Source organism: Thermobia domestica, chromosome 14 (genome assembly GCF_964235325.1).
Source record: "Thermobia domestica chromosome 14, izTheDome1.hap1.1, whole genome shotgun sequence".
NCBI lineage: Eukaryota > Metazoa > Arthropoda > Insecta > Zygentoma > Lepismatidae > Thermobia > Thermobia domestica.
In genome coordinates, this window is record NC_137467.1 from 127,332,514 (window position 1) to 127,404,602 (window position 72,089).

Genomic DNA, 72,089 nt, shown 5'->3' on the forward strand with positions numbered 1-72,089 from the left:
GGATGTGCTTGGAATAATACCAGAACTAAGAGAATGATGATCAGTTTTGGGTGAATTAGAGGAAATATGCTTAAAAAGTGCAGCTGACGTAGTGTTTGGCAGGCAGATATCTACGTCAGTAATTGTGTGGAGTTCATCTACTAAGCAACCATCCTGAGCAATCGTTTCTTCAGATGTACAAGAAACTTCAGACAAGGGTACTGATGAACAGACAGGGTTTTCGATAACGTGTACTGTAGAAGTCTCTTCCGGAATTATCCTATCATTCACATTTGAATTTTCTTCTGTGGCGACAATTTCAGAACATATTGTATAGTTACTTGATAAATTTAGCTCTTGTGGAAAAATTTCTGTATCTAAAAGAACTTCCATATCAACACTATCACCTATACTTAATTCGTTAGAAACAGATGGTTGTGGACCTTTACCACCACGATTAGGACATAACTCAGCTTTCTCTTTTTTCAACACACTAATTACTTTGTCTGTGTCCACACCCTGTACACTAAGCTCAGTTTTTAAAGCAGCAACAACTTTTTCTGCTACATCTATCTCATAGATGTTAAGGTCATGAGTTTTGGATGTTGTATTTATTCTCTCTAGCTGATTCTGAACACACTTGCTATAATCAATAGCGTCCGGATTTAAAGGGCACAATCCACACTTTCGAAAACCACTTCTAATTGAATCAGGTATACTTTCATTCTCCAACACTTTTTTCAGTAAGGGACAGAACTGGGATTTGGTTAGAACCTTATTCAAGTTCTCTTCTTCATTTAACCACGCGCGAACTGTCTGCTTCCATTGTGACTTCAGAGGCTTAAATACACTGACGTCAGCAGGTTGCATGAGGTGTGTTGTGTTAGCAGGTAGAGCATATAAAATGATACCATTATTGGAACAAAACTCACTTAATTCTAAAGTCATTTGGGATTTGTGACCATCAACAAATAAAATAACTGGCTTTTTCACCTTTTGATCATCTATCCACTTGTTTACGCCATTAGCAACGTACTCATAAAAAAGATCGCTTTTCATCCATCCACTATCACTTCTTCCAAGAAACCACTCTTCTGGCATACTGTCCACAATGTCCCGTGGTGCTCTAATAAAAGGGAAGACAACCATAGGATACAGTGTTTTGCCACTGGCTGAGAACACCAACAACACAGTGATATTGTCTTTCTCGTTCCCTAGTTTCACATCATATACATTTTTCCAGCCGCGTGGAGCTATAACCTTGCCTGTATTTGGACATAATGCAAAACTCGTTTCGTCTCCATTCAAAATACGATCTGGATCTTCTAGAATTTCTTCTACACCTAATTCTCTTAGATACCCTTCCAGTTCCCTAAACCACTTCCTGATATATTCCTCAGTAACTCTTGCACGTCCTTTTGATAGACTTTCCGGTTCTCTTAAAACCAACTGTGGGTGTCTGCCATTTCTTACCTGGACGTCCATCTTTAAATGGTGTTTGTCTTTTATCACTTTTTATAATTTGAGCAACAGAATCAAGCAATTCATGTGTCTTCCTTGGAAATCCCATTTTTGCTAAGTCTTCTAGCCACTTAACAAGCTTTAGTTCCTCTTTCTGTGTTAGAATTGAAGATGGTCCCATTTTTCTGACATAGCCCGGTTGCGATACTTTCCCACTCAAGCGATCTTGAATTGATGATTTTGGAACGTTAAATTTTCTGCTGGCTTCTCTTAATCCCATTCCATCCTTCTGTATGGCATTTAAAGCTGCAACCATGGATTCTGTGGAGTATCGGTGGAAAACCTTGGTACGCTTTTTATTCTCACCTTTGACTTCATCAGTTTTGACTTTGTTCATGATGACTATTTAACTTTCAAAGTAACCTGAATTGGAGAAGGTAGAATTGTAATAGCTGTAGGGATATTTTCTATAATCAAATTGATCATGTATTAATGGATAAAAGAAGACATACAAACAACTCTACGATAAATTTAAAATTCATGATAGATTAAAACAAGGAGAGACTTTATCTCCATCACTTTCTCATTTTGCTTTAGAGTATGCAGTTAGAAAGATAAGAGAAAGTAATGAAGGTTTAAATTTAATGGCATTATTCAGCTATTGACAAATACAGATGATGTAGATTGGCTAGGGACAAATGGCGTAAAAATCATTAAAAGTTATACAGATAAACTTTTTAAAGCAGCTAAAGAGACAGGCTTATAAGTTAGTGTAGGGAAGACTAAATATATGTTTACTAGCTTACGCCAGATGTTAACTAATAATATTAATATTTAATAATTTGTAATAAAGCATTTGAAACTGTAAACAAGTTTAAATAGGCCTATTTTGGAGTGGTATTGACAGATAAAAATGAGGTAAAATCGGAAATTAAAAGCAGATTGAAGTCAGGAAATGCATTTTTCTGTTCAAAAACTAATATCCGCTTGTTTAATTTCAAAACGTCTTAAAATTAAAATACAAAAACAGCAATATTACCTTCAGTATTATATGGTTGTGAAACGTGGTCTCCTAGACTAAAAGAAGAACATACATTAAAGGTAGGCTATTTGGGAATAAAGTTCTTAGACAAATACTGACATTTAGGCTATTTAATTTTGGTCATTACGGAAATTTTCATTGCGTCCGACATTAGGCACCAGTGATCGCCATAGTCGCCGGTGGTCGGACACTCGGAATTTTGTGTGTCCGACTACTGGTATAATACGTTTTTGTTACAGAAATCCGTTGTGGATTAATCTGTTACCTTATTACTAACGAAAGAACCAAAGTTTACAATAAAATCACAATAGAAACAAAACACTAGTGGTCGGACAGGGTGTCCGACCACTGGAAAACTCATGATTTCTAGGTACCTATTGTCGGACACAATCTATTATATAAAAGAGAACGCACAAATCCTTTGTTAGCTCATCACGCTAATACGGCTGAACCAATTTCTTTCATTTTTGGGGGGTTATTAGGATTTGGACCCTAGATGGTTTTTATCATATCACTTTAATTTTTAATTACCAGTGTCTTGAGATAATTGACCATTCAAGTGTCCATAACGTACAAATCCTTTGTTAGTTCATCATAGGTATAAAAATAAACGTATTTATATGCAACCCGCATGACCGTGTCACTCGGCGGGTTAACATAAATGACAGGCGATATAATGTTAAGATTTACTGCAATCTACTATGGTTTTTATCATATCACTTGAAAGCGAAAAAGTAAAAATTATCTAAGTAACAAAGTGTATTGCGTTCCGGGGTGACCGCAGCGAAGCGGGGCGGGTTAACATAAATGATAGGCGATATAATGTTAACATTTACTGCAATCTTCTATGGTTTTTATCATATCACTTGAAAGCGAAAAAGTAAAAATTATCTAAGTAACAACGTTTATTGCGTTCCGGGGTGACCGCAGCGAAGCGGGGTGAACGCTGCTAGTAAATTATATAATTATTATTACTCTAGCATACTTTCTACGATATAAAGTTCAAACATAACACTTCATAAGCTAGGAAAACAAATTTTGTGTTGAAACCATTAAAAACTAGAGAGAGTTTTACCTTATTTCGTTGGGACACATTTCTTAGCGGTTCAATAAGCTTTCCGCCATCTTCTCAGTTTACCAAGAGAGGCAGGTACTTCATATTTTTTCCTACTACAGCTTTTCAAGTTTGATAGCTGGTAACACTGACACATCAAGACAAAGATGTCCAAAGACTGGGGATGTATTTTTTGTAGACATTTAAGTGAAATGGGTCTTGTTTAACCTATATTTCTTTGAAAATGTCCGACCACTGGAGGGTGTCCGACCACCGGCGCCTTTACCCTATGTCTAGTGCACCTACTTTTTCACCGATAAAGGTATAGTTAAATAAATGAACGAGTTTATTATTAAGCATGATACTTTGTTCTGTTCTATCTGATCTATTGACTGACTCCTTTTATCTTTAGACGATATTTTTGTTAAACTGAAATTAAACTTGAAAGTTAATGATAAATTTAGGCTCTCTTATTAAACATACCACATACTGTTTTGTTTTAACGTTCAAAATTAAATTTCCAATTAAATGTTCCAAGATTATGCCCCAAAGCTAAGGGAAATAATAATGATGATAATGAATGAAATGGTGGAATGAAGAAAGTGACAAGAAACGAGGGAATACCTTAAGAACCCACGCACATTGTGTTTGTCTACCACAAAGTTTACTTGGAGTGACCTGGGGCAGGCACGTAGCCAAGGGGGTTCCGGGGGTCCGGACCCCCCCCCCCACCTTCGAGACCAGAAATGAAAAAATTAAGGAAGGATAAAACAAAATGAAATGACGAAAAGAAGGATCAACGTTAAAAATTAAAAAGAAAACTACAGGAAAGGCTTTTGCTTACTCTTTCTTATTAGGAGATTTGTATTACTTGCAATATGGTGGCGAGGTAAGCGAGATATTCTGGAAGAGTCAGGGAATTTGAAATTTCAAGAAAAGTTATGGAATTCTTAGAATTTCTGCTACTAGTTAGGGAGATTTCAAGCTTTCGAAAGCATAGTGCCGTTGTGTAACAGCGTGGACATTTTAAATCATAATTTTTCGTCATCGCATCTTTGCAGTATCAAACATGTTATTTCAAGGACAATTTTCTATTGCTTCTTTAACCTGTCATTTGGAACCGACAATAGTTGACGGAATAATAAAAACAAAAATTTATGTTGAAAGAAAGTTCTGTTAGCATTTGATTCAACAGAGAAAGGAACGTATATATTGTAAAACTAGTTGAACATACACATGCTTCGCACAGGGGCTGTATTTGGAAGTCAACGCCTGTGGGAGTATCACCATGGATCTCAGCGACGACGATAACTATGGATTTGATACTAATATCGGTCATTTTGGGCAATTTTTTACGTCTCGTATCCACCCCCCGCTGACTCCCGGCCCGCATTCAATTGTAACTAAATTTGCAAGTCATCGCTAATGGAAGTGTCACCATTGATTTCAGCGACCGCGAAAACTATGGATTTGACACTAATATCGGTCATTTTGGATTACTTTTATATCTCTTGGTATCTCACCCCCTCCGGTGACCCCCGGCCCGGAGCCGAATAGCGTGAATTTGGAAGTTAATGTGTTCCGAGTTTCACCATTGATTTCAGCGACCGCGAAAATATGAATTCGACACTAATAGCTCAAGTGGTAGAGCGTTGCCTTCGCATTCGGGAGGTCATGGCTTCGAATCCCGCTGCCGACCATCCTGACTGAGGTTTTCCAGGGTTTCCCTCAGTCCTACCAGGCAAATGCCGGGATGGCACCTACTAAACAGGCCCTGGTCGATACCTTCCCAAATCCTTTCCATTGTTAATGTTGTTGGATTTTCAGTGCAAAATGGCCTCTTGAGCTGTATCTGGTGACTGTTAAATAAATAAATAAATATCGGTCATTTTCTACTACCTTTACATGTCCCGGTAAATGTCCCCCTGAGACCCCCCTGGTTCGAATTTCGACAAAAACGTTTAACTCTGGTCTGGAACCTGGACCAAGGTATTCGTGACTAAAATTTCGTAACTCTTGGTCAATTTGTCTGGTTCCCAAGCCGGTTCCGGTAAACCCCGCCCTGAGACCCCCTGTTTCGGGGGCCTGGACCAAGGTACCCCTGGCCAAAATTTGGTAACTCTCGGTCCACTCGTCTGGTCCCCAGGCCGCACACAGACAGACAAACACACAAACAAACTATTTTATTTATATTAGAAGATAGTTTACAAGACAGTATTGAATATGTACTTTATAATAAATGAGGTCATAACGAAAGGAAAATTGTTATACAGGTATTTGAATAAACAGGAGAAGGACGTAAACATTGTAAAATCTTTTTCAATACTTTTTTTATTATTTTGCTCGAAATTTCTTCATAGTTTGTTATTAAAATACTTCCCAATATATCCTCATTTTATTGTCCTAACAAACGAATATATGTTAATAGTAAAGTAGTTTAGATTGGTCGAGCTCCTGGGCCTTTAGAATTTATATCGCTCCTTCCCCCCCCCCCGTTACGAAATCCTGGCTAAACGAACCTATATATGTTCCAGTAAAATGGTTTAGAATGATTAAGAACCTTTTGTGATGACCACGGTATTTCATGTAAAGGACCCACCCTCACGAAATCCTGGCTAGGTGCCTGGCTGGGATCAAATCAAGACTCAAAACACCAGAGGTAAATATTCTACCAATGAGCCACTGCGGCCCCTTGTCGTTCGAGTCTCTTTTATTATTATTTCAGTAAAAGAAGTGGCATGGTTTCTAACCAGCAGCAACAATAATATATATTTTTTGATTTGCATAGGACTTCGTTTCTTTCTCTATTTACTCAGAAACTACGCATGAGGTTTTAAATTGATTGCGTCATTTTGTTTAGCACAATAATATCTATTGATTGGTTTCTGCTTTAGCTTGGACAATTTGTTTCGTCACACTCCAATGATATTCTAGAATTTTTGTTTTGTTTAGGTTCGGTTCGGCTAAATTACATTAGATTGTATTAGATTAGCTTAAGTAGTTTTGTAGAATGTTCTACAATCCAGTAGCAATGCGACATTCAGCCGCTAGATGTCTCGAGGTACATTCATGTCCAAAATGATTGTCGCATATCTATAACTGTCTTCTTGTTAGAATATAATTTGATAATGATTTTGCAGGGTATTTTTAATACTGATACTATGTGTATAATCGGGAAATGTATGTATAAATTCCATTAGAAAAGAATTATAAATACGAAAATTAGAATAAGTAAAACAAAATGTTGCTAAATTGACAAGAAAGTTTTATTGTTCTTATTTACTTCTCTTCTGGCATGAAATTTGCCACTTACATGTCTTTACCGATTGTACACATACTAACATTATAAGAAATACCGGGCGAATTCCTTATCAAATTATATTCATACAACAACATATTTATAGACATGCGACAATAATTTTGGACATAAGTGTACGTGTATTGGCTACTGCACCGTAAAATTGTGTCATCTTTGGCGCATTCATGTGTGTATTGTAATTGTGCATGTAAGGATGTTTTTCAGTGCTTCTGCGATTTGTCAAATGACTGACAGATTTGTATCAAGTTCTGTGTCAAGAAAACTGCAACCGAAATCCACCGCACGCTGCAAGAGGCATGTTTGAGAGCGCACTGAGTCAAGCAAGAACTTTTGAGTGGTTCAAGCGTTTCATAGAAGGCAGCGAATGTGTGGAATATGACAAAAATTTTGGTATCGGCCGTTAACATGCACACCACTGGAAATTATCATGAAAATACGTTATGTGATTCGCGAAGACAGAAGCCAGACAATTCACAATGTTTGTGTCAGACATCGATTGTTGTACGGTACATGTCAACGAATTCTATCCGATGAACTAAACATGAGACGAATTGCAACAAAGTTTGTCGTTCACCTTCTCATCATAGACCAAAAAAAAAAAAAAAAACTCACGATTCAGACGTGCACCGAGCTGCAATAAAGAGTTTGAGACCTTGTTATCCAGAGTCATTGCAGATGATGAATCATGGATCTGTGGTTATGATCCGGAAACGAAGGAGCGATAATCACAATGGAAGTCGCCATTCTCTTCAAGGCCGAAAAAAGCTCCACAAGTTCACAGCAACATCAAGTCGATACTGATCATTTTTGTCGACATTCGAGGAATTGTGAATAAGGAGTTTGTTCCATCTGGTCAGAATGTCAACGGGAAGTTTTAACTGCGAGGCTTTGAAGAGACTGAGGTAAGATGTTCGGCTCAAACGCCAGAGTTGTGGTAAACAAAATACTGGTTGCTTACTGTGACATCGCGCCCGCACACCTCGCTCGTTGTAAGGGAATTTCTGGCCAAAAGCAACATGGCAACGGTACCCCACCCTCCCTACTCCCCTTACCTAACCTCGTGCGATTTCTAACTGTTCCCGAAGATAAAACTCGCGTTGAAGGGAGACGTTTTGACTCCATTGAAGACATCCAAGTGGAATCGCAACGGGTCCTAAACATCCTTCACCCTGCGGACGTCTAGGAGTGCTTCCAAAAGTGGAAACGATCAAAAGTGGGATCGTTCCGTACATGCCAGAAGGATAGAGACTTTTAAAATGGCGGATGACATTGGGACGTGTGTATTTTTTTTTTATTTTTACAATGCCATTCTCGGATGTTTTGGGTAGCACCTCGTATATACAGGGTGTTTTAAAACAACACCTACAACGTTTGGGGAGTGATTCCTGACACCAACATAAGACAAAAAAATATAGACCAATCTAGGTGCACAAATGCTTCCTTTCGGAGTTATAGGCTGCCGAAAATGTGAAAAAATAAACTTTAAAGATCCATTATTCCAAAAGTAAGGGACCTATCGTAGTCAGATCTAGACTTCACTTAGGAACTTCACTTAGGAATCCAATCCAAATACCCATGATTCAAGATCCTGTGGTGCTTCCGCAACAATTTTTATAGAGCTAGTTGGCGAGTACTTCAAATTATATGCCCGTAGCGGAACTCCCTCTATAAAAATTGTTGTGTGAGTACCTTAGAATTCTAAAACATTGATTTTTGGATAGGGCATATGCTAGTTCCTAAGTGAAGTCTTGACCCGACTACAGTACGTCCCATAGTTTTGGAACTATGGACCTTTAAAGTTCTTTTTTATGTTTTCGGCAGCCTATAACTCCGAAAAGAAGCATTTGTGCACCTAGGTCGGTCTATACTTCTTGTCTTATCTTGGTGTCAGGAATCACCTCCCAAACGTTGTCGGTGTTGTTTTCAAACACCCTATATATAACGCACTGGCCTTCTCTCTGCAATACTAGACCCCATAATTCGAATTCGAATTATTCTCGTGCTTTTCTACCATTAAGTAGTTGTAATTCCAGTTCTTATTCCACAGTTAGATTACATCAACAAGTCAAACACCATTCCTCTTTTTCTACTTTCTGATTTCGTGGTTAGATTGGCCAATACTCCTAAGAAACCTTGTGCGATATAAAAAGGAAAGATCGTAAAAGAAAAAAGAAATATAAAAAATGTGACCATCCGATTATTGAAAAGTTCAAAAGTAAATCTGACACAAGTAGGCATATACGAAGAAGTATCAAGAAGTCCGTGCAATCACCTAAAGAAATCCACTCTAGAGAAATCTGACATGATCATGAAAATGATGTCCTTTTCCATGTAATCATCATGCCTAGCGATATATATTTTACCAGCTGTTCCTCACTTTCCCTAACCCCGTTTTGTACTGTACAAGTCTGCACTTTGTCTTTGACACAGTTCAATCTCAAGAATGACGTCATCTCTACTGTCAAAATGGCGTTCTCTGAGTGGACGCTTCATTTGTGACAACAGAAAGAAGTTAATTGGTGATAGATCCAGTGAGAATGGGAATGCGGCAATATTTCAAATCCTAATTCCACTGCCTTCATCATGGATACTGCTGATGTCCCTTGGTCTCAGGTCTTTAAAACATATTTTAGGAGGCTTCTCATATCACATTTCCATGTGGTTACGTTACCATTAGAGCCCTACTCGATTGTTTAGTTAGATTGGAGAGTAGCCCCATTCTCCACCGAAGCTATATAAGGTGTGGACCTACAGCGATCCAAAAGAGAAGATCGAACTCGCTAGATATCTAGATATCTGTTTACAGCTGCTAATGGTCAAAGGTCTGTTATCAGTAAATGAGACAAGGGCAAACCCCACAAACATATCTCCGTGAGTACACTCTGTAAGCAGTCATACTTGGTGCACCGGAAATTGTACATTCTAATCAGTGGCATATCTTGAAAATTTGACACAATGTGCACATACAACAGCATTATACTCAACATGCCAAACTATTTTGATATTGTACAATGCATACCACTGGCGTGAGGGTAGCTGGTTTGAACCCAGCCACACAGGTTTCTGGTTGACAACATCATACATGGGGATTCTTAAACTTCTCACTTGTCCTCCCACAATCTTCCATAATCATTCAATTACATTAATTGTTCGTGTCAAAGAATATAATTGAAACTAGAAATTGTATTTCATTTCTATTTCTGACTTTCCAATTTTTATGTATATATATAAAGTATATATATTACTTTACTTGCTCTGTTTTGGAAAGCTACATCTAAAATCAAAATAAAAGTAGTATGACATACATCAAATAGTTTTTTTGCTTACTTTCTACACTTCTTTGAAAACAGATTTCAGAGACATTAAGCTAAATAATATATCCACATGAGCTAAATAGAATTAAGTTTATGCTAATAGACATGGAAGTAGCTGATTTTGTGTATGTTGTTGACAGTTTCAAATATTGTTCATAGGCAACACCAAAACTGCTCTTCCTCTTCAGCCTTCAGGTAAGGAAAGATAGAAGGATAGGAATGGAGCATAAAGCTTTGTAGTCTGCACCGGTCTACTTGCCACGTATTTAGGGTACATGAAAACTTGCTTCTCCTCAACGTCCTTTCCCTACTCTAACTTTGACATGTAATGATTAGATTTTCACTGTTTTGAAGCGGTAAACGAATTAATGATTCTTCTATCACTACAAGATACTGGTGTTGTGAAAGGAAAGGGAACATATTTAAGTTGTAGATTACTTTGAGGGAGTTCGTATAATCAAAGCAGACTTTGATTGGATGTTTACCCCTGGTGAATGTTTTAACAAAGATAAATCGCTACTGTTATTTATATTGAAGTATTGATTATAGAACATGGCCTTATCCAATTGGAAAAGGGGTTAAAAAAATATCCCATTAGTGGTGTTCTTTCCTTATCTTCAAAAGCACCTCATAGAATATTTGGATCTAAAGTGCGTGTTCCTCTCTTAGCCACTAGCCACTACTTGGAATGAAATTAAAGTGGTTTTTGTGCTGGTTAGATACTTTTTAACAATGGAAGGAGTGAACGTGAACCTTCCACCATAGCGTCCTGGTTAATATGGTTTACCTCACACTAGATTTGGAATAGCAAAAACATAGCAACCATACTATAGGTTAAAACCCGGCTTAATTAAAAGCTTTACTTCACTACTTACCCTAACAATAAAGAGACAAGCATGTTCAAGTTCAGTATTGTTATCAATTTTAAAATAAATTAATCGAAACAATACGTTTTGAGTAGCAATTAAACCGTAACAATAGTTTTAAATAAGCTAATTGCCTGCACACTAGTGGCATCAACTGTCATCACAAGGCAGGTTGAGGAGACAGTGACACCTATCAGCTCGATTGTGAACTATTATAAAATATCGTTACTCATAATCTGATAAGACCTTGAACTGTCCCGTTCAGCAGCGAGGCTATATGAAACGTGGACCTACTAATTAACGTGGAATCCGAACCACATGAGCTCCCGCCGGAATCGAACCCGGGCCTCCCACGCCAAAGGCGCGTATGCTAACCACTTAGCCACGGAGGAGCTCGTTACCGTGAACAAAGAGTTGAGAAAAAGACTCATAAATGCTTCGTGTGGAATATTGTACTGTATGGGGCAGAAACATCATGCAAAAATGATGAGAAACGACTGAAATGTGAGTGTGAAAATGAATGGAAAGCATTACCTGGGTCGAATGAAAACAAATGAGAGGGTGTTAGAAATGGTTGGGGAAAAGAGCAATTTCAGATATTATTAAGAAGAGGAAGACAAACTGGTTGGGACATTGGTTAAGAAGGAACTTTATCATGAGGAACGTGCTAGAGGATGTGGTTACAGGAAAGAGAGGAAGGGGACGAAGGGGGCGACAATTAATGGACAATATCAAACCAGAAGAAAAGTACGTGAAGACGAAGAGTTAGCGGAAGACCGCTGAGCATGGAAGCTTCTCAGTTGCAGCAAATGACCTCCCAATAATGGCAGAATGACTATGATGATAATAACGACTATCTGATAGGCTTTTGTATCAAGTATGGTGCAACAATAAGCATAATTTGTGTCTGTGAACATAGAAGAAAATATTTCATCAAAAACGAACGTCAACTTACTTCGTATACAGCAAATGAGCAAGAGTTCTGCTCAGGCAACTGTATGTGAGAAACTACAAAATGAATCTACGAAGAGTGTCATGATCATTGTCTGTAGGTTAACACGAATATCTGCTAACACACACAGTCATGACTTTAAAAATCTGTGCCACTAAACTACATTAATAGAACTGTTTTGCTGAAAGAAATAAGTAGCTAATATTTACGTTATTATACTTTATTACGCTAGTAACTAATGTTATTACTTTTGACAGAATCCCATTTTGCAAAATACTGTTCTTTTAGGGAATTTGTGCTGCGTTTTCTGTTTTAAAACTCTTTCCATAAAGTTTCATTTACGCCCATTAATGAAGATATTAAACTAACGAGAACGATAAACTAAAATCGATAATAACAACAATCACCATTTCAGTCTAAGTAAAATGAGAATTATTTTCAATAATATAGGCCTAAGTTATTACTTAAACTATGTAGTTTAAAATCCTTAGAAAGGAACGCACTTGTGGTAAACAATTTTATAGTCGAATATTAAAGAAGCACCATGTATTTTGAAACAAAATTAAGTAATTTTGTCGTTAAATAAAGTCGGAATATAATTTGTTTTCAAAGCATTTTTTTTAATGACTAAGTATAGGCAAATTATTTTCGGAACAACTATGACTTTTGGCGCGAAGCTAGTCAGCGAGCCGGGACATGGGAAGGGAAATTCTGTCACGTGATGAGTTGCACACAGTCAAAGTGCTGTAGTCGGTATGTATGAACTGTTAGACCAGCGTTTCCCAACCTTTTTCAACTTGCGGCACACTACGGGTGTTACTTGGATTCTCGCGGCACACTTATTGATATTATTATTTGTAAATATAAAGCAGTGGTATTTTTCTATGATTATTGATCTCCTTCTCACAGAGAAGAAAGCTCCATCACTGGTTTTTCCCCCGTGGTAAATTGTTATGCTTATTTTTCATTCTAATTTAAAAATAGAAAACAACTGCAATGAAATATTGGACTCAGATTTTTAAAAATACGCTTTCTTTTTGAAAACTGGATCCAACCTTCTACTAAGAAGGAAGATCACTAAATAACGGACGAACAAACAAATCTCTTTTACTTTGAAAACACAAATGTAGGTAATTTGTCGAAAAGATTGAATGATATTTTAAATTTTAAAGTTACAAATAGTCTGCAACAATAAAGAAGCAATAATGGTCATAACAATAACAAATTCTTTTTTTGAATATTCGAAATATACAGAATAGTAACCCGGTATGAAACTTAAAATTGTAGATTCATAGTAGAGTTTCATAATAATGTGAAACGCAAATATACGATTTCCCTACGTTTTGCAATTTGATTGGTATAAAATTAATAATTTTGTTTCTATTCCTCGCGGCACACTAGCGGCCTATTCACGACACACCAGTGTGCCACGGCACACCGGTTGGGAAACGCTGTGTTAGACACTTGTTTTCGCGTTGTTGTAGAAACATCATGCTGAGCGACTCGATTCAAAGTTGCACGCACGAATGCTCACAGCTGTTCCGAAAGTAATATACCTATACTAAGGAACGTACAACATAAAATTGCTCAGCTCAAATGAAAGAAACATCTCGTACACTGCAATGACAAACACAATTACGTCTACAAGAAAATTCCAAGAGAGAATTTCCCAATAATTTTAAAATAAATAATACTCTGCTATTTATTTTAAATTCTTTTAAATTCGAAGAGTAGGTTGGAGGAAGCGACTCGACTAGGTGTAGTTTCCTATTATGAAGCTCGTGTTACCTTGATCGTCTTTCTTATCGCTGAGATAATGTGATACCAACAGGACTATACTATGAGATCTAAGTCACAGACACCACGTCACAAAATCAGTTATACGAGCCACTGGCGTACTGTTCGTAGACGCCAAGGATCACTGCTGTCACATATATAAAAGAAATCAATGATGCCAGTAGCATTCACGTCCAATCATAGCAGCTTCATACAGAAAGTTTAAGATTGGTCATACAAACCACTGGTCAGAGTAGCCACTGGTTATTGACTCCACTGGTCATAGACAACAACAGACAGTGACCGACATATTAACAGTATCGTCAGAGTGCAAATTTGTTGTTTCTTTACACAAAAATGTTCCAAGATTATGCCCCAAAGCTAAGGGAAATAATAATGATGATAATGAATGAAATGGTGGAATGAAGAAAGTGACAAGAAACGAGGAAATACCTTAAGAACCCACGCACATTGTGTTTGACTACCACAAAGTTTACTTGGAGTGACCTGGGATAGGCACGTAGCCCCCCGGACCCCCCTTCGAGACCAGAAATGAAAAAATTAAGGAAGGATAAAACAAAAATAAAATGACGAAAAGAAGGATCAACGTTAAAAATTAAAAAGAAAACTACAGGAAAGGCTTTTGCTTACTCTTTCTTATTAGGAGATTTGTATTACTTGCAATATGGTGGCGAGGTAAGCGAGATATTCTGGAAGAGTCAGGGAATTTGAAATTTCAAGAAAAGTTATGGAATTCTCAGAATTTCTGCTACTAGTTAGGGAGATTTCAAGCTTTCGAAAGCATAGTGCCGTTGTGTAACAGCGTGGACATTTTAAATCATAATTTTTCGTCATCGCATCTTTGCAGTATCAAACATGTTATTTCAAGGACAACTTTCTATTGCTTCTTTAACCTGTCATTTGGAACCGACAATAGTTGACGGAATAATAAAATCAAAAATTTATGTTGAAAGAAAGTTCTGTTAGCAATTGATTCAACAGAGAAAGGAACGTATATATTGTAAAACTAATTGAACATACACATGCTTCGCACAGGGGCTGTATTTGGAAGTCAACGCCTGTATCGGAGTATCACCATGGATCTCAGCGACGACGATAACTATGGATTTGATACTAATATCGGTCATTTTGGACTATTTTTTACGTCTCGTATCCACCCCCCGCTGACTCCCGGCCCGCATTCAATTGTAACTAAATTTGCAAGTCATCGCTAATGGAAGTATCACCATTGATTTCAGCGACCGCGAAAACTATGGATTTGACACTAATATCAATCATTTTGGATTACTTTGATATGTCTTGGTATCTCACCCCCTCCGGTGACCCCCGGTCCGGAATCGAATAGCGTGAATTTGTAAGTTAATGCGTTCCGAGTTTCACCATTGATTTCAGCGACCGCGAAAATATGAATTCGACACTAATAGCTCAAGTGGTAGAGCGTTGCCTTCGCATTCGGGAGGTCATGGCTTCGAATCCCGCTGCCGACCATCCTGACTGAGTTTTCCAAGGTTTTAATCAGTCCTACCAGGCAAATGCCGGGATGGCACCTACTAAACAGGCCCTGACCGATACCTTCCCAAATCCTTTCCATTGTTAATGTTGTTGGATTTTCAGTGCAAAATGGCCTCTTGAGCTGTATCTGGTGATTGTTAAATAAATAAACAAATATCGGTCATTTTTTACTACCTTTACATGTCCCGGTAAATGTCCCCCTGAGACCCCCCTGGTTCGAATTTGGACAAAAACGTTTAACTTTGGTCTGGAGCCTGGACCAAGGTATTCGTGACTAAAATTTGGTACTCTCGGTCAATTTGTCTGGTTCCCAAGCCGGTTCCGGTAAACGCCGCCCTGAGACCCCCCTGTTTCGGGGGCCTGGACCAAGGTAGGCCTGACCAAAATTTGGTAACTCTCGGTCCACTCGTCTGGTCCCCAGGCCGCACACAGACAGACAAACACACAAACAAACTATTTTATTTATATTAGAAGATAGTTTACAAGACAGTATTGAGTATGTACTTTATAATAATTGAGGTCATAATGAAAGGAAAATTGTTATACAGGTATTTGAATAAACAGGAGAAAGACGTAAATATTGTAAAATCTTTTTCAATACTTTTTTTTATTATTTTGCTCGAAATTTCTTCATAGTTTGTTATTAAAATACTTCCCAACATATTCTCATTTTATTGTCCTAACAAACGAATATATGTTGATAGTAAAGTAGTTTAGATTGATCGAGCTCCTGGGCCTTCAGAATTTCATGTCACTCCTCCCCCCCCCCGCCCCTTTACGAAATCCTGGCTAAACGAACCTATATGTGTTCCAGTAAAATAGTTTAGAATGATCAAGAACCTTTTGTGATGACCACGGTATTTCATGTAAAGGACCCACCCTCACGAAATCCTGGCTACGTGTCTGGCTGGGATCAAATCAAGACTCAAAACAATAGAGGTAAATATTCTACCAATGAGCCACTGCGGCCCCTTGTCGTTCGAGTCTCTTTTATTATTATTTCAGTAAAAGAAGTGGCATAGTTTCTAACCAGCAACAACAGTAATATATATTTTTTTGATTTGGAAGGGACTTCGTTTCTTTCTCTATTTACTCAGAAACTACGCATGAGGTTCTAAATTGATTGCGTCATTTTGTTTAGCACAATAATATCTATTGATTGGTTTCTGCTTTAGCTTGGACAATTTGTTTCGTCACACTCCAATGATATTCTAGAATTTTTGTTTTGTTAAGGTTAGGTTCGGTTAAATTACATTAGATTATATTAGATTAGCTTAAGTAGTTTTGTAGAATGTTCTACAATCCAGTAGCAATGCGACATTCAGCCGCTAGATGTCTCGAGGTACACTCATGTCCAAAATGATTGTCGCATATCTATAACTGTCTTCTTGTTAGAATATAATTTGATAATGATTTTGCAAGGTATTTTTAATACTGATACTATGTGTATAATCGGGAAATGTATGTATAAATTCCATAAGAAAAGAATTATAAATACGAAAATTAGAATAAGTAAAACAAAATGTTGCTAAATTGACAAGAAAATTTTATTGTTCTTATTTACTTCTCTTCTGGCATGAAATTTGCCACTTACATGTCTTTACCGATTGTACACATACTAACATTATAAGAAATACCGGGCGAATTCCTTATCAAATTATATTCCTACAACAACATATTTATAGACAAGTGACAATAATTTTGGACATAAGTGTACATGTATTGGCTACTGCACCGTAAAATTGCGTCATCTTTGGCGCATTCACGTGTGTATTGTAATTGTGCATGTAAGGATGTTTTTCAGTGCTTCTGCGATTTGTCAAATGACTGACAGATTTGTATCAATTTCTGTGTCAAGAAAACTGCAACCGAAATCCACCGCACGCTGCAAGAGGCATGTTTGAGAGCGCACTGAGTTAAGCAAGAACTTTTGAGTGGCTCAAGCGTTTCATAGAAGGCAGCGAATCTGTGGAAGATGACAAAAATTCTGGCATCGGCCGTCAACATGCACAACACTGGAAATGATCATGAAAATGCGTTATGTGATTCGCGAAGACAGAAGCCAGACAATTCACAATGTTTGTGTCAGACTTCGATTGTTGTACGGTACATGTCAACGACTTTTATCCAATGAACTAAACATGAGGCAAATTGCAACAAAGTTTGTGGTTCACCTTCTCATCATAGACCAAAAAAAAAAAAAACAACAACTCAGGATTCAGACGTGCACTGACCTGCAATAAAGAGTTCGAGACCTTGTTATCCACAGTCATTGCAGGTGATGAATCATGGATCTGTGGTTATGATCCGGAAACGAAGGAGCGATAATCACAATGGAAGTCGCCATTCTCTTCAAGGCCGAAAAAAGCTCCACAAGTTCACAGCAATATCAAGTCGATACTGATCAGTTTTGTCCACATTCGAGGAATTGTGCATAAAGAGTTTGTTCCATCTGGTCAGAATGTCAACGGGAATTTTTACTGCGAGGTTTTGAAGAGACTGAGGTAAGATGTTCGGCTCAAACTCCAGAGTTGTGGTAAACAAAATACTGGTTGCTTACCGTGATATCGCGCCCGCACACCTCGCTCGTTGTAAGGGAATTTCTGGGCAAAAGCAACATGGCAACGGCACCCCACCGTCCCTACTCCCCTTACCTAACCTCGTGCGACTTCTAACTGTTCCCGAAGATAAAACTCGCGTTGAAGGGAGACGTTTTGACTCCATTGAAGACATCCAAGTGGAATCGCAACGGGTCCTAAACATCCTTCACCCTGCGGACGTCTAGGAGTGCTTCCAAAAGTGGAAACGACCAAAAGTGGGATCGTTCCGTACGTGCCAGAAGGATAGAGACTTTTAAAATGGCGGATGACATTAGGACGTATGTATAATTTTTTTTTATTTTTACAATGTCATTCTCGGATGTTTTGTGTAGCACCTCGTATATACAGGGTGTTTGAAAACAACACCTACAACGTTTGGGGAGTGATTCTAAGACAAAAAATATAGACCACTCTGGGTGCACAAATGCTTCCTTTCGGAGTTATAGGCTGCCGAAAACGTGAAAAAATAAACTTTAAAGATCCATAGCTCCTATCGTAGTCAGATCTAGCCTTCACTTAGGAACTACTATGTTCCCAATCCAAATACCCATGATTCAAGATCCTGTGGTGCTTCCGCAACAATTTTTATAGAGTTAGTTGGCGAGTACTTCAAATTATATGCCCGTAGCGGAACTCCCTCTATAAAAATTGTTGTGTGAGTACCTTAGAATTCTAAAATATGGACTTTTGGATAGGGCACATACTAGTTCCTAAGTCAAGTCTTGACCCGACTACAGTACGTCCCATAGTTTCGGAACTATGGACCTTTAAAGTTCTTTTTTTATGTTTTCGTCAGCCTATAACTCCGAAAAGAAGCATTTGTGCACCCAGGTCGGTCTATACTTCTTGTCTTATCTTGGTGTCAGGAATCACCTCCCAAACGTTGTCGGTGTTGTTTTCAAACACCCTATATATAACTCACTGGCCTTCTCTCTGCAATACTAGACCTCATAATTCGAATTCGAATTATTATTGTAGTTTTCTACCATTTAGTAGTTGTAATTCCAGTTCTTATTCCATAGTTAGATTACATCAACAAGCCAAACACCATTCCTCTTTTTCTACCTTCTGATTTCGTGTTTAGATTGGCCAATACTCCTACGAAACCTTGTGCGATATAAAAAGGAAAGATCTTAAAAGAAAAAAAGAAATATCAAAAATGTGACCATCCGCTTATTAAAAACTTCAAAAGTAAATCTGACACAAGTAGGCATATACGAAGAAGTATCAAGAAATCCGTGCAATCACCTAAAAAAATCCACTCTAGAGAAATATGACATGATCATGAAAATGATGTCCTTTTCTATGTAATCACCATGCCTAGCGATATATATTTTACCAGCGGTTCTTCACTTTCCGTAAGCCCGTTTTGTACTGTACAAGTCTGCACTTTGACACAGTTCAACCTCAAGAATGACGTCATCTCTACTGTCAGAATGGCGTTCTCTGAGTGGACGCTTCATTTGTGACAACAGAAAGAAGTTAATTGGTGATAGATCCAGTGAGAATGGGGATGCGGCAATATTTCAAATCCTAATTCCACTGCCTTCATCATGGATCCTGCTGACGTCCCTTGGTCTCAGGTCTTTAAAACATATCCAGGAGGCTTCTCATATCACATTTCCATGTGGTTACGTTACCATTAGAGCCCTACTCGATTGTTTAGTTAGATTGGAGAGTAGCCCCATTCTTCACCGAAGCTATATAAGGTGTGGACCTACAGCGATCCAAAAGAGAAGAACAAACCCGATAGACATCTAGATATCTGTTTACAGCTGTTAATGGTCAAAGGTCTGTTATCAGTAAATGAGACAAGGGCAAACCCCACAACAACATCTCCGTGAGTACACCCTCTGAGCACTCATAGCGTACGGTGAGCGATCATACTTGGTGCACCGAAAAATGTATATTCTAATCATATCTTGAAAATTTGGCACAATGAACACATACAACAGCATTATACTCAACATGCCATACTGTATTTTGGTATTGTACAATGCATACCCTGGCGTGAGGGTAGCTGGTTTGAACCCAGCCACACAGGTTTCTGGTTGACAACATCATACATGGGGATTCTTAAACTTCTCACTTGTCTTCCCACAATCTTTCATAATCATTCAATTACATTAATTGTTCGTCTCAAGGAATGTAATTGAAACTAGAAATTGTATTTCATTTCTATTTCTGACTTTCCAATTTTTATGTATATATATATATATATCTTACTTTACTTGCTCTGTTTTGGAAGGCAACATCTAAAATCAAAATAAAAGTAGTATGACATACATGAAATAGTTTTTTGCTTACTTTGTAGACTTCTTTGAAAACAAATTTCAGAGACATTAAACTAAATAATATGAGCTCAATAGAATTAAGTTTAAGCTAATACACATGGAAGTAGCAGATTTTGTGGATGTTGCTGACAGTTTCAAATATTGTTCATAGGCAACACCAAAACTGCTTTTCCTCTTCAGCCTTCAGGTAAGGAAAGATAGGATACTAATGAAGCATAAAGCTTTGTAGTCTGCACCGGTCTACTTGCCACGTATTTAGGGTACATGAAAACTTGCTTCTCCTCAACGTTCTTTCCCTACTCTAACTTTGACATGTAATGATTAGATTTTCACTGTTTTGAAGCGGTAAACGAACTAATGATTCTTCAATCACTACAAGATACTGGTGTTGTGAAGGGAAAGGGAACATATTTAAGTTGTAGATTACTTTGAAGGAGTTCGTTTAATCAAAGCTGACTTTGATTGGGTGTTTACCCCTGGTGAATGTCTTAACAAATATAAATCGCTACTGTTATTTATATTGAAGTATTGATTATAGAACATGGCCTTATCCAATTGGAAAAGGGGTTAAAAAAATATCCCATTAGTGGTGTTCTCACCCTTATCTTCTAAAGCACCTCATAGAATATTTGGATCTAAAATGCGTGTTCCTCTCTTAGCCACTAGTCACTACCAGGAATGAAATTAAAGTGGTTCTTGTGCTGGTTAGATACTTTTTAACAATGGAAGGAGTGAACGTGAACCTTCCACCATAGCGTCCTGGTTAATATGGTTTACCTCACACTAGATTTGGAATAGCAAAAACATAGCAACCATACTATAGGTTAAAACCCGGCTTAATTAAAAGCTTTACTTCACTACTTACCCTAAAAATAAAGAGACAAGCATGTTCAAGTTCGGTATTGTTATCAATTTTAAAATAAATTAATCGAAACAATACGTTTTGAGTAGCAATTAAACCGTAACAATAGTTTTAAATATGCTAATTGCCTGTACACTAGTGGCATCAAAAGGAGACAGTGACATCTATCAGCTCGATTGTGAACTATTATAAAATATCGTTACCCAGAATCTGATAAGACCTTGAACTGTCCCGTTCAGCAGCGAGGCTATATGAAACGTGGATCTACTAATTAACGTGGAATCCGAACCACATGAGCTCCCGCCGGAATCAAACCCGGGATGCAAAAATGATGAGAAACGACTGAAATGTGGGTGTGGAAATGAATGGAAAGAATTAGCTGGGTCGAATGAAAACAAACGAGAGGGTGTTAGAAATGGTTGGGGAAAAGAGCAATTTCAGATATTATTAAGAAGAGGAAGAGAAACTGGTTGGGACATTGGTTAAGAAGGAACTTTATCATGAGGAACGTGCTAGAGGATGTGATGACAGAAAAGAGAGGAAGGGGACGAAGGGGGCTACAATTAATAAACAATATCAAACCAGAAAAAAGGTACGTGAAGACGAAGAATTTAGCGGAAGACCGTGGGGCATGGAAGCTTCTCAGTTGCAGCAAATGACCTCCCGATAATGGCAGAATGACTATGATGATAATAACGACTATCTGATAGGCTTTTGTATCAAGTATGGTGCAACAATAAGCATAATTTGTGTCTGTGAACATAGAAGAAAATATTTCATCAAAAACGAACGTCAACTTACTTCGTATACAGCAAATGAGCAAGAGTTCTGCTCAGGCAACTGTATGTGAGAAACTACAAAATGAATCTACGAAGAGTGTCATGATCATTGTCTGTAGGTTAACACGAATATCTGCTAACACACACAGTCATGACTTTAAAAATCTGTGCCACTAAACTACATTAATAGAACTGTTTTGCTGAAAGAAATAAGTAGCTAATATTTACGTTATTATACTTTATTACGCTAGTAACTAATGTTATTACTTTTGACAGAATCCCATTTTGCAAAATACTGTTCTTTTAGGGAATTTGTGCTGTGTTTTCTGTTTTAAAACTCTTTCCATAATGTTTCATTTACGCCCATTAATGAAGATATTAAACTAACGAGAACGATAAACTAAAATCGATAATAACAACAATCACCATTTCAGTCTAAGTAAAATGAGAATTATTTTCAATAATATAGGCCTAAGTTATTACTTAAACTATGTAGTTTAAAATCCTTAGAAAGGAACGCACTTGTGGTAAACAATTTTATAGTCGAATATTAAAGAAGCACCATATATTTTGAAACAAAATTAAGTAATTTTGTCGTTAAATGAAGTCGGAATATAATTTGTTTTCAAAGCATTTTTTTTTTAATGACTAAGTATAGGCAAATTATTTTCGGAACAAGTATGACTTTTGGCGCGAAGCTAGTCAGCGATCCGGAACATGGGAAGGGAAATTCTGTCACGTGATGAGTTGCACACAGTCAAAGTGCTGTAGTCAGTATGTATGAACTGGTTAGACCAGCGTTTCCCAACCTTTTTCAACTTGCGGCACACTACGGGTGTTACTTGGATTCTCGCGGCACACTTATTGATATTATTATTTGTAAATATAAAGCAGTGGTATTTTTCTATGATTATTGATCTCCTTCTCACAGAGAAGAAAGCTCCATCACTGGTTTTTCCCCCGTGGTAAATTGTTATGCTTATTTTTCATTCTAATTTAAAAACAGAAAACAACTGCAATGAAATATTGGACTCAGGTTTTTAAAAATACGCTTTCTTTTTGAAAACTGGATCCAACCTTCTACTAAGAAGGAAGATCACTAAATAACGGACGAACAAACAAATCTCTTTTACTTTGAAAACACAAATATAGGTAATTTGTCGAAAAGATTGAATGATATTTTAAATTTTAAAGTTACAAATAGTCTGCAACAATAAAGAAGCAATAATGGTCATAACAATAACAAATTCTTTTTTTGAATATTCGAAATATACAGAATAGTAACCCGGTATGAAACTTAAAATTGTAGATTCATAGTAGAGTTTCATAATAATGTGAAACGCAAATATACGATTTCCCTACGTTTTGCAATTTGATTGGTATAAAATTAATAATTTTGTTTCTATTCCTCGCGGCACACTAGCGGCCTATTCACGACACACCAATGTGCCACGGCACACCGGTTGGGAAACGCTGTGTTAGACACTTGTTTTCGCGTTGTTGTAGAAACATCATGCTGAGCGACTCGATTCAAAGTTGCACGCACGAATGCTCACAGCTGTTCCGAAAGTAATATACCTATACTAAGGAACGTACAACATAAAATTGCTCAGCTCAAATGAAAGAAACATCTCGTACACTGCAATGACAAACACAATTACGTCTACAAGAAAATTCCAAGAGAGAATTTCCCAATAATTTTAAAATAAATAATACTCTGCTATTTATTTTAAATTCTTTTAAATTCGAAGAGTAGGTTGGAGGAAGCGACTCGACTAGATGTAGTTTCCTATTATGAAGCTCGTGTTACCTTGATCGTCTTTCTTATCGCTGAGATAATGTGATACCAACAGGACTATACTATGAGATCTAAGTCACAGACACCACGTCACAAAATCAGTTATACGAGCCACTGGCGTACTGTTCGTAGACGCCAAGGATCACTGCTGTCACATATATAAAAGAAATCAATGATGCCAGTAGCATTCACGTCCAATCATAGCAGCTTCATACAGAAAGTTTAAGATTGGTCATACAAACCACTGGTCAGAGTAGCCACTGGTTATTGACTCCACTGGTCATAGACAACAACAGACAGTGACCGACATATTAACAGTATCGTCAGAGTGCAAATTTGTTGTTTCTTTACACAAATAATATTCTGATACCCGCCCAAAAAAGGGGAAAAGGTTTACTCTGTTAGAGACTTTTAATTTTTATTATCACTTGCTTGCACAGATATGGAATATGAATGCCAGCATATAACGACTTCTCACTATTATACAGAAATCATCTTCTAATGTAATGTAAACTTGTTAGGAACTATACAATTTGGTTCAAAGCTATATGGTCGTCGATAATTGATAACCTTACACAGGCATTAATGGTGTAAATAAAATTTCCGTTGAGTACGTTCTCGCTAAAGTTACTGCTTCCACAGTGAGGACCATGTGGGTCCTCAAGTTTCCGTATGCCCTACCGGAATAGATGCCAAGATATCTATTAGTGATCATCTAATACAGATTGGTTATCTTCTGCAGCGGAACGATACCAACTGCTTATGCTAATATGAATTAATTCTCTCACTTTCAGCAGTCGAACAACATAATATTAACTACAGAGTATTTCACAATGAAAGCCCGAAAGCTCGGAAGACTCGAAGCTACTAACTATAGAATTCATGAACAATATGTACAATACTTGACGTACTGTACACGTGTGGCGAAGTGTACGTTGGCTTAGTGACCAGTGGCATGTCTGTCATAATTTGAGTTTTCTTGATGCTGTGATATGTGCTGGACATTAACGAACATCAGTATGGTTTGTATGGGCGATTTCTCTTAAATATATGGAGGCAATGACCGTTGGTGTCTGTGACCAGTGAAGTGTGTCCTGTGGGTTTTACAATCAATTTTGTGATACGATATAAATGGTGCCTGAGATCTTCTCGCACCCTATCTTGATCTTATAATGGTCTGTACACCCGTCTATTGGAGCAGATTCAAGTCTCTGTAGTGATTCGAAGCACTGGACAACAAATTGTAACTCTTTTCATGCTTCGGGAAAAAAAAAGTACATTTTCTTATGCAAATGAGGATGCTGGATTCGAAAATGATAATTAAAATGCTGAATTGTTTCGAGTTTAGGTATCGACAGAAATATATGTTATGTAGTGTCGACACTTTTAGATTCTTGAATTTTCTGTTTGAACTTTCCCTTAAGTAGCTATTGCTTCAATTTTGTCCATCCGAGTATCGTAGTTCATACGGCATTCGCTTCACAACAAACCAAGCTTGCAAATGATATTATGCACATTTGTATATGATGTATAAGAGGAGGGAAATTTAAGGTAAAATTGGGAACGTCCCATCAAAAAATCTCTTTTCTCAAATGCGATGGCTCAGTGGTAGAGCGTTCACCTCCGGTGCTTGGGGTCACTGGTTCGATCCCAACTCGCGCCGTGTGGACTTTGTGGTGGACAAACAATGTGGTCGTGGGTTTCCTCGGAGTCCTCCGTTTCCTCCCACTTTCTCCATTTCATCATTTCATTCATTTATCATAATCACCGTCTCCTTTAGCCTAACCGGCATAATCGTGAGACGTAAAACTGAAAGATTTCATTATTTCAAATTTTGGATCATTGAAGAGGTAGTGAATTTAAAAGCCAATAAGGATTCCCTACCTGACTTTAGTTTCAGCAATTTATGGAAATTTATGCAGCATATACTATATTTGAAGAATAATTTTGAAGCGTCTATGAATAGCCGCCATTCATCGGAATTATCTTCTGTGTTAAATTTACTCATAAGATCAGTTACATTGTTACAACATACTATGTCACTTTCCACTGAATACTTTTCCGGGGCATTCAGACGTGTTCAAAACGCAGACAATTTTTGTTCTTCAGAATAAGCTCATCATTGCTTGAATCTGGATGCCAGAAGTTCTGCGCCACTTTTTGACAATACCAAGTAATTTAATTCAGGTTGAGTATCATATGGGGAATAGATAATGATATGTTGGTTTTGTGAAGCCATGATCGGTGGAAGACAAGGAATCTACAGCAGAATTTGACTACCTGGGTCGACTTTGTCCACCTTTGGCTCTTCAACGGATGAAACACTGGAGTAAGGTACGGGAGTTGTGGAACCTTGAGTTCTTCAGAATGTGGCACAGTGACGTACATCTCGAGAAATATTTGGATAAGTATTAGTCCTCTTTTTTATTTTTTGGATAGACTTTTAATTGGAGGAAATATGCAAAAATAGCAGTTTGAAGTTTGATCTGTCAGCTCTTTCCATATCATTGGAACTGCAAATGGCATGCGTGGCCATTTTTCATGTACCCAGTCCTTTAAGTTTGTAGAACAAGTATTACATGAAATATGTGATGTCCACTTCTTGTTCATATCTCACACTTTACAGTCAAAGTACAAGAAATAGGCTTTATTTGTGATAGATGTGAAATTCCACTTTCCGTTTCACTTCGTGCAAGACAACAACTTGCTCTGCAGTGCTAACACATTTACACGACATGTTTCAGCTCAATATAGTCATATAACAATTAATAATAATAATAATAATAATAATAATAATAATAATAATAATAATAATAATAATAATAATAATAATAATAATAATAATAACAGCACACACACACACACAATATCTCATCACGACCACGTGCGGGATGGCAAATTGTAACTACAAAAGAATCTTACACTACACGTTTTCTCTTTCAAACTATTCAATATAAACTATACAGTGGTGTGGTTGGTGTTTCTCAGCGATGAAGTACGAGCAATAAGGATAGCCAGAAACTTATGCAGGAATTTATTCGTCAGTGGTTCTAAACTTTTCGGGGCCCAAATACAAACTAAATTTACAGAAAAGTCGGAATTATGGGGGACACGACCGGCATGACCCATCCCATGCGTACGTCCCTGAGGATAGCAATGGAACTAACAGTCAAACAATGGAAGTTTATTGAAATAAGCAGACGGCTTCTATCGTCACCAACCCATTGGATCACCTCTAGTGATAACGTATTTCTTTGAAAGTCGAACCAATCTTCAAAAACTAATTTCATATTCGTATTCAGCACCCTAAAGTTATTAAGAATTGGTTACTTTTATCTCCGATGCATTTTCACTGTTGACCAGTGTAATAGATTAATAGGTCCCAACCATTATAACCAAGGTGTTACAGAGGGACGAAAAAATAAATACTGGAACTGTTGTTTTTCTAATTACAATAAAGTTTGTATTGTACTTCCCACAATTGACTATTTCTAAGAAGCCAGCAAGTTGCTTTAGGGAGGCAATGACATTTTTAGGGGTACCACACTTTTCACATATTAAAAGTAAGTTTCATAAAACCATAATGGCGAACCCCATTAGGAGTGTTAGGAAACCATTCGGGGGTCAGAAAACGTGTGGTTACATCCGCGTAGTTGACACTAAAGACATATTGAAAATGGAGAAACAAGAAATTTTTCAAAACAGATACATCATGTGCAATGTTTTAAATAGTCCTAATACCTAATAACACTCAGTAAATAATATCAACATCATTGTGTCTAATTAATATTTATATCGCAATCACAACGTTTACTAAAAACGCTTTCGATTGAATATCTTCAAGGATTTGTTCGTAGATACAATTTGTCTATCGTTGTACCGTTCAATCAGGATAGTTTTACAAGATAAAAAAGACAGGCAGTTTTATTTTTTGCTAAGGTGCTCAGAAGGTTACACTACCATCTGATTATTCACATCGTTAAAAACATTGCTTGTCAAGGAATTGACAACGGGTTAACTTTAAACAATAGTAAACTAAAGAAGAGGAAGAAGGAAAACAATATATATACATACACATATACATATATATATATATATATATATATATATATATATATTGTTTATTTGATACAAAAGAAAAGAGATATTATAATTGAAACAGAAACGGAAGATATTATTATAAAGGGGATAACAGTTTACAACAGCAACCTCTCTTCTCATGTGCACGTGGATATTTCTTACTGTTATACTACCTACAGAAATGATTCTATATCATGTACACTCCACATCCAAAAAATTAAGACAGCTAACGCCGTGCAGTTAAGCCACCCAATATACACCTTCCTATCCCATAATCGTGTCAGGTAAAGAGATCCCCTCTCTCTCCTCTTTTCTTATGTCCTATACTAAAATTAGCTAACAACATGAGCGCAATTCTAATTTCAAGCTACACCTGTATTAGTTTCGATAAAATGAAATAACAAAACCGAGTCGAAACAAGATTCATAAGATAATTTAGGGAGAAACTGAAACACACACAATGAAAAATTGAAACCAATGGAAATCTATTACTCAGAGATTCAGAAATGAGGCAGAGAGAGAGAGACAGACAGAGAGAGAGAGAGAAGAGGAGAGAAGAAGAAAAGGAAAAGGGAAAACAGATAAGATTGTGGAATTCAAACGTAGTAAGAAAAACCTAACATTATAAAGTACCGTTTCTAGAAATCCAACAGTAATATAGAAATAACGTTTGTTTTTACATATTTTTTCGGAACTTTTCGAATATATAAAGGATGCTTTAAACATTCATTATGCCACTTTCATAATGGATGGATGGTTCAATTTCAAGTAGAACTGTAGATCTCCGAGACACATCTGGGATAATGTCAAAAGTTTAACACACATGCTTTGTTCCCATGTGGTTCCATTGCAAATTCGGTAGTGTTCATTGGGCGCACTGTTCCAAAATACATTCTAATATACCCAGTAGATAGCGTTGGTCATATCCTCCATTTCAGACTACTAATGCAAACTGAACAAAAAAAAAAAACGAAACGAAACGAACAGAGAAAGAAAGAAAGAAAAATAAAAGACAGTTCTATTTTACTGTTAACTTTCTATCAGAAATACCTTATACTAAAAGTCCAAACTGTATCATACTGAAAAGTTACAAATCTTGGAAAGGAAGAGTATATACTCCTCATACATGTAGCATGTTTCAAATTTTAACGTGAAAAGAACACATTGAATTATAGGATGGGAACAAATATTGTGTCGAATTAGTATAAATAAAATTTTGTTTTCAAATAACCAAAGAGTTACCATTTTCAAGTCTTTTCCGAAGATTTATCTGTTCCGAACATCCAGCATTGATTTCATCTCTTCCGGATAGTAGATAGTCAACCTCACTACTAGCGCATTTCCCCCTCCACCCCCTAACTACCAAAAAATTATGAACCCACCACTAACCATTACACTTTAACACAGAAGGAACCAACTAATTATACAAAGTTATAGAGCGCAAAGTATTCCCATAACTACAATGTTAAAGTGAGATTGAATATGCTTTTATGACATTTAAAATCATAAAAACTTATAACTAAAAACTTATAATTAAAACTAAAACTAAATTATTCTACGCATTTACAAATATATTCATACTCATAATTTTCACATCTACTACATCTTCCAAAGCTACAGAAGTCACTTGTACATTCTCTTTTAGTTCGTGTTGCAACTGATTTACATGTTGTGCAATAATATCGGAAGTAGTCTAATTTTATTATGTTTTGTTTAGGCATTTATTATATAAATGAATTGTTTATATATATTTCATTTTTCTTCTAACTTATAATGTCCCCATGGTAGGGTATTGATCCCGTCTTTTAGAACACATCTCTTATCATCCACACAGCTTAAAGCTAACTTATTTACTTCTATACTGTACAAATCGTGATTATAACTTCTAATCAAATTCATCTTCTTATAATACTCCGTTTGACTAATCAAGCAGTCCTTATATTCGTTAAATGTAAGTTCTTTATACACGACACTCTTCTTAACACCTTTAGCTTTCTTACAACACTTTTCTTTATCGAACTTACCTTTAAAGTCTTTATCTGTTAAATCTATTTGAGGTGCTTTTATACTATACATCTTACCTCTTAAACCCACAAACTCTTCTATGATTGTACCTTTAACCTCATCCTTCATCTTACCAAGTATTTTCTTATTGATCTGTGGTATGTTGTATCTATTGTTTTGAGGATAATCACTTGTATCGAAGTAATCAATATAATCTTTCATATCTTTGTACACATCTTTTGTTTGAATGTGGTAAATGTAACTATCTGTGTCTGTGTAACATATTTCTATCTTGTCTTGATACTTTGGCTTCATCACATTATAATGAAAGTCATACATTAAATACTTTGAAAGATCTAATATACTCATTCCAACATATATCGGTTTGTTAAAGGTTAGTTTGGTTTTATTTAATACTATCGCACATAAGTTCTCTGTGTAAATAGTTCTACTTTTAAAGTTTGGTTGAGCAATTAGTTTTTCTACTCTAGCTGGATCGCATTCTACTTTTATAGGCTTACATCTCTTCCTAATATTTTCCATTGTTTTCCCGAATACGCTGTTGTTCATGAGCTTATAAAAGTCTTTTTCAAAATCATTTGTTGCTTTCGTTCTCATTTGTGTGTTTAAATCAATATATTTCTTTAACCAATCTGATTGCTCAAACTCTATTACTCGATGTATCTTCTTAAGTTTTAATCCAAGTGATAGACACTGTTTTAAGTTTCGATAGTGAATCACATATTTCTCTTTATCATATAGAGCTGTTAATAGCTTTGATTGTTTTGAACCAGGTGGACATATATTTTGAGGAGCTAACGGATAATCTTTGTGATAGTCATGTAATTCCTTAGGATATTCAAGATCAACTTCTAATATGTAACCAGTATCAGAATTATCAGGTATGCTTGCGAAATCGGTTTCATTTATCTCTTCTTCACTTAACCATCTAAATTCCTTATACGGTAGATACTGATTCATAGCCCATCCATATAGATTGTTTGCGTCTAAGTACATTAGGTAAGAATCATTTTTGTTCTCATTATATTCTTCCATGTATTTATTATTTGCTTTTACATATCTTTTGGAACATTGACTAATACCACCTCTTATACCTTTCTCCATCATCAATACCATATCATAATCAGTTAGTAACTCTAGTTTTATATTTGTCATCTTTAACATTGCATCCCAAGCTAAACCTGGTGCTGTCATATACCATGCTGGATCAAGACCATAAGCCTTAAGACATGTTTCTCTAAAGTTTTCAAACACATCTGCTAATAACAGGACATCAGTTTTTAGATATAGATCATGGTATTGTCCGAGGTTATTAATTTTAAATGTCTCCCATACTTTCTTTGCATGCTCATAATCCTCATCACTAATATATGTGTTAGTTAACTTGTTGAAGAATGCTTCCTTTGATGGTAACTTTCTCTGTCTAAACTTATTCCAGTCACTAACATAATCATACGGGTAAACACCTTTTCTTATTAGAAGTCTGAATTGTTCCTCGCTAGTGTAGAAGTGTTGTGTATGAATCATTTGTCCTCTTGTTAGGTTTGACGATAGTTGATCTAAACTGCAAGCCATAAATCTAAATGAGTCTATGAATTTTAATTTGATGGTTCCAACATTTTTACCGAATGATATATATCGTTCTTCGTTATTAGGAATTAAATCTATTTGCTCTTTATTACATCCTAGCTCTTTAATAAACAAATGGGAATCATATCCTGTTAGATTATGTATAATCACTGGTATAAACTTAGGTACTTTCACTTTTAGATTACAACTATTACATAATGCAGCTACAAACTTTCCAGTTATGTGATCGTGATGTTTAACTTTATGATTATTTGTAGTATATATTACTTTGCAGTAAGAACAGTGTGTAGACTTATTGAATTCTTTTCTCTCCTTACTTGTTAAAGGTAATTCGTTATTCTTTTTATATATATTTGATATCTTTTTGGCTTCTTTCTTTAACATACTTATGAACTTCTTAGCTGCATCTTTACCTCTATACACAACAGGATTTGTTTTAGTTCCATCGTTCTTTACAATATAGTAGCAGAATCCAGATGGTTTATGTTCTTGATATTTCTTAGTATATGATTTATTTTGCGGATAGCATTCATTACAACCCATAACCTTGTGCAGTAGACACTCAAAATCAGCATAAATCACAAATGGCATCTTCATCGTATATTGGTAGTTCTTAAATTCAACGTATGTATTTTTTGGTGGCATTTCTATTTTAACAGCTTCATGACTAGAACAATCTTTCTCATGTCTATCTAATGCACCTTGTGAGTAGAAATATAACAAACATCTATCACATAAATATTTTCGGGCTCTCCACTTAGTCATTTGACTGCTAACTAACCTACTCAAGTCTTTTATCCAACAGTAGTGTGTTTTATTTTCTTCTTTTACATATAATAAATTAACATGTGTTTCTTTTTTGTTTTGAGTGTGATATAAAATGTAGACCATGTATTGCTCGTTGTAGGTATAAACGTTAATGCATATATCGAGTATTCTTTCAATTTTTGGAATATCACTTAGTTTTACTGGAAAATGAATATCTTTTAGTTTAGATTCTAAATCTATGAACACGTGCTTATATTTTGATGGTCTTTAAGGGTCTTTTTCAACAGGACGTAATGCAGAAGAAATCGCATATAAGAAACATTTTTCATCCGTGTTCTTTACAGTGATAACAGCTTTTTTCGTTTTAATTGTATCTGGTAGTTCTATGTATGATGATCCTTTATATGGTGTGTATTTATTAAGTGCTAATTCTAAAAAGTTAATATTGATAAGAGCCCAACCAGAACCTCTAGCTTGGAACTCATCCATTCTTGTTCTTAATATTTGTTTTGCAGTAGTTATAAATTCTTTTAAGTTGGTAGATTGATGCACTTCTCTATTGTTGGTGTTGAAATAGAAGGTCTGTATTTTTTTTCCTTTCTTATATTCACAGTTTATCAAAAGATTAACTTTCAATGAATTATGTTTCTCTAAGCTGATGTTTATTCTATTTATTAAAGCCTTTGATGTTGAATTGATATATTGTTCTAGAGGATCATGTTCTTTATAAGTTGTTATAAATCTCCATGTTTCTAATCTTGATTTGAATGCTGTGCTTTTAAGTTTTACATCGATTGGTTGTGATTCAACTTTGATTCTTGGTTCTTCAAATACTTCTTGTTTAAATGGGAATATATCTCTAATTTGTCTTTTGCTTTGTTCATCGTCATGTTGTTTAAGAAGGTCTATCAGTTCTGCTTTTCTTAATCGGGAATATCTTTTGATTCCCTTTTCTTTACATTGTCGCCTTAACTCTACTACAGTAAATCTATTATAATTACTCATCTTATTTAATATATAGAAAATCTTTATACTCTTCAATTTTTACCTACACCAAAATTTTTTACTTCATTTTCGTCCATTTTTTTAACACATCGTTCAAACATCTGCATGTGCCTACATATGTTTAAACTGTGTTAGTCTAGAACTTTCATGGGAAGACCCATCAAAGTTACATATACACATATTAAAAATTAAATCATTTTTGTAAACTTACTCATAATCATCATCATCATAATCATCACTGCCATATTTATATTCATCATCACTACTCAAGTCAGATGTTTTTTGTTGTGTTATTAATAATTCTTTCTCCTTTAACAGTATTTGCTTCTCTACTAGTGCTGCTAAGAGTTTAAGATCATGATGAATTAGTTTAAGTCTATCATGTAATAAATCAAAATGTGCTTCCATATTTGTTATATAGAAAACCAACAAAAATGAAATAACTTTAAAAAATCTAAGAATAAAAACAAACATGACTAGTGCTAAGGAAATATTATCTTACAAACCTGTATTTGATTGTGTATGTAAATATTTAGATATTGGTGGTTATAATGATGAAGACAAAATAAATTTTAGCATCTCCATAGGTATGTTAGATCATTTGTTCAAGAAAGCCACTAAAGAAAACAACTCATTTCTTATACAAAACATTCTCTATGCAAATGTTATGAATTTGTCTGATGAGATATTAGATTCACTGACTAATGAACAATGGTTATCTATAGGTTATGATGATTATGAGGAGGAATATAACTATGATCACATTACAGAAGACTTCATACGTAAATATCTGCAGAAAGTTAATTTGAACGAAATATGTTTATGGAAAAAGTTATCGGAAGAGTTTATAAGAGAATTAGCTGATAAAGTTGATTGGGAGATTATTTCAGGAAGCCAAGACTTATCAGAAGACTTTATAAGAGAATTTGCAGATAGAGTTGATTGGAAGGAAGTATCGTATAACCAAAAGCTATCTGAAGAATTTATTAATGAGTTTATAGATAAAGTTGATTTTGATGCTATATCTTATGGAAACAAACTCTCTGAAGCCTTTATACGAGAACATGCAGATAAAGTTTCTTGGGGACGCTTATCTGGAACTCAACATTTATCAGAAAACCTTATAAGAGATTACGCTGACAAAGTAGATTGGGAAATAATTTCAATATTTCAAAATTTAACAGAAGGATTTATTGCAGAGTTCAAAGACAGAGTTCATTGGCATAACATTTCAAATTTTCAACACCTCTCTGTAGAGTTTATATGTTTATATAGACATTATGTAGATTGGAGAGTTATAATAAGAAAATACCGTAATAATCCTGATTTAGGTGGTATATTTAATTTAGCATTCGATGTTACAGCAGATGGTTTGTTTAATGTTTAACTAATTACCTTTTATGACTATTATATCATAAAAGTCGTAACCTTAATTATCTTTTATGATTATTATATCATAAAAGTTGTAACTTTAATTATTTAATATCAACCTTAATTATCAGATAATAACCTATCATATAAACAATCTATTTCTTTAATCAATTCTTCTTCTGATAGTGGCGTCCAAAACTCATTACCCTTACCTTTACGAATATCTAGTTCTTGTTGCATTAGATTGAATAGCTTAATACTGTTAGGATCTCTAAACTTTTCATATATTATTACATGATTCGGATATTTTTCTTCTGCTTCATTAAGAGGTTTATATAGGCTTCTCTTCTGACATCTGATAGCATAATAAGGGAAAGGATCATTAGGTTTGTTCTTCTTATATATGATTAGACAATTATCTTTTGAAACATCATCTGTATATGGTGCTGCGATTGTTTTAAGATGATTTATTTCTTTTTCTTGTTTCTCATTGTTTATACGTAATTCATTCATTTGTTGTTCTATTTCTCGTAGTCTTGTTTGCAACTCTTCTTGATCTTCTTGAATCTGCTTAAAGTTTTGTGTGAAGTAATCTTCTATAATATTATAACACTTATCGTAAAACTCATTCGAGATCCAAAACGAAATACTTAATATTAGCTGTTTTCTTACATATGTTCCTGTTACCTTTATATTTGTCTCTCTTTGTCCACCTTTGATTGTGTACATAGAGCGGTTGGTAGAATCGTCCCTATCGCCTTTTTTATTGTAATAGTCTAATAGCTCTTTTGCTTTTTGTAACTTTAACCATTCTTTGAATATTTTACCACCACTCTGACACAGTTTAGTAGCATTGAAGTAACCAGTTTTCTTATCGATAATCAACTTAAAATCACCAAACAGACCGTACCAGTAATCATCTTTAATCTGTTCATAGCAAATATCATTTAAACTATACGAATTATCCATAGTACTTATATTTATTATATAGAAAATTTTTATTTTTAACTTCATTTTCGTTACCAGCTCCATTGCTTTTTTTCTCATTATGTTGTTAATTTTTGATAATTTCCACAGCTGGTTTACCAGCGCTGGAAATGTATGCTATGAAGGGTATTGTTTCGCTACCCCCTTATCTCAGTTAAACCAACCTTTTATGGAATAATAACCATAAAAGACAAACATTTATATTTACACTACAACATTACTTTTATCTATCCAACTATTATGTGAATCATCAAAACCTAGCCATTTAACATATACTTTATCACCTTTCTTTCTCAACACTTTCTCCACCAAGTATTCATTTTTATGTTTCGTCTTTAATAGTTCTGGTTCATAAAATCTACCTTGCACATCCTCTTCTTCTAAATCTTTAATTCTGTAGGTAGGTGGATTAGATGGAATAACTTCACTAATAACAAATACTTCTGTTGACCAATTAGGTATATACCCTTTCTCAAATAACTCTTTCGACTTACTTATACGAACATAATCACCTAATTTGTATTTGGGTTTAACACGCTTATATTCTTTTTTATACACTTTTTCCAATATTGTTTGCTCATTCTTCTTATTAACGTCTATAGGCTTTAAACCAATTGTTCTATGTACTCTATTATTATACTCACTAACCAATGTTGGTAATATCTCTATCCATTTATAATTTCCTTGTGTTGTGAACTTCTTCCACATGTTCTGTTTAAGTGTTCGATTAAATCTCTCAACAACAGAAGCCTTCTTACCACTATAGATTGAGTAGTGATTAATCTTATTTTCATCCATTAACTTCTTAAACTCTTTATTATAAAATTCTTTACCTTGATCTGTTTGTAAGTTACTAGGTTTTCTCGTTTTTAATATGGATTCGAATGCTTCTATAACATTTTTCCCACTTTTATCTTTAACAGGAACAGCAAACGCATATTTAGAGAACACATCTATACTCGTTAGCAGATACTTATAACCTTTATTTAATTTGGAAACACCTTTTAATACTCCACTATCCATTTCAACAAGATCAGCTTGCCAAAGATCATTGATACCTTTTATAACTACACTTAATCTGTCAAAGTTTTTTCTAGATGGTTTGTGAATTTCTTCTATAATGTCTTCTCTAACACCTTTACTTTCTTCTAGTCAATCGGGCTTTTTAACGAATTGAGTTTTAGTAACACCACATACAGAACAAATACCTTTCTTTAGATATCTTCCATTCTTCGTTTGTTCAATTCTAATAGTATCTTTCTCCGTATCTGTTAACTTCTTACACTTAACACAATACATCATCATTATTTATTGTATAGAAAATCAACAAAAAAATTAAAATTTATCATTACCTAATACTATACTTTTAACATTATCATCATCATCATCATCACTTGATTCGTTTTCATCTTCTATTTCTACATACATAATAATCAATAATAACTTACCTTCTTTCAATTCAGAATCTTTAGATGGTCTAATTGCTAACTGATCATTTATATTAAAGTGTAATGGAAAACTTTCAACTAAAACGTCATTTAAAAATAAGTCTATAAGATGTTTATTAAAACTCGATTCTATATGCATTAACCTACCTCTATAAAGAAATTTGTAGGCAGCAGCTAAATTATGTACCAAAAAGACTGGTTTCCCAAGATCATCTTCTGCCAATCGACATGGAACTTCAACAATTTCTTTTCTTGTAAGTAAATTAAACTCTTTTTTCACTGATTCAAGCTGTTCTAACGTTACAACATCTTGTTTATCAATAGCATTAGATACATTACCAAAAATATCCATATTTATTATATAGCAAACGTCTTTAGGAAAGCTCTCTTTCTATGTACATCACAACAAACAATAATTGACCTCCTTCCATAGCCGAATTTTTAGTTGGTTTAATCGTTATTATATCATTCTTCTTAAAACCAAAAGGTATATTTTCAATCAAAGTATCACCTAAATATATGTCTAAAACGTATTTATCCAAACTTAATTCCATGTGCATTATTTTCCCATTATAGAGAAATTTGTAACCGTTAGAGAGATTAAATATTCTAAAGATTGGCTCCTTAACGTTTTTAGCTCTTAATCGATATAGTAGAGGTACAGTTTCTTTCTGCATAACCAATTTAGTAGTATCCATCCTAATCTTTTGAAAATCTTCTTTCTTGATGTATTTGTCTTGTAATGTATCTAATGCATCTTCAAATCGTTTTCTATCGTTATCTAATTGGGTTTCTATTGATCTAAGTTGACTTACGCTAACAACATCATTTAAATTCTCCAACAATTTTAATTTTTCTTCACTAATATCAACATTATCTATTCTATCTTTAACATTACCAAATATATCCATACTCATTTATTATACAGAAAATGTCCATCCTAATTTTTCAAAACATTTCTTTAACATCTCTATTTGTTTAGATGAATGTTTAAAATCAATATCAACATGAACATCGTGCTTTTTCAACACATAGTTCAATACACATTTTAAGTTAATAAACAATACTCTTCGGATACAGTTCTTTAAAGGTTTTGTATAAGTTTTCGAAGTCCGTTATAAGTGTTTCTTCCATATGTTGTAAGTTTAATGGTTTTTGATCGGTAAGGTGATAGTGTATTAAATAAACATCATCATAATATTTTGTGTATTTGTTTTCCTTTAATACTACTAGAACATCTTTTGTTGATATTAAATGTTTTGATATATCTCTAAATTCATCATTTAACACCTTGAACACCTCTTCAGGAATAATTCTATACTGTAAAGCTTGTAAACGAGATAACTGTAACTTAAATCTTTTTATAGTATCATACCATGGTTTTCTTACGCAAGCTCTCATTCCTTCACAAGTACTGTAAACAAAACCATTCATTACAGAACAATTATCACAAATATATGTACTCCTACTTTTTGTTAATGACTTACTACCACAATTACTGCATTTTAATGGTCTAGAACTATAATTTTTCAACAACTCCTTTAAGGTAATTATTGCATATAACTTTACCAACTCTTCTTCCGTGTACAAAAATTTAGGTATTAACATTTTCCATAACTGAACAACTGTATATGCGTTGTTTTTATCTTTTAAGTCTATCTTACTAACATCCCGAAAATACCAATTAAAATTAAATCTAACTAGTTCATCTAGTTCATCCTCATGCTTCTCAAAATAATCTAAAAATCTATTGTGTACAGCTTCCATATTTATCTTAAAACAAAACTTTTATGAATATAAGCCATAAAAGTACTTAAACTTAATAATATTTAATCATTTTTAATCATATACATAACATCACTAAAAGAATACCCTTGATTTAGAAGATTTAAAACCTTAACACAAAGATGACCACATATAACTGAACTAAAGTCTTGTATTCGTTCGTCATTGTAAAATAAGTTTTCGGTACCAAGATATTTTACTAGTTGTTTAGGAGGAACACCGCCATAAGAATCGAACACGTACTTTATGTTGTTATCTTTCCAATAGCATATCCAATGAGTACCAATGTTTTCTGATTTATCAAAGTAAACTACACCACATTCATTTATATAGGTTTTTTGTGGAAGTTCATCACTCATAAATACACCTCTAAATCGTTTTATCTTTAATTCTTTAGCCAACCTCTCTATATCGAAGTTGGTCAATGGTTTTAGTTTTTTGACTTCCTTGGTTTACCTGCTCCCTGCTTTTCTTCCATAGCCATATTATGTCTTTTTTGTTCTTCAAGTTCTTGTTTATTCTTCTTAGCATCCAGTACAGTTTTAGTAATCGCTGTTGCACCACCTGCTAATGAGCCAACTGCTCCTAAAGCTGCTAAAATGGCTGGAATTGTAAAGATAAAACCACCCATATGCTCTTTCTTAATCTTTTTCATTTGTGCAGTAGTTAAAGTTAAATCCATTCCTTTACCTTCTTTAATTTTCTTAGATTTATCACTAAGTTGTTTCTTTGTTAATACATGATCAATATTTAAATCCTTTAGTTCGTTATAAGGAACACTAAACATACAACCTTTAATAGAACACATCTTCCTATTTATTTAAGAGAAAATCTTAATTTGTAAAAATACAGTTGTTGTTGCTCCACCAAAATCAATTAAGGAATCATTCTCATCTTTTATCCTTATCTCAAAATTGTCAACCTTGTCTTTGGATATAGGGAAAAAATAATGGATAAGTAGGCTCGTAAATAATACTATGTTTGAACTCAGCATCTGTTTTGAATGATGCTAAAATTCCTGTTTCCCTATGTGTATATTCTGTATCTTTAACAAACATGCCATCTGCTATATTACAGTGAACATTTATAGTATCAAACGGATGAAACTTTGGCAACTTACTTCCAATATGTGTTTTGTTCTTTTCTAAAACTTCAAAAACATTAAACCCGAGGACAATACCTATACTCCCAATTGTAACATCATTACTATCAGTTTCAATTTTAACTCTATTTCTTAAATGATCTTCTGATAATGTTATGTTGATGGATTAAAAATTTTAAATATTCATTAAGACTGTTTAAGCTGTATTGCCCTTCTGGTATTAAAACTTGTCTATCACCATATGAGAAACTGTTTTTTTCTGTTGTTATGTTTGGAGTTAGATATGTACTGTAAAACCCAACTAGTCCTATACTTAAATAGTTGCTACTGTTGTCTAATTCGTAATGGAGTTTCTTCTTTAAAACAGAAGTATCACTCGTTAACTTAAATACCTTAGCCATTTATTATATAATAAATGAATGAGTTTGATTTACCTAGAGATATTCCAAGAGAGAAAGTAATCAAGTTAATAGAAGATGTCATTCAAAAGTTAGAATACAGTTTAAAGAAGAAAAAGAGAAAACTACGAATTGTTAAATATGCATACTACACTTTGATCACGTTATCAGTCATACTTTCTGCAACAACTGGATTTATTAATATTTTTATACCTGTAACAATTTACTCAATATTAACAACGTCTCTTGCAACTGGAAGTGCTATAATAACAGGTTTGTCTTCTAAGTTAAACATAAGCAAAAGAAAAGACGAATATAAAACCATTGTCACTTGTATTAACTCATTTAAAGAACAGTTAGAGATGATAATAACATTAAATGGTGAAATGGATAACGAATATATAAAAGATACGTTGCTTAAGATCAGAGAACAACTTAAAGATATAAGATCATAAAAAAGTCGATTTTCTCTATAATAAATGAGTAAGAAAACTACTAATTGGGATGTAAAAGAGATGATAAAAGAAACAACAGTTAAGAAAAGAAATGGAGAGCTTATACCTGATGATGTTCGATGTCTTATCGTGGGTCCATCTGCGTGTGGTAAGACGTTTTTGCTATTTAACTTCTTATTACAGCCAGGTTGGTTAAACAATAATTACTTCTATATATATTCTAAAAGCATGAATCAGCCAAAGTATGAGCAGTTAAAAGATCGATTTGAAAAGGCAGAACTAAAGTTTAAGAAACAAATAGCAACGTTCTTAAGCGGTAATGATTCTATTGTACCTATTGATGAATGTGAAAAATACTCTGTAGTAGTGTTTGACGATTACATTTTGGAAAATCAAGATACTGTTAGAAATTACTTTACAAGAGGTAGGCATAGACATTTAGACTGTTTCTATCTTGCACAAACATATTCAAAAGTACCTAAACAGCTTATAAGAGATAACGTTAACTTCCTATGCATATTCAGACAAGATGATACTAATCTTAAACATGTGTATAATGAGTTTGTTGGAGGAGATATGTCTTATGATAAATTTAAAGAGATATGTTCAAAATGTTGGCAAGATGATTATGGTTTTATAGTAATTGATATGACAAGGAAGGTAAACAATGGTAAGTATAGGAACAAGATAAAACACTTCTTAAACGTTTGATGTTTATTGACGTTTATTTATGTTCTTTGATGTTTATTAACGTTTATTTATGTTCTTTGACGTTTATTGACGTTTGTTCGTTTTCTATATAATAAATGGATGAGAAAGATATTAATAAGAATATCAAGTTAAAGGAGTTCTTGATAAAGGGCTTCAAATCTTGGAAGAAAGAAAGAGCAGGTATATATGATAAAATTTAAAACACAAGAGCAACCTGTAATTGATGCTATTCAAAACTTGGGAAGTGAGATCAAAGAAGTAGCAGAACAAAATAAAAATCTAATAACTGAACTTGTTCCAGTTGTACATAAGACGGCTTCAATAGATCCTAGTCTACTAGAAACACCTAAAAAGATAACTTATGATAGTTCCCCAAGTAGTAGTGATACGCCTATAACGGGAGAAATAAAACAAATGAGAAAACAAATTAAAGACAAAGTTGAAGGAGTAGAGCCTTTAACAACAGCACAATCATTTGGTAAGATTGCAACGAAATATTATAGTAAAAGAAATGATAGTGTGTTTGGAATAAGAACTGTAGAAGAAGATGGAAAAATAATAAATAAGATAGGAAATTCTGAAGTTAAAGTGAATGGCGATGATTTGATAATTAATGATAAAACTTATAAGGGAACAGAAGGTCTATGGGAATTGTTAACGATGAATACTAATAAAACCATTGAAGATTATGATGATGATGATTTTGAACAGTACAAGGAAATAATAATAGAATCAGATGCTGCCTTCCAAAAATATAATCGAGATAAAAAAGTAGCATCTAATAGAGGTTCTAAGTACATTAATATTATCAAGCCTATTTGGGATAATTATATTAAACCATCTTTACCTCTATTGGACTAAAAGGACTGGTGAAGGAATTAAACAATATACAGAGATACCTAAAGAATATATATGGATGGATGATGTGAGAAAGTTAATTGATCGGTTAATAGTTATAGATGGAGAAGAAAAGGCTGGTAATAATAACTTTTATAATGAGAAAGTAGGTATAGTGAGTATGATTAATAATAAGCTTTCACAATTTATTCCTAATGATCCAAAAGGTATAGGTTATTTGATTAAGATCTTAAATACATTACCACCACGATTCTGGAATGATAAGAAGCTTGGAAAAGGATTAGTAAATGATTTGATTAATAAACTCCCATTTGAATTACATATTCCAGGTTTCAGATTTTGCGGGCCTGGGACTAAGCTTCAAGAAAGGTTAGAGAGAGGTGATCAAGGCATTAACCCATTAGATGAGGCTTGTAAAGAACACGATATATACTATAGAGACAATAAAGATACAGAGTCAAGACATATTGCAGATTAGGAACTAGAAAGTAAAGCATGGAAAAGAGCATTTAGTAGTGATGCGTCAATTGGTGAACGATTAGCTGCTTTTGGGGTTGGTACTGCTATGAATGCTAAGGTTAAGTTAGGATGGGGATTATAAGTTTTTAATTGTTATTATGTATGATTCTTTTATGGGTATAACCCATAAAAGCGTTGTTTCAAGATTTTCTTTATAATAAATGGATAGTGTTGAGAGTTACGAGTTACAAAGCTTTAAAGCTAACACAAGAACATTTAATAATTTGAATGAAGCTAACAAAGATATTGAGTTTGATTTCGATGTGGGGGATGGCTTTACACATCCACACAAAGCAGATTGTCATATGACTTTTGAAGTTGTTGGTGCATCAGTCGGAGGAACATTTGGTGCAAATGATACTATAAAACTTGTAGATAACTTCTTACCATTCTTCTTTTCTCAAATTGAGGTTAGAAAGCATGGTGTTGTTATAGACAAGATTGAGCTACCAGGAATAACATCTACAGCTATCGGAACATTAAAGATTTCCAAACCAGAAGTTGAATATCTAAAACAAGCAGGATTTGAAACAGATTATAAACTTGGCCTAAGAAAGGACTTTAGTGTTTTATATCCATTAAGATTAATTCCTGGCTTTTTAAGTGATTATAAAGAGGTTATGTGGAAAGGTGGATTGAGAATAACATTTACAAAAGCTAACAACAATAACGATGTCTTGTATAAATGGACTGGATCAGGAGCAGGTGCAGCAGCTCCTCATGATGGAAAAATAACAATTAAAAGTATGGAGATAAGAACGCCTATTGTTGAATACGAATCTAATTATGAAAACAAGTTAAACTTGAATATTCTTAAAGAACCTAACATCATGTTTTCATTCCATACTTATCAATGTGTTCAAAAGACTGTTGTAGGTTTTTCTTGGAGTTTGATGTTACTACTCAATTTAATTCTAGACAATTTGATATGCCTGATTTCGTAGTTGTAATGTTCCAAACTGATAGAAGTGGCAAACAAACAGCAGATGCAAGTAAGTTTGATCATTGTAAGGTAAAGAATATCTATCTTAAGAATGGAAGGAATGAGGTATTTCCAAAAGAATCAAGAAACTTAGATATTGCTAACAAGGATTATTTTAAGATGTACGAAGATTATACTGCATTTAAGAGAATAACATGTGGCAATATCGAAATGTACTATGATCCTAAAGAGTTTATAGATAACAGACCAATGTATGTGATTAATTGTAGTAAGAGGAAAAATGTATCGGTAAATGAGAGAACAAACATAAAGATTGTAGTAGATTTTGCAGAAGCTGTGGCTGCTAATACTATATGTTATGCGATTTTAATTGGACAAAAGAACTTTACATATGACCCTAAGAATGAGAAAGTAGTAGAAGAGTTTTAGATAGTTAAATGTATTAAAGTTTTTCCATAAACAAAATTGATAAAAAATGATTAAATATTTTTTGGTGAAGATAAAAATTGAAGTGTTCGTTGATTTTCTATATAATAAATACGATGTCAAGTCATATTGAGCTTTTAAATAAACTTGGAAGTCTTGAACAAAAACAAGTTATTGGATTAAGAAAATTAGAATTAAATACAGAATATAAGATTGTGAAAATGGAAAAGATTAAAACTAAGTTTGGGAAGAGCATTTTAGCTGAGTGTGAGGAGTTTAAGTTCTTTCTTCCACCTAGATTTACAAAACACTTAACAGATAAAATGATTGATGAGATCGTTAAAGATGGAATAAAAATCAAATACACTGGTTTAAAAGATAATTATCCAACTGTTGAGTTCTGTATGTAAATTTTATGTAAATTTTCTGTATGTAAATGAGGATTGGTTTTATGAATTTCTCATAAAACGAACATTTTACTTATAATAAATAAACTATGGCTAATTATTTGAATAAAAAAAATGATGTTAAAGCATTGAGATTCCTTCGCATAGATGAGTTAGAAAAAGGTAAAGCGTACGAGATAACATTATGGAAATTGATTCAAACACAGCGTTATGGTCAAAGAGTTTTAATACATTTAGATGAGAAATATAAGACGTTATTACCACAAAGATATAATGATGAAACTGAGCAAGTATTGAAAGATTTGAAAAAGTATAAGCTGTTTGTTAAGTATGAGGGTTTGAAAGATTTAGATAATGGTTATAAAATACATCAGTTTTACTTTAGAAATGAATCCAAAAAATAAAACTTGTAATTTTAAGTGTATAAGTGTTTTTATGATTTCATTATCAATATCCGAACTTGTAATTTTAAGTGTATAAGTGTTTTTTTATAGTATCAGACTATAAAAAACTAAGACCTTTAGATATGCAGAACATAATGTCATTTAAATTTTAAAGATACATGTATAAATAATGGATTTATTTGAGTTTTTTGTAATTATATCCTTAGAGTTATGCAATTTTTAAGACATTCAGTAGATAGGAAATTTATTTGTCTATTGAATGTCGTTCGAATTTTGAAAATCGGTTAATATTTGACGAAGTTATAGCAAATTCGAAATAGTATCTTTAGAGTTATGCAACCTGCAACACAATCAAAAAATAGCAAATTTTTTCTTTATCGATTGTCGTTTGAATTTTGAAAATCGGTTAATAAACAACAAAGTTATAAAGATCTGGAGATATTTTCCCTCATGAGCCGCCATTAAAACGTGTTGATTATCGCTTCAAAAAATTATCATATTTACCTTATTTAGTACTAGTTCATTTGTAAGTTTCAGAGCATAATTCATAATTTTAACAATTCTGGAAAAACATGATAAAAAGAATTAGTTTCCAACCCTGTTTGTCACATGAAGGTAAAAATCATCACGTTACATTGTCACGTTATGTAGCTACAATTTCCTCTCTCTTCACAATCGAAAAAGTTTTAAAGTTCTTAGTTTAGTTTAACGTGATAGTTTTGGTGTTGTTATTACTACACTTCCATATACTGCTTGACTACTAAAAAGAAAGAAAAGAAAAACATGGATGCCTGAGGGAATGCAACTTGTGACTTAAAAAGAAACAAGTTCTCCTTTACATTGCTACTACAATTATATTCATATGGAAGTCACGTACGCAGCTTGCATGCAGAATCTTCCTTATATACAATGGAAGTAGATAGCCTTGGCTTTAGTTCAACTTATTTTTTTTATTTTCAGCAAGCAAACTGGATTGTGTGTGCATGTATCAGTGAGTTAGATGAATGAAAATATATATATATATATATATATATATATATATATATATATATATATATATATATATATACTGTTTGGCTGTGCGTTTATTCAATACTCCTATCCAGTCTAAAGTTCATCTTCTTATTACTCAGGCATTTGTGAATCGATTTTAATCAAACAAAAAGTATCTGTTAAATTAAAGACAGCACTATAAGTTACAAGTTTTAGATGTAAGTTTTTATGATTTTAAATGTCATAAAAGCATATTCAATCTCACTTTAACATTGTAGTTATGGGTATACTTTGCGCTCTATAACTTTGTATAATTAGTTGGTTCCTTCTGTGTTAAAGTGTAATGGTTAGTGGTGGGTTCATAATTTTTTGGTAGTTAGGGGGTGGAGGGGGAAATGCGCTAGTAGTGAGGTTGACTATCTACTCCGGATACAAAGTAATTTGCACAGATAGAATAAACACGCTAAGAGCTCAAACGGATCATCATGTTAGTCCGATGATGTTGGTTAGGATATAGACCACCACTGGGTCGAGGATTCAAATCTGTAGTGACCCGGTAATTCGACTGAGACTCGGTAACCCAGAGGATAAAAAAAGAGATTTTACTTATTGCCTTGCGTTTAAACAGTATTTCTGTCAGAGATGACGAGGACTGGAGACGTTATCCCCGGAGCACGAAAAACAACTCCGAAGTTAACAGTTAATTAGATTCTCCAGGCCAGGTATATCGGGCTCTGGTTCCGTTTTAACTTTAGACCATGAAGTGCGTGTGTGAGAGAGAGGGAGAGAGGGAGAGAAGTGAAAAATGCAAAGAGAGGATAGGGAAACGTCAAGACAGAAAGAGAGGGGGACGAATATAAATATGAAACATACTTATCATTCCTGTGTATGATATTGAACGTACACACTGTTTATTTGAATTATCGTCAGTGATGTCTTGTAAGTTCTCCATCAGAAGATAAATCTCTGCAGCCATTATTTGATGCGAAAAAGTCATACTACCTGAAGGGGAATCGAACCTAGATTTTGCATTTGGAAATCTAGCACGTTACCACTACACCACCGATTGTTTCAGCCAAACTTTGTTTAACAAATGGTGTAGTGTTTCTTTCTGAGAACGATAACACGAAAAGTGTATACTGCAGATCAATGATGTCTTTGGAATGTCCTGGTAATTCCTTTGGCCTTTCTCAACTAGCATTCGTAAATCGTCTCTATCATGATATAGGTGTTTGCTTCCACATTCTTATGTATTGTTTGTCCAGTATGATACGTCAATTCTTCACAATCACTTTGTAATAATTTTAACTTTGGCGTGAACAGGAATTGAACCTACGTTCGACTGCTCTATTATTTATAAGGTCATTACATTACTTCTACACTATCATGCCATCTGAAATTACGAGCCAAATATTACTTTCTTTAGCCCTGATCTTTGGAACGAACCGTCTTCTTTCTGTAACGTTATTTGCACCAAAGTGCACAACGAAATCGAATTATTCGAAGGCCTACAGAGAAATTAGTGTCCACGGACAAAGGAAAAACATACAATCGAGGAAAAAATAATGAAATAAAACCAATTTTGCAGTAATTTCGCCTTGCAAGTTCAAAAGTACGCAAATAATATTAATAATAATAAACTATATTATATTGAAAGTAACTATGTTTGTGACTCCTAATCTCTTGAACCACGCGACCGATCTCGATCAAATTTTCAACATTGATAAGGTTCGGGTCTGGGAAGCTTTTTTATAATTTCATTTTAACGGTAAAACTTAGGGTTAGGAGGAGGGGTGGGAGGGTTGGTATATACAAATGAATAAAACGTAATAACTCTTGAACCAGCAGACCGATCTTTATCAAACTTTCAACATAGATAAGATTCGGATCTGGGACGACTTTTATCATTTCAGTTTGACGGTGCAATGTAGGGGCCCCGGAGAGAGGGATATATATATATATATATATATATATATATATATATATATATATATATATATATTTAAAAAATGAAAATAAAAGTGACTGTCTTTCTGACTTCATCACTCTCCACTTAACATAGATGAAGTTCGGGCCTAAGATGGTATTTATCTATTTACTTTGACGATATATCTTAGGATTGCGGAGAGGGAGGAGTTAAAAAGAATAAATAAAACTTGATAACTCGTGAAACAAAGGATCAATCACGATCAAATTTTTAACATAGGTGAGGTTCGGATCTGAGATGTTTTTTATCATTTCACTTTCACGGGAGAACTTCGGGAGGGGAATGGGAGAGGGAGAAATATATAAAACTTAATTACTGTTGAGCCACAAAAATCTCGATCAAATTTTCAATCCGCGATTTGAATCCTAGATGAAGTACGAACCTGACATGGTTTCTCTCATATAAGTTTGATAGAGTAACTTAAGAGATGAGAAGGGGGAACGACATTTAAAAAAGAACGAAAAATTACCGCTATAAGTGGCGAATCTATAACTTTTGGAGTCGCCGAGATTAACAGTGACACATCTGATGCTGCTTAAATCCAAATTCAGCTAGTCAATTTGGAGAAGGGGGATACATATAAAAATGATCTAAAACCCAATTTCAGTATCGAATTTATAGTTTTCCGGCTTGCTGAGATGAACAACGACACTGCAGATGCCGTGCTCCACAACATAGAGTTCGGAGGGGATATATAAGACACATCGAAAATGACCGATATCAAAGAGCGCTTTAGTAATCCTAAACAGTGACAGTAACGGAACATATTAGTATTTTTTTCTCAATTTAACCCAACGAAGCGGATAATTGATAATAATAATAATAATAATAATAATAATAATAATAATAAAATATACTGTGAATGTGAACATTTATATTATTATTATTATTATTATTATTATTATTATTATTATAATTATTATTCACGTACTTTTGGATTTGCACAACGAAATTACTACAAAATATGTTTTATTTCTGTAATTTTTCCTCGATTGTATGTTTTTCCTTTATTAGTGGACACTAATTTTTCTCTAGGCCGTCAAATAAATCAATCTCGTTGTGTACTTTGGTTCGTTCCAAAGATCAGGGCTAAAGTAAGTAATATTTGGGTTATAGTTTCAGATGGCAAAGTAGTGTAGCGGTAACGTAATGGTCTTATAAATAATACCGCATAGGTAATATTGAACGTAGGTTCAAGTCCTGTTCACGCCAAAGTTAAAATATTTACAAAGTGATTATGAAAAATCGATTTATCATACTGGACAAGCAATACATAAGAATGTGGAAGCAAACACCTGTACCATGATAGAGACGATTTACGAATGCTAGTTGGGAAAGGCCAAAGGAATTACCAAGACATTGCAAAGACATCATTGATCTGCAATATACATTTTTCGTGTTATCGTTCTCAGAAAGAAACACTACACCATTTGTTACACAAAGTTTGGCTGAAAGAATCGGTATTGTAGTGGTAACGTGCCAGATTTCCAAATGGAAAATGTAAGTTCGATTCCCCTTCAAGTAGTATGATTTTCTTCGCATCAAATAATGGCTGCAGAGATTTATCTTCTGATGGAGAACTTACAAGACATCACTGACGATAATTCAAATAAACAGTGTGTACGTTCAATATCATACAGTAGTAATCGCGGGACTTGAGGCCATTTTACCGCCCCCTAGAGCGTGGCGCCCGCCGCCGCCGCCAAAAATTTGCGCCCCGGGCGCCCGGCGCCCATTTTTTGGGTTACGTGGCCCCGGGGTCAATGACCTAGGGGTACATAGGACCACACCCTTTAGATTTAGGTAGGGGTACCATGGCCCACCCCCCTAAATTTTGGCAGGGGTACCTAGGACCATCCCCCTTAAATTTTGGAAATTGCCAAATCTAAAAATTTGGTGTGGTAGCCTAGGACCATAGTATGTACCTCTATCAGTATTGGGTGTCTATGTCGTTCCCTTTCATGGGTAAAATATTGCCAAAAATTCAAATTTCGGGGTTTTTTGACCTAATTTATCCTCTTGGATGAGGTGTTATTATCCCCCCTTTGATGAGGTGTTATTACCCTATATGGATATATGTGCATATACAGGTTCAATTACTTTTAATAAGACATGGGTATATTTGTGCACCCCTTTAAAAATTTGGGAGGAGTACATTGGCCCACCCCTTAAATTTTGGAAATCGCCCAATTTAAACATTTGGTATAATAGTATAAAACCCTAATATAGATCACTATAAATTTGGGTGGTCTACCTCGTTCCCTTTTAGGGGTATAAAATTGCCAAAATATAAACGTAAGCAATACGTTGTATCACGTGTTTGGTTTTTTGACCTAATTTATTCCAATGGATGAGGTCCTATTACCTTATATGGTTATATGGTCATGTATAGGGGTCCATCCCCTATTATAAGACATAGATACATTTGTGCACCCCTTGAAAATATTTTGGGAATAATACCTTGGCCCACCCCTTAAGTTTTAGAAATTGCCAAATTTAACTATTTGGTATCATAGTACTGGACCCTAATATATATTACTATAAATTTGGTGGTCCACCTCGTTCCCTTTTAGGGGCCATTTTGTTCCGCTTTAGGGGTGAACATGGATACAGTGGTCCACCTCGTTCCTTTTAGGGGGCATTTTTGTTCCGCTTTAGGGGTGAACATGGATACCTTGGAATCGTCCCGAGTTTGATTCTTGGAAATGTTGAATTTAACGTCCCCGCGAAAACGGTGAGAAATGATAGGACGAAACATGAACTTACTTGACTGAGGATTGAAGCAGGGACCTCATACAGTAGAGACAAGCGCTAAGCGACCGTACACGTGTGTTGATTACTATGCAATGGTCCCGAGTTTGATTCTTGGTGCTAGTGTTAGAAAAATTTAACGTCCCACTTGAAACGATGATGAGAAATGAGAAAACATCATAAACTTACTTGCTTGCGGATTGAAGCAGAGACCTCACACATCAGATATAAGAGCTGAGTCACCATACTCGATTGAGAAGTTGAGTTTGTTGATTACTATGTAATGGTCCCGAGTTCGATTTTTGTGTTAGTTTCAGGAAATGTTGAGTTTAACGTCCCCTTGAAACGATGATGAAAAAATGATAGGAGGAAACATGAACTTACTTCGTTGTGGATTGAAGCAGGAACCTCACACGTTAGAGACAAGCGCTGAGTCACCGTACTCCATTCAGTGCGAACAGTTTCACGTATGAAAAGAAGACGAGCAGATTATGTTACATTACACATTTCAGTGCGAGCAGTTTACACTAGGTTTATGTTTCATATAGAAAGATAGAAGATCTGTGTTGTCATCTTTTTACTTCGTGTGCGACTTTGACCTTGAAGAAAAACCTTGCTGACTCAGTGCTAAGCATTGACGTATACACATAATCTTATTGTTTAGTTGGCTGTATTTAGAGATGAATCAGACATTTAAGGTTGTTGGTTCGAATCTAGTTGTGTTCGCTGTAACTCAGTGCCTGAGCGATACTTACCGAAATTTTTCCAGTGTTGCCAACACTATCAGGATGAATCGATTCATTTAGTCGGAGCAGTTTCGTGACGAAAACTGATTTTTGTTTTGTACACAAAAATTTTTCTGAAACAGAATTTTGTTTGTACATAAAAATTTTTTTCTGAAACAGTTTTTGTTTTGTACACAAAAAATTTCTGAAACAGAATTTTGTTTTCGTACACAAAAAATTTTTCTGTAAACATTTTTTCGTACACAAAAAAATTTTCTGAATCAGTTTTTGTTTCGTGCAATAAAAATTTTCTGAAACAGAATTTTATTTTGTACACAATTTTTTTTTATTTCGTACACGAAAAGAGTTCTGAAACAAAAAATTTAGTTTGATTTTTTTTTTCATAAAACATTTTTAGAAATTTTATTTTATCGGTAAACTGATTCAGAAAAAAGAAATTGAAATCGCAGTACAGGAAAAAGAATTTGATTTTAGGATGTGAAATAAAAACACAGAATCATGTTTCTGTTCATTTATTTTAGCATGTGAAAGAGAATACAGAATTTCTTTTTCTTCAAAGGAAGACGTGTCCGTGACGGGTACAAATTCTGTAAAGAGAAAATGAAACATATGAATATACATGGTAATATTTATTTTTTCCTGTGAAAGAAGAAAAACAGATTATTAACATCGAACTAACTGATCAAGAGAGAGTGAGGTGAGAAAAAGAAAAGCAAATGTGACGTACCTGAATTCCTTTTTTTTCCACTGGTTTCTGCAAGGTGATGTCATCTGAGTTTTGTTTCCGCTGTGGCCTCGTTGAAGCATGTCCCGTGTTGCGGTTGATTCTTTGCACCGTCTTTGGGAAGTGATGTTGGTGGAATTAGGGAAAAATATGGCTGTTATTCTGTTCTGGCTTTTTTATACCCATAGGGCAATGTCTCGTATGTGTCTGGTATTAATCGGCGTTTTTTATAGTTGAAACTGTACTTCTTTTCTTCAGGTTTTGTGACAAGATGATGATGGTGGGTTCTGTAAATTTTGTGCGGCGTGCTAATGGAGATTTTTTCACTCGATTGATTTATGATCATTTGCTCCAGACTATTGAAATTTAACTTTTGACTTGCAGTATAATTGAGTGTGAATCCACGAATTTTGCATACATAACTGGTTGATTTCGTGTCGGGGTCGTAGATTTCCAAGGCGTATTGTTTTGGGCCACCAGACACGAATTTTTTAATTTATGCTTTTGGTCCAATTGATTCCAGTTCATTTGACATTGAACCAAGAAATACTTCTGGTTCTATTGTGGGCTGTGATGGTCGCTGCGTGAATATCACAGAATCTGTATCGAAATATAGTACTCTTTCTTGCAGCAATTCTAAATATTTGTAGAGTTCCAGACGAGCTTGACACGTTGTAAATGCTCCAAGGACAACATTAGCATTGTTATTTTGTACTGGAACATCATCTTCATACTGCCAATAAAGGTATAACAACGAATCATTAACAGGTAAAATTTGGTTGACTTTTATGTCTGGAGCAGTTAATTTCTGATACAGTTCTTTGGGGTCGTTAATGATGGTCGTTTGGCTGAAATTGTCTCTTATAGCGAGTCGTCCCCAGAAGGCATTCAAACAGAGTTTTGCAAGACTACGACGTGCTGAATTTGAAATTATACTTGCTGCATCCAAAGTTATGCCTTCACGTTGTTGTACCATTTGAATATACTGCTGCTTTTCTTCTTCGGTGATGCAATTGGCAGGCCAACCAGAAGCTTCCAGCTTCGATTTCAAAAATGTGTTAATGTATTCGCTGAATAATCCGCCAGTCTTGGTTTCTGGATCATATACGGTGATGTCGTAATCCCAAATTTCGTAAATTTCAATGACTTGATACCCAAGTTCAATGGCTTTTTGAATTTCATAGGACACCCACGTTCCTGTTAGACTTCGTTCACTGTCCGAATGTGCACATTCAGAATCTTGATTCAATGCTGTGGCACAGGCAGCACAAAGTGGAAACAACAACTTCTTATTTGAGCGAAATGGCAGCACTGGATGAAACACATTTCTGCTAGGCAAAATCTTCAACTTGACCAATCCGTTGACATCTTGAATGTCGGGCATTTCTGGATCTCCCTGTAGATATATTCGTGGATGCCCTATTGGATACCGTCCACATTTATTCACATAAGGATACAGGGAAACGATATCCAAGAATTTTATTTCTTCGCCTTCATTTTCATTTGCGACGTGATACAATTTAATGGCATTAACACGGCCACCATAGAAGCTGTCTCTTGGATTTAATGGTGTCTTATTAGTATAAGGATGTGTGCTTAAAGAAGAGGCCAATGCTGGATCTGATTTTAACACTTGACGAAATTCACATTCCCACATTTCATGTACTTTATATCCCATGGATCGTAATAACTTCATTTTACGCTGTGTTCTCTCGGTGCGATAGTTCATCGTTTCTTCGGAGTTCTCATAAATGGGCTGATCACGGCCTGTAGGGACACATAGAGGACAGCCGGCATGCTCATACACGTGTTCCTCTTTAGTGTCAGGATCTTGGTAGTAGCCGTCCAGATGAAAACCAGCAACATAAACTTCTTTTCCTTTGGCCGCATGTAGAATTAGATGGCCCTCTTTTTCCTCCATGTAGGCAAGCCACTGCAAAGCAATCCGTGACTGATTGTTTCTGTGACGGTATCCTCGTGCAGGAAGAATGCTAATAGTATTGGGCTTTAAGAAATTTCGTCGAAATACTAAATTGCACGCACTCGCCAAAGTGATAGCCTCCAGGAAAGGATTGACGTGAGTTTCTTGTTCAAAAGTGGTCATAAAAGATATACAAGCCATTCAAAGTACGTTGACGTCCTGGACACAATAGTTTACCAATTCTTCTTGGAAAATAAACGTATCGTTTTGGTATTCGTTATACCATGTCGTGAATTTCTCTCGTTCATCCACTTTCATTTCATCTGCACCATAATAATGGATGTCCGGTAATTTTCCCACATACGCTTGATTTGCAGCAGTATTAAAAAAGTGTGGAAAATATCCTTTGGTCGCTGGTAAATGAAATTCCTTGGATAATTTACTTAAAGCCATTGGCATGAAATTTAAGGAGTCAATAAACGATAAGTGATTCTCTTTCATGCTTAAAATTTTTGCTCCGTTCAAGATCAAGGTAGGTTTCAATTCATGTTCTTCCACTAAAGATTTAAGAATAAAATGACCATCATATCCCTTAAAGTTATGTGCCAAAGATACAATAAGTTTGATGTGGGGTCGTGGTTGACGTAAATACGCAAGAAAGGCATTGATCGGATCATCTTGAAAAATATGTTCCCGCTGTCCACAAACTTCACACGGATGATGTATATCTTCATCTTGAACACAGTTGTAACATACTTGTTGGGCCACCAGTAAATTGGGCTTATGAATGAACGTGTCTTCATCGAAGAAAGTATCCTGTGTGGCTTCGATATCATAGAAGACAATCATAGCCTTCTTGGCATGTAACACTGATGGAACTCCAGGTTTTAATTGAGTCGTATCAGGCTTCATGTAGCATTGGTGAGTAGACGTAACGTGTTTATGGCACACATTACAAAAATAATCAGTACAATCATGTTTTCTTTCCCCTGTATGGACAAACGAATAAATGCGTAGACATTTGGCACTCTGTTTCACCATCTTGCATATTGGTTGGCCCTTATGATATGGTACAGTCAGATGATTTGTATAGCATGTTTCACCATAAAATTCACGATTGCATTCTGGGCACTGCTTCTCCGTATTGGTCATACTGCATGGCGGTTTCTGCAAACATTTCTCACACATGGCCGAACAGTTCTTAACGTGTGCAATACGATGATCATATTTTTTGTGGCATGCAGCACAGTAATAGCTGGTAGAAAAAACAGATGTTAATGACGTGATGATGTCATAATGAGAATTGATGCACATTAAATTGATTGGAATCTTGTCTTCGCCACCCGGTCGTTCATACAGAATATCTTCTCCGGAGAAGCTGGTGTATACGGTAAGTTTATAATTTGTCAAGTAGCGTTGCAATTGTCGCAATTCTTCCACGGATCCTCCATGATCTAAATTCACTGAGGATCGAGACAAAAGTTCAAGTACGTCTGGAATAACAACAAACTTGCGCTGTTTGCGATATTGATTGTACAGTTTCTGATTTGTATCTTTATATTTCTTTAGGCCAATAGCAATCACAATTGCATAAGCCAAACATTTCTTGTCGGTGTTTTTCACTCGTAAAATGCCTTTCTTGCACTTTAATAATTCGTCGTTTGATAAAAGACCTTGACGCACCAATCCAAATCCACGGGGCACATCCACATGATGAAAATGTACAATGAACGGTTCGTTCATGAGAAAACTATCGTTACTTTGAAGGATGCGATCAATTGAAGCCCATAAAGTCTCCAGTGTCAAATTACTTGCACGCCGAAAAGATAAATAAAACGGTTTGTTCTTCTCATCATGAGATAAAATCGACAATCCAACCATCGATGATTCGTCAACATTTTCCAATAAGTAATCTAACATCTGTTGAAAGGAGGCCTGAACCCGTTTAACAATATCGGTGTCACTGGCCGGAGCATTAATTTGAATTTCCAGCATTCGTCCTTCAAGATTAAAACGCCGATAATGTCTATTGATTTCTCGCAAGACAGTAAAGCCAGAAGTAGCCATATTCAAATAGGAAAAAGGTAAGATAAAACAAAAAGGAATAGGCAAAGAAAACAAATATCTAAAACGAGAAGAGAAAAAAAACCACGAATTAAAATTGAATTCAGAGATCACTACGTTATCAAAATGACTACACGATCAATCCTAAAAGAATTATCATATCTCAAATAGTTCTACTACTGAAACGTTTTATTGTCGTCATACTGGAAATCAAACCCGGGACCAACATCAACATGTAAATGACCTAAGTTTCTGTAGTGATAAAAAGAATGAATGAAATTGTTTTTCTAACTGTGCTGAGAGAATCATTGTAGTAAGCATTTTTCCTCTGACACTGAACTTTAAACGTATGACGAACATGAAACGAAAAACAAAATCTCATGTGCTTGCTTTTTTCGAGCTAAGACAAGAAAGACTCGAATTCGATTCTCGGCGGGAGATCAGATCCCACATTAAACTGTAGGTCCACGTCTCACTTTCGGGGAACAAATTCGTGCGTAGTTTCTTTGTTTACGTTAATGGTAACTTTCAGAAACTGAGCTAAGTGGTTAGCGTTACGCACCTCTGGCCCGGGTTCAACACCCAGTATGCACTCAGATTCAACATTAAGCTGTATTCCTAGACCCACTACTGAAGGGACGCTAAAACCAAAATCAACAATTTTCTCGTGCTTACTTCTAATGTGTGGGATGTGGCCCGGTTCAACACCCAGTATGCGCTCAAATTCAACATTAAGCTGTATTCCTAGCCTCACTACTGAAGGGACGCTAAACCAAAATCAATAAATTTCTCGTGCTTACTGCTAATGTGTGAGATTCCCGGTCAAGTAAGTGAGGGTTATTCTTCCATTTGCTAAATATTTCATGCTAAAATAAAAACAGTGATAACAATGTTAACCTCATGCAAAAGCACTCCATTGATATTAAGAAAATGCGGTTGATACTTACCTTAAATTCAAGGAACGGAGTAAAGTCACGCTGTCACTAGAGGTACACCTTCGTTCATTCACGATCTTCGTGGAAGTAGGACTTGAAAATGAAATTAAGAATTTTATTTAGATCTAAAACGTGTTCAACTATAAAGTGACAACACTATCAGCCAATCAGAAACGAGGAAATGAATCAATGACATCACGGAGACCCAATGAAAACACAGCTTTCATCATGTATCATGAGCCGAAACGTGATGTAAGAAACAATCTGATTGGTTGTGACTAGAGATGCAAAAAAGCCGGCTTTTTTGAATCGATGGTTTTTTTCACATAAAAAGCCGGCTTTTTTGGGAAAAAAACGAGAATTTTGGAAATTTTGGCTTTTTTCAACTTCATGATTTTTCTATCTAAATAGCTTTCTTATAGTATATTCTATAGTTAGATAAGAATTTCATGACCTGAATGTGATATTTCGCTCTGAAATTCACCATCAAGATGGATGGAGCATATGTTCTACGAATTAAAGCTAACATGAAGAATGTAGTATTTGAGGGTAATTTTAGAGGCTATTTAACTTTATTTTAACTTTTGAGTTATCGACATTTTTTTCTTCTTTAGTTTGTCATCCGTGTTTCATTTCTAAGAGCTTTTAGTACTCTAGCTTCTAGCGCAAAAGTTAAACTTGCCTGTTTTTCTATTTATCCGTCAAAGCGTACGTTTTTCAATATATCAGTCAAACCGTACTTCCACATATCTGTTATGCTGTAGCTGTGAAGTGATTTAGCAATAATTTTCCGGACACAACCTTGAATACCAATTTATACAAATAATCAGTAGCGGATTTAGAAAAGTACTTTAGGAGGGGTTTTTCTGATTGTTTCGTTTCCTAAAAAGTCCTAATTTTATTTGGGAAGTGCTTGAAGTTTATGAGTACAGGCATAACTAATATTTCGTTTCGTTTATATGTTTAGCAATAATCTTCCGGATACAACTTTAAAAATCATTTTATACTGAGAATCAGTGGCGGATTTAGAAAAGTATTTTGGGAAGGGTTTCTTACTAATGTTTAGTTTTTTTTAAACATTCGTAATTTTTATTTGACGGGAGCTTAAAGTTTATGAGTAAAGGCATAAATAATAGATATTTCGTTTGTTGCAGACATTCCGTAACTTTGGGTAACGGGCTTCAGTCCGAAAGACCGCCCCCCTAACCTTCGCAAAACCGTCACTGCTGGTAATTAGTAATAATAACTATTTAAAAACAATAAGAAAGGAAGTCGGCCAACTCACAGCATACGCACTATTTCTACATTCACAGATGGAACAAAGAAAAGCTTTGTCAGAATGGTCGAATGCTGGTTGAATCCCGGACTTCCCGATAGAAGCTCAAAAGCTAATCACTCAGTCATGTTTGTTGTGCAGTTGTATTTAGCTTAACTTAAATATATTCCGTAGTCTTTTTTTTGGGGGGAGGGGGGAGTTCCGTAATGATATGTTGAATCCCTCTTGTTAAAAATTCAGAAAACTTGAGGATTGGGTAAACTGTGATGGTGGTTCTATAAAACTTAACTGTAGAATTTCAAGAATATACAGAACCAAAAGCTCTAGATGTGCAGCCTTTAAGTGTATCATATAAATCTAAGTATTTCTCTTATGTTTTATTTTAATTTTATTTTGTTTCAAAAAGAGAGTATGGAATATTTTGAAGTAAAAATACTACATACTAATTTGCTAGTTATTTGTGTTCTTTAAAAAGAAGTGTTTACTTTTAGGGTTGGCTGGTTTACACCAACTTTTTTTTTTAAATAACTGGTTTAAACCACAAAAATAAAAAGAATGAAAAATGCGAATCGTGTGAACTTCATGGTGACGTTTCCAGATATCAAACCACCTGCAATAGTTTTATTTCCCTTTCACCTTTTAATCAAGGTGTCCCATGTTCAATTCTCGGTCGACCCACAAACCTTGTTTCATGCGTAACCCAAGTAGCGGTTCGGATGTCAGTTTAAGCAAAAGTCTTCTCCTTGATAACCTCGGTATTTCGTAAGGATGTTAAGCCTAAATATACGAAACAAACCAAATTGTATATTTCTGCATGCCTAAATGCGTGTTGTTTTATAAAGAAGCCAATATTGCTTAAATATATTGATAGAAATTGGCAAAATTTATCGATTGCCTACGTAGCTTCCAACATTAGCTTGGATTGGACTTTCAATGATATCTACGTACCGGTACTAAATTTGTAATTTAATACCTCAGTTTTAGCGTACTGATTATGGTACGTTGACCTTTAAATTTTACATGCAAAGCAATAACAGGATTTTCCCGTTATTGTCTTACATTTCAAGTAATGACGGGATTTTCCCAATGGCTAGGGCGGGAGATTCTCAACTTAAGAAATTTACTGACCGCATGTCTTTAAGCTTATGGGAGTTCTTCCATCATAACCCCGCTGTTGCATAATAACATCAAGGCGAAACAAACTTATTTCTGTAAATATGTAATATAAATACATAAAGCAAAAAATCTAAGTCAAAAAAGCCTGGTTTAAACAAAAAAAAGCCTGGTTTAAACATCCCCCAAAAAACGGGTTTTTGGCATTTTCAAAAACAACCACGGTTCTTGCCAACTCTGCTTACTTTTGTATATAGGAGGTTAAAAAATTCTTATTATATACATTGGTTAATCCTGTGGAATTCATAATGCAAAGAATGTTGAAGAAAAATTGTTTGAAATATTTTTTCGAAATTCATAGTTTATTTTCGATGTTTTATATTATTATCAGCATCAACCACTAATTACATGATTTTTTGTGTTATAGAGAAGCGATACAAAGTCTGTTTTATCAATTTAAAGCAGTATTTTGAAAAAAGCCCAAAATTTCCCAAGCAAAAAAGCAAAGCAGAAAAAACCGAGTTTTTTTTTCAAAAAAGCCGGTTTTTTTCCGAGCCCTTGCATCTCTAGTTGTGACATTATTCACGTTTTTCTCCTTACACATCAATCGTTACATCTAGTATCGCAATTTTGATCATGACATCATACCGTTGACTCGTTAGTTTAATACGACATTCAAATTACCACATCTAAAATGTGATTCAGTTTTCTTAAACTTGATTGAAAAAATGTAACACTCATCGATATGTTACGAAACTGTCTTTGACATAAATGTAAATTTGAGCTTTAAAAGTCCGTCAGCTGAGAAAAAAATGCTGATGTAGTATAAGCAGATTCTGCAATTTCACAATAACAAACTTCTATGCTTAACAACGAGCAGAAATGTGTAGTAATGTAACATAATCTGTCCATGTTCTTTTCATACGTGAAATTGCTCGCACTGAAGTTGGCATGGTGGCTCAGCGTTTTTTTTGTCTGATGTGTGAGGTCTCTGCTTCAATCCGCAAGCAAGTAACTTTATGATGTTTTCTCATTTCTCATCATCGTTTCAAGTGGGACGTTAAATTTTTCTAACACTAGCACCAAGAATCAAACTCGGGACCATTGCATAGTAATCAACACACGTGTACGGTCGCTTAGCGCTTGTCTCTACTGTATGAGGTCCCTGCTTCAATCCTCAGTCAAGTAAGTTCATGTTTCGTCCTATCATTTCTCACCGTTTTCGCGGGGACGTTAAATTCAACATTTCCAAGAATCAAACTCGGGACGATTCCAAGGTATCCATGTTCACCCCTAAAGCGGAACAAAAATGCCCCCTAAAAGGGAACGAGGTGGACCACTGTATCCATGTTCACCCCTAAAGCGGAACAAAATGGCCCCTAAAAGGGAACGAGGTGAACCACCCAAATTTATAGTAATATATATTAGGGTCCAGTACTAGGATACCAAATGTTTAAATTTGGCAATTTCAAAAACTTAAGGGGTGGGCCAAGGTATCATTCCCAAAAAAATTTTCAAGGGGTGCACAAATGTATCTATGTCTTATAATAGGGGATGGACCCCTATACATGACCATATAACCATATAAGGTAATAGGACCTCATCCATTGGAATAAATTAGGTCAAAAAACCAAACACGTGATACAACGTATTGCTTACGTTTATATTTTGGCAATTTTATACCCCTAAAAGGGAACGAGGTAGACCACCCAAATTTATAGTGATCTATATTAGGGTTTTATACTATTATACCAAATGTTTAAATTGGGCGATTTCCAAAATTTAAGGGGTGGGCCAATGTACTCCTCCCAAATTTTTAAAGGGGTGCACAAATATACCCATTTCTTATGAAAGGTAATTGACCCTGTATATGCACATATATCCATATAGGGTAATAACACCTGATCAAAGGGGGATAATAACACCTCATCCAAGAGGATAAATTAGGTCAAAAAACCCCGAAATTTGAATTTTTGGCAATTTTTTACCCATGAAAGGGAACGACATAGACACCCAATGCTGATAGAGGTACATACTATGGTCCTAGGCTACCACACCAAATTTTTAGATTTGGCAATTTCCAAAATTTAAGGGGGATGGTCCTAGGTACCCCTGCCAAAATTTAGGGGGGTGGGCCATGGTACCCCTACCAAAATCTAAAAGGGGTGGTCCTATGTACCCCTAGGTCATTGACCCCGAGCCACGTAACCCAAAAAATGGGCGCCGGGCGCCCGGGGCGCAAATTTTTGGCGGAAGCGGCGGGCGCCACGCTCTAGGGGGCGGTAAAATGGCCTCAAGTCCCGCGATTACTACTCATACACTGTAATGATTAGTAAGTTTCATACTTATATTCGTCCCCCTCTCTTTCTGTCTTGACGTTTCCCTATCCTCTCTTTGCATTTTTCACTTCTCTCCCTCTCTCCCTCTCTCTCACACACGCACTTCATGTTCCAAAGTTAAAACAGAGCAGGAGCCCGATATACCAGGTATGGGGAGTCTAATTAACTGTTAACTTCGGAGTCGTGTTTTTCGTGCTCCGGGGACAACATCTCCAGTTTTCGTCATCTCTGACAGAAATATTGTTTAAACGCAAGGCAATAAGTAAAATCTCTTTTTTTATGCTCTGGGTTAGCGAGTCTCAGTCGAATTACCGGGTCACTACAGATTTGAATCCTCGACCCAGTGGTGGTCTATATCCTAACCAACATCATCGGACTAACATGATGATCCGTTTGAGCTCTTAGCGTGTTTATTCTATCTGTGCAAATTACTTTGTATCCGGAAGAGATGAAATCAATGCTGGATGTTCGGAACAGATAAATCTTCGGAAAAGACTTGAAAATGGTAACTCTTTGGTTATTTGAAAACAAAATTTTATTTATACTAATTCGACACAATATTTGTTCCCGTTCTATAATTCAATGTTTTTTTTTTTTCACGTTAAAATTTGAAACATGCTACATGTATGAGGAATATAAACTTTTCCTTTCCAACATTTGTAACTTTTCATTATGATAGAGTTTGGAATTTTAATATAAGGTATTTCTGATAGAAAGTTAACAGTAAAATAGAACTGTCTTTTATTTTTCTTTCTTTCTTTCTCTGTTCGTTTCGTTTTTTTTTTTTTTCCTTTTTTGTTCAGTTTGCATTAGTAGTCTGAAATGGAGGATATGACCAACGCTATCTACTGGGTATATTAGAATGTATTTTGGAACAGTACGACCAATGAACACTACCGAATTTGGAATCGAACCACACGGAAACAAAGCATGTGTGTTAAACTTTTGACATTATCCTAGATGTGTCTCGGAGATCTACAGTTCTACTTGAAATTGAGTATGCTATCCATTATGAAAGTGACATAATGAATGTTTAAAGCACCTCTATATATTCGAATAGTTCTGAAAAATATGTAAAAAGAAACGTTATTTCTATATTACTGTTAAATTTCGAGAAACGGAACTTTATAATGTTAGGTTTTCTTCTTACTACGTTTGAATTCCACGTTTTTATCTGTTCTCTCTTTTCCTTTTCTTCTTCTCTCCTCTTCTCTCTCTCTCTCTCTGCCTCATTTCTGAATCTCTGAGTAATAGACATCCATTGGTTTCAATTTTTCATTGTGTGTGTTTCAGATTCTCCCTATATCAACCTATGAATCTTGTTTCGTCTCGGTTTTGTTGTTTCGTCTCGGTTTCGATAAAATGAATCTTGTTTCATTTTATCGAAACTAATACACGTGTAGCTTGAAATAAGAATTGCGGTCATTATTTTAGCTAATTTTAGTATAGGAGTGAAGAAAAGAGAAGAGAGAGGGGATCTCTTTACATGACACGATTATGGGATAAGGTGTCTATTGGGTGGCCTAACTGCACGGCGTTAGCTGTCGCAATTTTTTTTTTTTTTTTTTTTGCGGCGTGTACAAGTGGTAATAGAACACACAACATACACAGATCATGTTCTGTGCACACTCCAACATGGAGTGTGAATACAGCTTAATCTCGGTTTGTTATCTGTTCTATTATCACTTGTACATCAAATTGAATCATTTTTGTAGGTAGTACAAGAGTAAGAAGTATCCACTTGCACGGTGTATGCGATATGGGTTAAATTTCCCTCATACTTAGTCATAATTAAGTACAAGGGCACTAGAAAACCATACATTAAGTACAAGGGCAAATTTCAGGAATGCAACGAAGAAGACAATAAGGACCACGAAGCATTCATTTCCACATACCTCAAATGGCTAGAGGGTAGATGCGAGCAACTTCCAATAGAAAGTTGTGAGCAAAACACATTCCTTTCCCTACAAAAAACCGCGTCCCTACAACATTTAGAACACAACTTACCGGTAATTGCAAGTACTCCATGCTCCTGGAGGACACGTGTTCCATCATTTTTACGTTTTCAGTAGTGATTTCCGTGATTTTCACAACAGCCATTTTTTTAAAAATAATTATATGTACAAAAATGACACGTGCCAAGATGGCCGAAATTGTCTGTTTTACGTAAAAATGTTTCTACACTGCAATTGCAAATAAGAATGAGAAGCGGAGCACATACTCATGGAAAATGTAACACAGTATATCAAAATTGTGTTAAACATTTGTCAAAAGTAAAAATTTAATAAAAATATTGAGAGCAAAGCTCCCCACTAGTAATCTTTTACCTGCTATCTTCTTTTGTTCTTCCTTCTCTCTCACTACTCCAGTCGTCACCTACATCAATCTGCGCAGACAGAGTTGCATTCACTGACGTCTCATGAAACATTTGAAACGCGCAAGTCGTCAAAACAAACAAAGGAACGAAAACAAGCAGGAGAGCTGAATACAGGTACGTTTTCTTTTCTTGTTCAATGACTCATTAACTAAATAAAAGTCGCTTTGTTACCTACTTTTTAACATCCTAAGTAGTTAATGAATAATCTCTAAAAGTATGGCGTTTTTCCTCCTTCCCTAAACGGATAGTTAAGTTCGTCGCTTATAACCATATTTTGATAATGGGGAGCGAGAAAATAACGGGTATGGCTAACTAAAGAGTTTCTTCTGGGGTCTTAAGTCCTCCTACTGCCTTCCTATGCCACCAAATAAATGAAAATTTAACTTCATGAATTAAGATATATTCATTAGATAAATTCTAGTATTTTATAATAATCATTTGGTCAATATGGTAGCTATTCCGGATGATACTCAAGCTGCTATATATTTCATTGGCGTAATATTTGTTGTTACAAAGATCTATGACATAATTTATCAGCATAATATTTCTTGTAAGTGAGATTATATCCATAGTGCATAGCAACACAGCACTGCTTATTTCTATTTAAGTTGTAAATTCAGATTACCCAAACATTTCTTCTCTCTGCAGTTTTCATGTCATGTCTTGTCTATTTCGCAACGAAGTAAGGATATTTACAACATAGGCAGAAGGCTTGACTTAATATACGTGATTATGATAATAATATAAATATATATGTATTAAAGAATAAATAAAATGTTGCGTATTTATTATTATACTAGTTGAATATACCCATGCGTCACACGGGGGTTCTATTTGGAAGTCAACGCCTGTGGGAGTATCACCATTGATCTCAGCGACCGCGAAAACTATGGGTTTGATACTAATATCGGTCATTTTGGGCTATTTTTTCCTTGTCTGGGTATCCCACCCCCCGCTGACTTCCGGCCCGCATGGAATTGTAACTAAATTTGCAAGTCGTCCCAAATGGAAGTGTGACCATTCATTTCAGTGACCGCGAAAACTATGGATTTGACACTAATATCGGTCATTTTGGATTGCTTTTATATGTCTCGGTATCTCAACCCCCCACCTTCCGCCGTGACCCACGGCCCGGAACCGAATAGCGTGAATTTGGAAGTTAGTGCGATTGAGTTTCACCATTGATTTCAGCGACCGCAAAAACTGTGAATTCGACACTAATATCGGTCATTTTCTACTACTTTTATATGTCCCGGTAAACGCTCCCCTGAGACCCCCTGGTTCGAATGTTGACAAAATCGTTTAACTCTGTTCTGGAGCCTGGACCAAGGTATTCGTGACTTAAATTTGGTAACTCTCGGTCAATTTGTCTGGTTCCCAAGCCGGTTCCGGTAAACGCCCCCTGAGACCCCCCTGGTTCGAAATTTGAAAAAAGGGCTTTGTGTTGATCTGGAACCTCGGTCAAGGTACCCCTGACCAAAATTTGGTAACTCTCGGTCCACTCATCTGGTCCCCAGGCTGCAGACAGATAGACAGACAGACAAACACAGAAACAAACTTTATTTTATTTATTTTACATTAGATACATAGTAAATGAATATGTTCCGTGTGGAAAATATTGTCTTTCGCTGAACAGTTGTAACCTGACGATGCTAACGGAAGCAGGACACGTACGGAAGTTGAAAGAATTTTAATACTCATATAAATAATTTGGTGCAGGTTTCTACTGCTCGGTAATCTATCTATATGTAGATATCCTGAAATATCGGAACAAGACCAATATATGTACTACATAGTCACGTAAAAATTATTCATAGGCATAATATTTAAAATACACATTACGTTGTTTTAACTACAAATAGGTTACTTCATTTGGTCTACAATTTCTCATTAAAACATGAAATTAATGAATACTTATCAATTGATCATACTGTAGAATATGTACAAGGAAATTCATAGATATGTAATATTGATATTCATTATTAAATTATATTCCCATTTCTACATTAATTCTATATAATTGTTTTAATTACTGCTCTTTATAAACAAGCTAAAACAAACTTTTGTCTTTTTACTTATATATTAATTTCTGAGAGTTCAAATGTTCCTTCAATGACTGTATTCATTCATATCGTCAGTCAATGTAGTTAAACTTTTAAGGACTTGGGTTTTTGGGCTATTTGTTTTTAAACTTTCAGTCAAGCAGCTACTGTATCGTCACTATTTATCCTAGGATCATGCTTCATACCTCATTCTCTTCAGAATAGAACAGAATTTGGAATGGTACAGTCCGCAGCAAACAACCTGCAACATGAGCATGTAAATTTATTGTGAAACTACGCCCAACAGCGCAGGGAATCAACATAACGTCTAAATGGCACGAATCTAGCCAGGAGAAACCTCGGCGCCCTCCCCTGCACATTTATTTTGGAACAAAAGACTTTGTCGTTTCACAATAAACTTACATGCTTATGTTGCAGGTTTTTTACTGCGGACTGTACCACTTACATGTCTATATCATATACCAGGAGAGGGAAAAATTGGTAGATAAGGGGAAATTTCGGGGAAATATTTTTTCACACTTTGGGCCCCTCTGGAACGGACCTGTGTGAACGTAGAGATCTCAAAATGTTTGATAAATACTACTTGGTAGACTGAATGTGTGTACCAAATTTCAAGCTTCTATCTTGAATAGTAAGGGGGGAGGACTTATCAAGAATCCCCAAAAAATTTCATGAGACATCCATATTCATCCTAGAATCGTGGCTCGCCCATCATTCTCTTCAGAATAGAACTGACGTTCAAACGGTAAAATCACATGTCCCAATCGTGTATCTGAGGCGGGAAAAATCGCAAAAAAAGGATTTCTTGTTACTAACTAACTAACTAACTCCATGGTCTATGGAACCCGGAGATTCAATGTCGCGTCCACTGACTTCTATCCTTAGCTAATTGCATCTAGTTTCTACTTTGTATTCCAATCTCTGCGAGATCCATCTTAAAATTGTCCTCCCATCTGCGCCTAGGTCTTCCTAATGGTCGTTTTCCGATTGGTCTTCCAGTCAAGACTTTGAAAGCGTTTCTACTTTCTTCAATTCTAGCTACATGACCGCCCACTTAAGCCTCCTAGTCTTAACGACCCCAACAATATTGGATGAACCGTATAAATTTTGCAGTTCCTCGTTATGAAGTTTCCGCCATTTCCCATTCTCGTTCTTTTTGGGTCCGAATATTCGTCTCAGGATCTTGTTCTCAAATACTTCCAGTCTATGTTCTTCCCTCAGAGTAAGTGACCATGTTTCGGCATGATTATCGTTTTGTATATTTTAAGCTTCAAATTCCTCGACAGAATTCGCGACGATGAGAGATTTTGAACCGAATAGTAACACGAATTCCCTGCTTTTAGTCGACATTTAATTTCTTCGTGGATATGATTTTCCTCTGTTAATATTGATCCTAGATATTTGAAACTATCCACTTTATCAAAAGTATTTAATATTTAAACTCATCTATAATTTGCTGTATTACGGTCCCGACGCACTTCCATGTATTTAGTTTTCTCTGCATTTACTTCTAAACCCATGTCCCTGCAAGCGTTTAATAAGATCTCTGCATTTTTATCTATTGTTCTCCTATCATCCCCTTTTAAATTTGCATCATCAGCATATGCCATAACTTGGTGAATACCGTTCAACTCTAAGCCCTGGTTGCTATCTTTGATTTTCCTTATAGCGTATTCCAGAACAAAGTTAAATAATAATGGGGACAACGCATCTCCTTGTTTCAGGCCATTTTCGACGTGAAAGCTCGTGGACAATAATTTTCCTACCCGGACTTTATTTTGGGATTCATTTAAACATATCTTAATTAATCTAATTAGCTTTCTCGGTATTCCAAGTTCTGTAAGAACGTTGTATAATGTTTCTCTCCTAACCGAGTCGCACGCCTTTCTAAAATCAATAAATAGTTGATGCCCCGGGGTATTGTATTCCCACTTCTTTTCGAGTATTTGACTAATGGTAGATATTTGGTCGATAGTTGATCGATTTCGTCTAAATCCGCAATGATAATCTCCAATAATTTCATCTTCGTATAGGGTCAGTCTTGCTAATAGAATATTTGAAAGGATTTTGTAGGATGTTGACAGAAGAGAAATGCCTCGATAATTATTACAGTCAGTTTTGTCGCCTTTCTTGTGAATTGGAACAATGATTGATTCTTTCCACTCTTGAGGCAATTCTTCCATGTTCCAGATAAGGAGGATGAGTTTGTGTATCTTGTTCCACAATTTTTCGCCTCCAGCTAAAATTAACTCAGCCGGAATTTCATCTACACCCGGAGATTTGTGTTTCTTTAATTTCTTTATAGCGGTTTCTACTTCTATTCTGTTGGGTTCTGGAATATACGGTTCTGCGGTGTGTATCTCCTTTTCTTCACGCACACTAGTTTTTGGTTGCGTGTTAAGCAAATCGTCAAAGAAATCTTTCCATCTATTTAAGATGCTATCCGTGTCAGTGAGAACTGTACCGTCAGATTTCTTTAATATATAAGCACGAGGTTGATAGCCTTTCTTAAATTCGTTGATTCCCTTATACATGTCCCGAATGTTTTTATTTTTACTATTATCTTCAAGTTCCTTAATTTTAACTTTCAGAAAATCGCGTTTCTTTGTTCTAAAAGTTTTGGAAGTTTTCCGCCTGATATCTGCGAAATTTTGTGTAGTTATTTCATTCGGATTTTGTAGCCAGCGTAATTTTGCCTGTTTTCTGTTCTCTGCTAGTTTAATGCATTCCTGGTCGAACCATGGTTTGTTCCTACGTATTTCCGCGTTACCCAAGTTTTCTTTTGCTGAAATTTTAATGCTATCTCTAATTTCAATCCAGGTATCCTCAACACTAGTGCACTCCGAATCTTCTAAAGCCGAGAATCTATTCGAAACTTCAATCTGGTATTTCTCTCTTACCTGGCTCTCTTCTAATTTCTTTAAATTGAATCTCTCCGCTTTCGGACAATGAATATTACCTTTATTCAACGATAACCTCTCTCGTATTATCACTGCTACCAGGTAGTGGTCAGTGTCACAATCAGCCCCTTTAAACGACCGGACATCAATTATGCTAGATTGCATTCTTCTATCTACTAAAACGTGATCAATTTGATTATGTGTTTTCCCATCTGGTGATGTCCAAGTGTATTTATGAATGTCGCGATGTGGGAATTTTGTACTCTTCACGATTAGGTTTTTGGATGTTGCAAAGTTCACGAGTCTAACACCGTTGTCATTACTTTCCTTATGCAGACTTTCGTTCCCTATAACTGGTTTGAAAATATCCTCTCGTCCTACCTTCGCATTGAAATCCCCTAATAGAATTTTCATATGGTACCGCGGGAGTTGGTCAAATATCCGTTCCACTTCTTTCTAAAAACTGTCTTTTATATCGTCATCCTTATCTTCAGTTGGGGCATGTATATTTAAAACAATAATATCACACCACCGTCCCTTAAGAGTAATAAAAAAAGTCTGTCAGTAACAAATTCAACCCGTTTAATTGCTGGTAATATACGTTTCTGAACGAAAAACCCTGTTCCTAACTGGTGATTTTTATTTCCTTCCCCGTAAAAGAACGTTAAATTTCCGGAATTCACAGATCCATTTCCATCCCACCTAACTTCCTGAACTCCTACTACGTCCATCCTGTATTTCTCTAACTCACTCGTTACGGATTTTAACGCGCCTGCCCTATAAAGACTCCTAATATTCCATGTTCCAAATCTCATGTCCATTTTCTTTTGCTGAGGTCGTGCCAAGTTATCAGTCCTTGTCCGAGGCTTTTGTGAATATTTCTGAACAAGTGCTTTTTTCTACAGGATGAGGTTGTTAGCCCTACACAAACCCCCAAGCTGGAGGACCACTCCTAGTCTGCTGTCCGCGACTGCTTATTCAGTATATTCGATCCGCAACCTGAGCACGCGCCATGCCATAGTGACAGGAACCCACGTTACACGGAAGGATTTTTGTTAAAATATATATCTTTTTTTTTTAATTTTTGCCCTCTGGACCCCTTGTTTTAACTCAGAGATCTTTAAATCATCTGATAAATAATACTCGGTGGACTGAATGTTTGTGCAAATTTTCAATCTTCTAGATACAAAAGTAAGTCCGCCAATAAAATATACCCCATATTCCCGTATAGAAAAGGATTTGGGTAAAAATTCCCTGAGAGATCCCTAATTAAACTGGGATCATGGCTCGCACATCATTCTCTTCAAAATAGAGCTGCCCTTCAGACAGTACCATTCACGTGTCTCCATCATGTATCTGATGCGTAAAAATAGTGAAAAAATTGATTTTTGGTACACAAATACTTTTTTTTTTTACCTTTTTGCCCCTCTGGACCCCATTCTGGTAACACAGAGATCTTTAAAAAGTCGAATAAATACTACTCGGTGGACTAAATGTTTGTGCAAAATGTCAATCTTCTAAGTGCAAAAGTAAGCCCACCAAAAATAATTAAAATAAGCCTAACAGACCTAAAATAGGTCTCGACGCAGAAAGGCGTGAAACCATACGTAACGTGTACTACAGTGCCTCTAGACCTGAAAAATCCGGACGAAAAAGCTCAAATAGGAGAGTTATAACGCAAAGTACCATAAAACACCCGCATGGTACAAATTGTACCAGTCCTTAAAAGGGCTAGTCCCGTGCGGTGTGATTGGAAAATCTTCATGATTGCATTTACTTGGATTTAAATTACAAAATCTTTCCACGGTTTTCATTCGTAGTGGTGACTCAGTCTACCTACAAGGGCCAAACAGCTCAGTTGTCATAACTAGTGCTCTCAACGGGTCGGGTTGGGTCGGGTTGAAGACCGACCCGACCCGACCCGACCCGTGACCCGAATTGACTGACCCGACCCGATGACCCGACCCGACCCGACTGACCCGACCCGTGATCCGATCTGATTGACCTGACCCGATAACCCGACCCGAGCTGACCCGGTTGACCCGACCCGACAACCCGACCCGAATAATCCGACCCGATAACCTGACCCGAGATGACCCGATTGACCCGACCCGACAACCCGACCCGACAACCCGACCCGAGCTGACCCGACTGACCCGACCCGACAACCCGACCCGAGTAGCCTGACCCGACAACCCGACCCGAACTGACCCGACTGACCCGACCCGACAACCCGACCCGAGTTGACCCGATCCGAGTCGGGTCGGGTCGGGTCACGGGTCGGGTCGGGTCAACCCGACCCGTTTGAGAGCACTATGGTCACGACACTGGGTGAACGCCAAAATGCACTTACATTGGGAAACTAGTTTTAAAAGTATAATTTTAGAAAATAAAGCATAAAACATAATTTAAAATATATAGCACAATTCTTGGAAAATTCTCTTTAACTGAAAGTTTAACAGACTGTGTTAATATTTTTTAAAGCCAATATTTACAATGCAAAATCATTGAGAACAACAATGCAACAATGAAGAGTTTATTTTCATTTCTGTAAACTTTTCGGTGTAATCTTTTGATGTGGAGAAAAGAAAGTAAAAGAAGAAATTTTTCCGCCAACAATGAATAGTATGCAAGAACTCCATACTATATTGTTACAGTGACGACGCCAGCTTTAAGTTCTTAGGGGGGCAAAGGAGGGGCAGATACATTTTCGGGGGCGGCTATTTGCCATACCAAAAATGACATAGTTATTACGTTTGACTTATTTTACATTACATTGTGTATTTCGTTGCTGTTTTTATGTTAGATCTATATGATTATAAATTAAACTTATTTCAAATAAAATTTGTAACTAACAAATAAGTAACGTCTGCACATGAAATATTTTTCAATGAAACTTTTGAAGCCTAAACATAAATTGAATTACTTTCGCGTATGCTACAAGTAACACATTCGTCTATATGCTACGTATCTCTCGCTGTCTCCCTCC